The 70,443-nt window shown below is 36.1% G+C and overlaps 6 protein-coding genes, 1 long non-coding RNA gene and 1 other non-coding gene across 19 annotated transcripts in view; 4 read left to right on the forward strand and 4 right to left on the reverse strand.

The window, feature by feature from the left end:
• The first annotated feature begins 7,740 nt into the window (after positions 1-7,740).
• Positions 7,741-7,847, forward strand: LOC120092263 (small nucleolar RNA R71). Its single transcript, XR_005485973.1, has one exon. It is a non-coding gene; the product is annotated as a small nucleolar RNA R71 (small nucleolar RNA).
• Positions 7,848-18,497: 10,650 nt separating this feature from the next.
• Positions 18,498-21,658, forward strand: LOC120091271 (uncharacterized). 6 transcript variants are annotated; one of them, XR_016532414.1, is made up of 5 exons: positions 18,498-18,645; positions 19,056-19,294; positions 19,543-19,739; positions 19,963-20,056; positions 21,174-21,658. It is a non-coding gene; the product is annotated as an uncharacterized LOC120091271 (long non-coding RNA). The 6 variants fall into 6 exon arrangements; XR_016532413.1 differs by having other exon boundaries at positions 21,253-21,658; XR_016532412.1 differs by having other exon boundaries at positions 19,985-20,056.
• A 1,721-nt stretch (positions 21,659-23,379) lies between these two features.
• On the forward strand, positions 23,380-25,710 carry LOC120092044 (Sec14p-like phosphatidylinositol transfer family protein). 2 transcript variants are annotated; one of them, XM_039050235.2, is made up of 7 exons: positions 23,380-23,725; positions 23,861-23,969; positions 24,059-24,129; positions 24,332-24,508; positions 24,642-24,740; positions 24,835-25,080; positions 25,212-25,710. In XM_039050235.2, the coding sequence occupies exons 3-7, from the start codon at positions 24,064-24,066 to the stop codon at positions 25,482-25,484; spliced, it is 861 nt and encodes a 286-aa protein (XP_038906163.1). In that variant the 5' UTR covers positions 23,380-23,725; positions 23,861-23,969; positions 24,059-24,063; the 3' UTR covers positions 25,485-25,710. The 2 variants fall into 2 exon arrangements, with proteins under 2 accessions (XP_038906163.1, XP_038906164.1); XM_039050236.2 differs by having other exon boundaries at positions 23,500-23,743.
• Positions 25,711-25,777: 67 nt separating this feature from the next.
• LOC120092043 (uncharacterized protein At1g01500-like) lies at positions 25,778-28,274 on the reverse strand. Of its 2 annotated transcripts, none has more exons than XM_039050234.2 (3): positions 28,039-28,274; positions 26,886-27,710; positions 25,778-26,203 (listed from the first exon to the last, which is right to left on the reverse strand). In XM_039050234.2, the coding sequence occupies exons 2-3, from the start codon at positions 27,588-27,590 to the stop codon at positions 25,973-25,975; spliced, it is 936 nt and encodes a 311-aa protein (XP_038906162.1). In that variant the 5' UTR covers positions 27,591-27,710; positions 28,039-28,274; the 3' UTR covers positions 25,778-25,972. The 2 variants fall into 2 exon arrangements, with proteins under 2 accessions (XP_038906162.1, XP_090174182.1); XM_090318056.1 differs by lacking the exon at positions 28,039-28,274 and adding an exon at positions 27,812-27,879.
• Positions 28,275-31,661: 3,387 nt separating this feature from the next.
• On the reverse strand, positions 31,662-37,438 carry LOC120090978 (S-adenosyl-L-methionine-dependent methyltransferases superfamily protein). 2 transcript variants are annotated; one of them, XR_016532344.1, is made up of 8 exons: positions 35,861-37,438; positions 35,570-35,719; positions 34,677-34,947; positions 34,487-34,579; positions 33,977-34,151; positions 33,282-33,472; positions 32,285-32,479; positions 31,662-32,178 (listed from the first exon to the last, which is right to left on the reverse strand). XR_016532344.1 is itself a non-coding variant. In XM_039048719.2 (8 exons), the coding sequence occupies exons 1-8, from the start codon at positions 36,701-36,703 to the stop codon at positions 31,980-31,982; spliced, it is 2,172 nt and encodes a 723-aa protein (XP_038904647.1). In that variant the 5' UTR covers positions 36,704-37,438; the 3' UTR covers positions 31,662-31,979. The 2 variants fall into 2 exon arrangements, 1 of the variants encoding a protein (XP_038904647.1); XM_039048719.2 differs by having other exon boundaries at positions 33,227-33,472.
• Positions 37,439-56,820: 19,382 nt separating this feature from the next.
• On the forward strand, positions 56,821-60,467 carry LOC120089791 (putative ribosome biogenesis protein RLP24). The gene is made up of 5 exons (XM_039047187.2): positions 56,821-57,229; positions 59,292-59,406; positions 59,680-59,793; positions 59,896-60,032; positions 60,124-60,467. The coding sequence occupies exons 2-5, from the start codon at positions 59,326-59,328 to the stop codon at positions 60,296-60,298; spliced, it is 507 nt and encodes a 168-aa protein (XP_038903115.1). The 5' UTR covers positions 56,821-57,229; positions 59,292-59,325; the 3' UTR covers positions 60,299-60,467.
• A 1,785-nt stretch (positions 60,468-62,252) lies between these two features.
• LOC120090991 (methyltransferase, putative (DUF21)) lies at positions 62,253-67,150 on the reverse strand. The gene is made up of 12 exons (XM_039048744.2): positions 66,666-67,150; positions 66,302-66,378; positions 66,120-66,203; positions 65,927-66,040; positions 65,616-65,702; positions 65,304-65,443; positions 65,118-65,205; positions 64,387-64,460; positions 64,157-64,272; positions 63,496-63,755; positions 62,991-63,037; positions 62,253-62,762 (listed from the first exon to the last, which is right to left on the reverse strand). The coding sequence occupies exons 1-12, from the start codon at positions 66,841-66,843 to the stop codon at positions 62,684-62,686; spliced, it is 1,344 nt and encodes a 447-aa protein (XP_038904672.1). The 5' UTR covers positions 66,844-67,150; the 3' UTR covers positions 62,253-62,683.
• Positions 67,151-69,947: 2,797 nt separating this feature from the next.
• Positions 69,948-70,443, reverse strand: part of LOC120090104 (putative LRR receptor-like serine/threonine-protein kinase At2g16250) — a 5,295-nt gene continuing 4,799 nt past the window's right edge. For all 4 annotated transcript variants that reach the window (XM_039047613.2, XM_039047615.2, XM_039047614.2 and 1 more), the window contains exon 6: positions 69,948-70,443. This exon is cut by the window's right edge and continues 457 nt beyond it. In XM_039047613.2, coding sequence (XP_038903541.1) covers positions 70,332-70,443 — 112 coding nt within the window. In that variant the 3' untranslated portion in view covers positions 69,948-70,331.

The raw sequence follows: 70,443 nt of genomic DNA on the forward strand, positions 1-70,443 counted from the left end.
AACGCAACCTCCAAATTCAGGTGTGCACTTGTCAGAAAATGGCTAGAACTGGTGAAAAGAATGCTCAGAACAGAGGAAAAATTTAAGAGGGAAAAGTGTTGGGGTTGATGCCCTAAATCTCGTAGGGTCCTATAGTTTGTAAACATTATTGAACAAACTCATTATTTATTTAACAAAATATATGATATTTTATTCATTGTCTATAAAATATATGATATTTTAGTTGAATTAACCATAAACCAATAAACTAACATCCAAGATTATCTTTGTAACTTAAACATGTATGTAGAAACATACGAGTGGATCATGTTTAAGTGATAACCTAAATAGTCTGTAGTAGATGGATAAGGCTGGGTACCTTATCCTAGTGACACTACGAGTATGGCCCGCTTTGTAGGTGTTACAATTGTTGTAAAGTTCTATAAATGATCTGATCCTAATCATTCATGTATAGATATGTGAGCGAGGATATTCTATACAAAGGAGTTTGTATGAGACCGGACCACGAAATGTTTAGTCTCATTATATAACGCTATTCATAATAGAGACTTACATTTCACCAGGATGACCATAGGTAACATGACCTGAATCCTGAGTGAGTTGTGAACTCCTGCCTATGAGAGTGGTCCTTTGATTTGTATGGGTGAGAGTGGCCAAATCACCGACTCAACAAGCCTACCATTTTGGGAATTCATCTAATTGGGGAATTGGGAACACAGCTACACAAGATGGAATTCACTCCTTCCTCGAGGCAAGGGTAAGTTGATAAATTGCTCCCTTAAGGGTTGATTTTGGGTCTTAAACAATGTGGCATCACACCCTCTTCTTGCCCGAGTGGGGTTTAGTCATAGTTGAACTATGGTCTATTATTCATTAGAGGGATCAGTGGTACTTAAGAAGTTAGATGTAACTATAGGGGCAAAATGGTAATTTGGCCTAGCTGTACTTACGAGCAATTTATGAATGGTCATCATATTGTTGATTGGTTATATCCAATGGACACAGAAATATATCTGTAGTGTGAAGAGTACAGCTGACAGTCTTTAGTGGAGTGCCCGACAGTTAACGGATGGTGAATAATGTAATTAAAGAGTTTAATTAATTATTCATATACCGTTGGAGCTTCAAGCTACAAGTCCATGAGGTCCCATTGGTAGCTCAATAGGATTAAATTGAGAATTAGTTTTTGGATTAATTTGAATTGTTCAAATTAATAGAGGGATTTAATTATATATGATATAATTAAGTTGTTTCAATTATATGTGATACAATTGTCATAATGAATTTTATTATAGCTTAATGGGAGGAAATAAATATTTGAATGAGATTCAAATATAGTTTCTATGAATTGGATTCATAGTTGTTAAATTTAATATAAATATGATTTATATTAAATGATATGATAGAGAAAAGAAACTATAGTTATATTGTATGTGATACAATATTAAAAGTATAGATTATATGTTATATTTGATATATATATAATATGATAAATTAGTTATCATATTTATATTTATATTATTATTATTTAAATAATAAGGAACCTTCTTTTTCGTGGGTGGAGGTTATTTTTGGCAAGTAGAAAAAGAAAAAGTTTCTTCCTCTTCTTGCTAAGTTCTTGGTTAATTGAAATTGAAGAAGAGAGAAAGAAAACCGAAGAGTTCTGTGGTTTTGAGTCTTTAAGAGAGCTCTCTAGCTTTCCTCCTCTACATTAAGTTTTCCCTCAAAAATCTAAAATAGTCAAAGCCCACCACTTCTAGGTTCTCACCCTAAGAATACCAAGGTAACATTCGTGGTAGTGTTCAATTTTGTTCGAGATTATTCTTGAAGAAGGTCTTCAAGGAGTTTGTGATCTATTCGAGGGAAAAACGTGAAGAAAGGTTTTCAAATGTGAGGTTTCTTGAAATCCTTTAATTCTTTCTAAAGCATGTTGTAATTTAGAATTAAATGCATATCTTGTTACTTGTTTACTGTAAAATTTTATATTCAATGAAAATGGAATTTTGTCGATCTGCTTCTGCTGAAGGTTCTCTCCCGTTAGAGTTCCTTCAATTGATATCAGAGACAGGTTGTAGGTTTTTTATTTCAAGTTTCATTCATTTTATTGAATCATTTTACAGTAATGGTGGGTTTTATAATATGCATTCTATTTCATGTGATGAATGGTTTTGGATGTAATTTGTTGATGGATGTTTCGGGATAAAACGCTCTGTTTAAGGCTTTCTTTAATTTACAAAATGTGGTTTGTAAAGGCCCCTGCATTTTTGGACACTGATCTAGCAATAGGGTCTATAATTTGTAAGTTTGAGTCGCTCATGCTACTCCCAAGAAGCTTCAAAGAAAAGTTGTAGAGTGTTGTTTCGATGGAGAAGACGAAGCAGAGATTCCAGATCGTGTAGTTATATCTACCCGATCGTTTAGCAAATAGCTAATGCTACAAGATCGTGTAGACTTTGCTACACAATCGTGTAGCATTTGCTACAAGATTGCACAGATGCTTGCTACACAATCGTGTAGTCTTTCCTATATGATTATTCGGTTGTTTGCTACACGATCAGCTGCAAGGTGGTTCATTGAAAGGCAGTTCAGTTTGAGCGATTCAAGGTCCGGTTCACCTATTTCGAACTGGTTGACTCAAGTTTTATGTAATAGATAGCCTTTTGTTTTTTTCTTTTAGAGGTCTTATTCCGGTCCATCCTCCATTAGTGTAAATATACATGTGATGTATGTTTTATATTATATGCCATAATGTATGTCATATAGTTTTAAAACCCACCATAGGTTATGCATTTATATTCATGCATTATTTTATATTACAAGTGTTATAATATATGAGTATGCATGATTTAAATTATACAAAGCATGCTCATACATCATATAGGTATAAATGTTATAATATATGAGTATGCATGATTTAAATTATACAAAGCATGCTCATACATCATATAGGTATAAATGTTATAATATATGTATGCATGCATTATAGCATATCCATGCATCATTTATATTATAATTGTCATAATATATGGTTGAATGGATGTATGGAATGTACGTTATAGCATGATTCATTACTTAGTTATATAAATGTTATATACTAGTAACGAATGAATATTGCATGAAGCATAACATTACCTTATATTAATTTATAAATGTTATAATTAACTAAAGTATGTCTAGCATGTAATGGTTGTTTTTAATTGTTTCATTTATTTATAATTGTTATAACTAAATGAATTTAGAATTAAAATCAATAATAAATAGTTGCATGCAAACCTTAGGATATAATCATTTTTTTAAATTGTATTAAAATATGATTGAGATAGATCTAAGATCACATTTCTAGTGAGATTAGAAATCTATGTTTAATCTTTTAATCGGTTTAATAGAATTCAATTGATTCTTAATAAAAGATTAAAAATATAATAAATGTATCTATAAGGGACCTTTTGACTAAGGCGGGTTCTGGCTAGGCTGGGGTACTTAAGTCGATGAAAACGTCGCATCCCTACCTGGGAACCTACCTGGAAAAATGAATTTGATAGATTTGTTACATGAATGCAAGTTTGATCAAAGTCTATTAAAGAGTTTAATGAGACTTCGATGAAAATTGTTTAATCATCAAAGACAATAGTTATTTTTTAGCTAATTAAACAAATAATTAGATAAAATCAGTAGCCAGATTTTTTCTAAGTTAATTAACCCTAGGTAGAGTACTCAGTGGGAGGAAAATGGGGTATATGATACTTCATTTTTTCCTCTACACGTTTCTCCCTGAAAGTTCACACCGTGAGATCTACTCTCGGCCTCGAGGCATCATGGGTGTCCTCCTACAGGTGGCATTTGGGTAGGTCAATAACAAGGTGAATGGAGAGAGTGATTATAGTAAGTGGGAGTGGGACATGTGACAGCACATCCATCGGTCTATTTATAACACTTATAACAAGATGATCGCATGCAATGAAGATCTTAGGTCATGTTAGCTAAGTACTTCTCAACCCATTCGAAAGTTTAGTTACTCACGTGTATTGTAAAGAGAGTGAACAGATGTAGAAATGCAAGTTCCATTCTATATATGAAATCGAAATACATAATGACAATGTGAAATAAAGATAAAAAGCCTGGTAGAAATTTCTTGCTTCCCAAGGCTTTTACATTGTTCTTCTCTACTTTGCTCAAAATATATTCTTCCTCTCGTAAGAGTCGGCCCTCTCTCTGTTTTCCATGCTCCCCGACACTCTCTCGAGCTGACCAGGACGATCTTCCGGCGTCTTTTCCCTTCTCTCGCTTCCACCTTCTAAGTATAAGGAAACTAAAAACAAAGGCTAACTATCTTCTATATGGTGAATTCTCTGAACTAAGCGAACTCCTTTAACGAAAGTGACCTTCGGCATTTATAAAGCTTCAGGGTGAAGAGCTTTTTCTCTCAAATGATTACACTGATGGGATGTCATTAATTCTCTGTCTGATGCGCCGAATAATTGTCACCGAAAATCTGACTGTACTTGATACAGTGTCATTAACGGCTTGTCAACTTAATTCAGAATCGACCGTCATCAGCTTTCTATCCCATGGTAATTTATTAAGCTTTCACCTTGATGCGCCGGCTCTATGCGGCCACCTTCTTGAGCAGATCTTCGCGAACACATATGATCGCATAGCCTTGCAGTCACAATCTCTTATGCGCTCAGACGCTAATTTCCTTGGATTGCAATTTCACCTTACGTCAACGCATTTTCCTGCATAAAATACATAAGTTAGTTGTTTTAATGCGATGAACGCATGCAATCGCAATGTTGTAAACTTAATGCTTTTAGACACAATATTATATATTTTTACCATCGCTATCCTTCATTGTTTTATAACTTTACGCTGTAATAACGTGCATTTCTGCTCGATATCACATCCGCAAATTTAAAACAATGTTTGTCCTCAAGCATAAACTAAAGACTTTTTCTAGAAAGTCAAACCGCCTTCTTCTTTCCTAGATTTCTCAAGGTTGCCTTATTCAAATCCTATGTACTAAAATCTCCTTAATTCTTATTTGAGTCTCTTCTTAAAATATTTCTAAAATTTAGGGACCGCAAGTTTAACCTTCAAAAAGAATTTACTTGTTTCCAAGGCATCGCATGATTTATTTCATATAAAAAAAAAAAAAAAAACTTTTTTCCAACAGGGGTATTTTCAAATGATTTTTATCCTTGCGTATTTTAGACATATATTTTTTCTATGACCTTGCACTAATCCGAGTACCTAGCCTTCATTTTGGCTTGCCCCCACGTGTGTCATGCGAACATCCAACTACTAGCAAGGCGCTCTTTCTCAGTCTAAACTCATGCCCATTTGGCAACGGAGTTGCGATCATTTTATTTATGCATTGATCACGATTCCTACCTTTGTTTTGGCTTGCCCCCATGTGTGTCATGGGGACATCCAACTACGAGTAGGATCCAATCGCAACGTTATGATTTTTTTTTCGTAGAACCTAAAAATAGCAAGGTTGAAAATGAATACCACACCCCAAATTTAAAAGCAACAATGTTCTCATTGCTGAAAGATTGAAAGAAGTCATGCAATGCTCTTAGAAAGTTTCGTAAAAAGTCAGTTTGAAAGAAAGCTAGCAGACTACTAACTTCTAGAAATATTTCATGAATTGACTATCCTAAAATTAAGTTGACTCTAGTATATACGAAAAAATAGAGGCATGTGTTTCATCATTGAAATCATAATTGACAAAGAGAAATAATGCGGTGACTTACTAAATTAATCAATGTGTAATGATTGCGCCGACTAAAGAGGATGCGATGATAAAATTATCAAAGTTAAAATGTGATGCGATAGAGCAAAATTTGGAATAAACAAAGTCAAGGAAAGATACAACCCCCAAATTTGCTTTGTCGCCCGCATTATTTGTGAACGCATCCTTCTTTGCGGCGAACTGCTCTCTTCGATTGCGGTGGTGGACTAAGCTAGTTGCGTCTTTCGTGTAGCTCCTCCACGATCGTTCACTACGATCATTGCAAAGAAAACATCGAAAGGGTCAAATAAAAAAACAAAGTTAACAAAAAATTTCTTCTCTCTCTCTCTCTTTTTTATAGAGGCAAAAAGACAAATATACGATAACAGATAAAAGAAGAGTACAAAAGTTCATGAATCATTGATAGGAAAAAAGGATATTCCAAAAGAATTGCGTCCCTGATGAGTTTGAGTCACATAGTAACGCAGGGACTACTTATTTCAATCTAGGCTTTTTACGTCCAAGGCGGCTTTCTCTTCTTTTCCCCGTCTTCTAAGATCTCGATTGCCTCAATCCGAAGCTTTTCCCCATTGACGTTCATTACGATCTCCCCCTTTTGCACATCAATTTGAGCACGATCGGTCGAGAGGAATGGTCATCCCAATATGATGGGCACATCATCGTCCGCTTTATAATCCAAAATGATGAAGTCTGCCGGTAAGATGAATTTGTCAATTGAGATTGTGGCATCTTTCAACTCTCCCTCGAGATGTATTCGGGATCTATCCGCAAGCAGGAAAGTCTCCGTCGTGGGCGTTAGTTTTCCCATATTCAATCGTTTGAAGATTGATAGCGGCATTAAGTTTATACTCGCTCCAAGATCGCATAGTGCTTGACCAATGTAGACCCCTCCAATTGAGCAGGGTATCGTGAAGCTTCTTGGGTCGAACATTTTTTGTGGGACCATAGTATGTACCCCTTGCGTTACTACCACTGCAGTGATCTTTTCTTCATCATTCTGTTTCTTTTTCAATCTTTGTTGGAATGGTGGTAGCTGTACTTCTTCTATCTCGTGTTTTAGAGGCTTGTAGGTGGGCGCAACTTCTGGGTTCGTCTTCTCGGGCTCTTCTACATCATATGTCAACGGGTTCTTGGTCTTCACCTCATTTAAATTGGTCATGATGGGTCCTTCCTCTACTTTCGCTGTCGTTTTTTCGCTTAGCAAGGAGACTGCTAAGCATTGTTCTTTTCCTGTACCCCCGAAGTTGCAAGGGAGCTCAGTTGAGCTTGGCAACGCTTCTTGCGGTCTATTTTTGAGTTCTCCCGCAATCTGTCCTATCTGAATTTCAAGATTTCGGATGGACGTCGCTTGATTCTGAAGCACTGATTCATTCTTCTCAATATACTGCTTCAAAAAGTTCTCTAAAGATGAAGATTACGGTGCCTGCGAACTGCTGGCTTGATTTTGCGGTTGATCGTTTGTTCGCGGAAAAAATCCTTGTGGCCCTTCCTTTTGCGCCATAGGTTGATAGCTTTGTTGTTGATTTTTCCACGCCAAATTGGGGTGGTTTCTCCACCCGGGGTTATACGTATTGGAGAAAGGCTTATTTTTTATGAAGCATATTGGCTGTGAATTCCTTGGGCATTCTTCAATCGGATGTGCTTCTCCACAAGTGACACAACTCGTGGTCGTTTGAGCGATTGCGTTGACTTTCCCTTTATGCGTTCCCGTACTATTGATTGTGATGCCTTGTATTAGATTCATCATCGCATTCATTTGGGTTTGTAGGGATGCAATGGCCTCATTATTTGCGTCATTATCTTTAATTTTTATTCTTTGATCGCTTTCTCTCCAATCCTCGTGATTTTTTAAAATGCGATCAAGTATATTTTTCACCTCGTCATATGTTTTGTCGAGCAGACCAGCAACTACTGCCGCATTGGCAGCCATCTGCGATGCAGGGTTCAATCCATGGTAGAAAATTTCCATCTGTAAGTAATTTGGTAAGCCGTTATGCGGGCAATCTCTTACCAGCCTCTTAAACCTCGCCCAGGCATCACTGAGCGATTCGTCCATATCCTGTTCAAAATTGGTAATCCGCTTCCTCCTTCTGGCATTCTCCGTTGAGGGGAAGTACTTCTTCATGAACTTCTCAACTACTTGTTCCCATGATATAATCTCCCCTGGTTTGAGAGAATAAGCCCATTTTCATGCCTAGTCATACAACAAACATGGAAACAATGTTAATCGAACCTCCTCAGCGGAGATGTTTGGGAACACGAACGTATTGCAGATCTCAATGAAACTCCAGAGGTGGGCGTGCGGATCCTCGCCAAGCCTACCGCAAAACTGTCCGGCAATTTGGATCATCTGCAGCATCACCGATTTCATTTCGAATCTCGATCCGTCAAGAGCTGGCCTCATGATTTCTGGTGAGAAATCATAAAGGTTGGGCGAATCATAGTCCCAGATGGGCCTATTGCGGTCGTTTGCCAATAGGATGGGATTCGCCATGATATTATTTGCATTTGGTGCTCCATTCTCTGGTTATTCTGCCATGTTTGGATCTTTCTCTTGTTTTTGTTGTTGTTGCGGCTGTTTCTTCTTCTTCTTCGGAAGGTTCTCTCAATCTCTAAGTGGTAATCGGGCTCAGGATTTTGTCCTTCGCTCATACGACGCCCGCTTCTTCCCTTACCTAAGAAGAAGCAGTGCACAGAGACGGATAGTCTGCAAAAAAAATCAAAAAGTTACCGTTAGCACAATGTATTGCCATAGTCCCCAACAACGACGCCAAAAACTTGATGCATGTTGTTAATGTGATGAAATAATGGTGTAGAATGCAATGGTGGAATATGCATTGTGCATGCAAGTTTTCTCAGCAAAAACCAAGTATAAATCCTACTGAGTTGCTTGGTAAGCCCAGGGTCGAACACAGGGACTAAGGAAACAGTATGCGATGATAGTTTTCGATTACTTTGCAGTAACAAATAAAACAATGCGTTAATTGGTGTGTTGTTTAAAGTATAAAGTCTATGCGGCGGATTGAGAAGGGATTTAGCTAACATTTCCTAAGGTTGCGTTCATGTTATGCAATCATGCTACATACATACAATAGCAAGTCATCTCTCAATGCAAATGCTACGGCCTCTAGTTTTAGAACGCATGCGATGTATACGATGATGTCTATAGGACTTACATCTAAGCCTCTATTCTTGTCTATGCGATGATGAATGGCACACACATACACAAGGCGACCGCATACTACCATAACCTATCTCTAGGGTGCATGCGATGCATGTTGTCAAACAAAGCTTATCTCTAAGTCTCTATCTCTTGCTTATGCAGATCTAATCTTGCTTTCTCAAGTCTAGATTCTAACCTAGCTCTCTCAAGTCTTAGGTTCTTTCTTTAGACTTGATGACGGGCAGAAATGCACGTCATCTTAGGCCTTTTATTTAGAATTATGAGGATTGTTAAGTGAAATATGCAGCGAATATGTTAGGAATTCATGAGAAAATAAGTTTGCATTATTTAGCATCAAGAATCTCGGTTAACCCACTATTTGCATTCAATTGTCTATCTTTGTAGCTAATGCAGGAAGCGGACGCATACGCGGAAGCTGGGCTATCACAAAGACGATCGCATGCGGAGAATTTCTCCATCGCAAGGGCGAACACATACGTTCGACGTATGGATGTTACAGCCATCAACTGCATGCGTCCATCGCATAGAAGTTGCGATCGTCAAGCGAATGCAGTCATCGCTGAGAAGTTGCGGCCATCGAACGAATGCGGTCATCGCAAGGAGATTGTGGCTACATGACAATAACCATAATAGAGGGATGAACGCAAGGTTGGTGGAATGCAACATGAACGTATACCGAATCAAAAGATGATGTTGACATTTCACCTACCACGTCGTTAGCAGCAGAGATTCAGAAAAAGACCATCGCACCGCGAATGTCAGAATCAGAGCAGGTCCATTAATGTTATCGGTGATTCAGCTCTATAAATAGAAGTTGCTGAGCAGAATTTCATTTTATCCAAGTTTCTACCTTCAGGTGGATCCTTGTGATCCAGACCAAAGCGTTAGAAGAAAGCTTGAGAGCTCTTCATCTCCTTCATCCATTCCGAGTGACGACCGGAGCCTTCACCGGAGTTAGATCTCGAGAGAGTCAGCTCCACCGCCCTTCCATGGCACCATCGACAGCCTTGACACACATCTGCTGGAAGCAAGGCATTGCTTCCAGCTGGTCCTTTCATTTTCTTTTCTTTCCTTATATTGTATTAAATTTTGGCTTAAGGAATTAATACATTTTGTGATCAATGCATTTCTATATTTTCCTTCGATTCCATCTCCATCTTCCTTTACTTAGCATCCTTAACTTTCATTGCATCACTTAGTGAGACTGTAAGAGTATCGTATACTTAATCATGCGGCATAGGAATATGAAGCATGTAGCAAACCACCGGGAGGTGTGCGTTACGTGAGTATTGTGAGAACCTTATTTGCTTAGTGTGAAGCTGTAGCAACACTTGTCTATAAGCGGACACAATGCTTGTCTATGAGTAAAGTCAGCAACAACCAACTGCCCGGGAGGGTAAGTGGTTGGTCGCATTAAGCAATGTAAGCAAGTATTCACTAGAGATAGGAATAATCTTACGTCAACCAAGTTTATGTGGTTACCTTGTCTTATGAGCGCATCATTCATCATTTAGGCATACTTGGAAAAGTAGTCTAAAACCCAAATCTAAGACTCGAGAGAGCAGATTGGAACGCATAAGCAAGAATGGGGAACTTAGAGATAAGCTCCGTTTGCTTTTACACAACGTATGCACCCTACGGATAGGATATTGCATGTGTTCAGAAGTAGGATACGGTGGTATATGGCTATCACGCTTATGCGGCGAGAGCACATGAGCAGGTTATGGAGGTTTAGAAATAGGCTTCTCGGCACTATCGCATATACATTGCATGCATTCTAGAATTAGACAAAAGTGTGTGTAGCATGATCGCATAGTTTGAGGTGGCTGGGGTTGCCCTTGCAGTCAAGCTCAATGTTGCAGTGAAGACATCCTCACATTTTATCTATTTTTCCATGCATTTACTATGCGTCAACAGTTTTTGTGTCTCTACCTCTCAGTCATATTCCCACTACTTTGTCTGTTAGTTAGAAGTAGGAGTAGTTTATAGCTTACAACCCTCATCATTCTTTTATTTATCCGCCACAAAAACATCATCGCTTGTATTTAGCTACAAGTCCATGAGTTCGACCTCAGATCTCCTGAGAAACTTACATTCTCGTTATACTTGGTGAGAGCGCAAGAAAACTTGTGACAGAAACACATGGTCATCGCATACATTCGTAATCGCATATTGCATAGTCCAACGCATGAGTATAAACGCATAACCTAAGACATGCATCGCATATTGCGTTCTTCTAATTTTAGTCATCAAGACTTTCTCTCGAGTACCTCTAAAGGGGTGATGGACGCAACATTAGACAAGATGATCGCATGCAATGAAGATCCTAGGTCATGTTAGCTAAGTACTTCTCAACCCATTCAAAAGTTTAGTTACTCATGCGTATTGTAAAGAGAGTGAACAGATGTAGAAATGAAAGTTCCATTCTATATATGAAATCGAAATACAGAATGACAATGTGAAATAAAGATAAAGAGCCTGGTAGCAATTTCTTGCTTCCCAAGGCTTTTACATTGTTCTTCTCTACTCTGCTCAAAAGATATTCTTGTTCTCGCAAGAGTCGACCCTCTCTCTGTTTTCTACGCTCCCTGGCACTCTCTCGAGCTGACCAGGACGATCTTCCAGCGTCTTTTCCCTTCTCTCGCTTCCACCTTCTAAGTATAAGGAAACTAAGAACAAAGGCTAACTATCTTCTATATGGTGAATTCTCTGAACTGGGCGAACTCCTTTAACGAAGGAGACCTTCAGTATTTATAAAGCTTCAAGGTGAAGAGCTTTTTCTTTCAAATTATTGCACTAATGGGATGTCATTAATTCTCTGTCTGATGTGCCGAATAATTGTCACCGAAAAGCTGAGTGTACTTGCTACAGTGTCGTTAACGGCTTGTCAACTTAATTCAGAATCAACTGTCATCAGCTTTCTGTCTCATCGTGATTTATTAAGCTTTCACCTTGATGCGCCGGCTCTATGCGGCCACCTTCTTGAGCAGATCTTCGTGAACGCATATGATCGCATAGCCTTGCGGTCGCAATCTTTTATGCGCTCGGACGCTAATTTCCTTGGATCGCAATTTCATCTTGCGTCAATGTATTTTCCTGCATAAAATACATAAGTTAGTTGTTTTAATTCGATGGACGCATGCGATCGCAATGTTGTAAACTTAATGCTTTTGGACGCAATATTATATATTTTTACCATTGCAATCCTTCATTGTTTTATAACTTTGCGCTGTAATAACGTGCATTTATGCCCGTCATCAGTAGTAGATAGGTTGTTCCCTTAAGTGCTAACTCCGAAATTAGAACAAGGGGCCCCACCCTCTCTCTAGGCTAAAAGGGACTCGATTTGTTGGTTGGACCACAAATCAATTGTTCTTTAGAGGTTTAGTGGGATTGAAGGAACAAGAAGTGTTCTCGGGGGTAAAACGGTATTTTGACCCAGCCAAGACCACGAACAACCTGTGAAAGATTGACTTATTGGTTATGGTTATATCAGATGGACAGAAATATATCTACAGTGAAGGTAGTGCAGCTACGGAACTTTAGTGGAATGACCCGTTAGTTAACAAATGTTGATACATCCATCGCAAATATATAAGCCCATAAAGTTTGACTTCTCTAACAATGTGTACTGTGAGAAGCACCATTATTGTGCAGAATGAGGGAGGAAAATACTTCTCTAATAAACATAATGTAATCACAATGTCTTTTTGCAGTTTCTCTAATTGTATAACATCTAGGGTTTTGTTACATATAGAATTGAAAAAAATACACAGACGATTTATCGCATATCGAACATGTTTGGTAGCACAAATCTGATTACAATGGGAGCAATTGTTGTAAGAGCACATGACAATCATGAGATTTTTAGACCATTAAGTTTTAAATCTTCCACTGACACAAGATTTCTAACATTGGAGGAGTAACCCTCAGGAACCGTCATTTCTGATATCGCCTTCAAAATACAACGTTTTTCTTCTCTAGTATGAGTAAAACAAGCAAGGGGAAGGAAATTTTTTTATCCCCATTGATAGGTGTAAGCTCTGTCGAATTTTTAAATCAGCTAAATCACGTCTAGCATTCAATCCGTCTTTTGTTTTTCCTGGAATATCAAGAAGTGTACCTATGATATTCATGCAAACATTTTTCTCAATGTGCATCACATCTAAGCAATGTCTAACATGGAGATGTTTCCAATAAGGGGGTTGGAAAAAAGCATACATCCTATTCCAACAACCTTTGATACTTCTTTTTGGGATATTTCTTTTGTTTTTTGTTTTTTTTTTTTTTTTCCTCTTTGAAAATCAAGATCTTTAGTTTTTTCAAATACAACCTCCCAGACAAATGTTCTGGAATACTTACAAGTTCTCTCTGACCATCAAATGATTTCTTTTGACATTCAAATGGATGATTTTGTGCTAGAAATTTTCGATGGCCAAGGTATGCCATTTTTTTCCCATGTTTAAGTCTTAATGAAGCTGTGTTATCTCCGCAAATTGGACATGCCTTATAACCTTTGACACTACATCCACTAAGGTTTCCATATGCTGGAAAATCATTGATCATCCATAATAGAACTGTTCTTAAGTTGATTAGTTCCTCTTGATAAGCATCATAACATTGCACAACAATTTCCCACAGAAGTTTTAGATCATCAATCAATGGCTCTAAGTATATCCCAATGTCATCCCCTGGTTGTTTTGGACCTGAAATCAATATTGATAACATCATAAACTTTCTTTTCATACACAACTATGGAGGAAGATTATAAATGACCATCAAAACTAGCCAACAACTATACTTAGAACTCATATCACTATGTGGATTTATTCCATTTGCTGACAATGCTAAACAAAGATTCCTAGGTTCAGAACTAAAGTCTGGCCACATGGTGTCAACTAACTTTCGAGCTAGGGAGTCCGTAGGGCGGCATAATTTATCATCCATTTCTCTCTCATTAGCATGCCAAGTCAGGTTTTTAGCACATTCAACACTTCTAAACATCTGTTGAAAACGTGGTATAGGAGGAAAATACTACATTATTTTGGTAGGGATTTTCTTCTTCTTATTTGTATTTTTACCATATTTCCACCTTGACTCACCGCATTCAGGACACATAATTGCATTGGCATATTCCTTTCGATATGAGCTCATTAGAGCATGCATGAATCTTTTCATGTTCCATTCCTAGTGCACCTAATGTTTTCTTTGCTTCATACATTGATGTAGGGAGGTCATTAGTAGAAGGTAAGATGTCTTTTAATGCTTTTAGTAGTTCTAAGAAACTAATGTCACTTCATCCATGTCTAACTTTTAAGTTATAAAACTTCACTAATGTAGACAACTTGGTGAACTTTTTGCATCCTTCATACAATGGCTTCTCAGCATCATTAAGCAACTTTTCGAATCCATTGGGATCTTTTGAATATTGCTCATGAGTAATTTCATCCATTTCTTTTATATTTCCTACATCATTTTCTTCATACCTACACTCAGGGGATTTTCCATGCAAGGATAAACTAGGAAGTTCCTCACCATACCAATACCAAATCTTATAACTTTCATCGATCCGATTAAAATATAAATGATCTCTAGTATCATTGTTATTATGTCTTTGACAATTTCCACATTTCAAACAAAGACAACGTATAGTAATATTATTTGTATTGGAAAATCCAAATTTGATGAAGTTTTCCACACCCAACTCAAACTCTTTAGATGATCTACTATTTGTCATCCATGATTTATCTATACTTATAATAAGCTAATCTTGGAACTACAAAAAAATATTACAATAATTCAAATTAGATAACTCATACAACTTATAAAAATTGTATGGAATTGATATTTATAGAGAACTTAAGAACTTGAACTCTCAAAAACTTCAAATGTGTGCTAATGTTGTAATGAATAGATGGTTTACTAAATTCAAAATCTTAAAAATTAAATGGTGTAAAGAGAAACTACAACCACTTTTGTATTATAATAAAGTAGAGACCGATGATTTCAAATGGAATCAAATGCTTTCAAATTTCGAATGATGTGTTAATTTATGGTTGAATGACACTTTTCTTTATACATTGTTTTCAATATAAGGGCCAAACATGTGAGAAGACAATAAGATACTTCTTGGATACGTGTGTTTGAATTCTTCTGTTCTTGTTGTATGCATTTAAAAAAATATGGGCATATTTCATCAATAAAGTTCAAGGATCATACTTTAAATAATTTAAAATTTTGTGGTAAAATAAATATAATTATAATGTTCAAAACTTATGACTAACTTTTTAATTTAATTTGAAAAAGAAAAAAAGTTGGTGGTTGACATCACCTCGAAAGCTCACCAAAATCTGAGTCACCATGGACGGACGGTACCACAGACGAACGACCACGAACGAACGGCACCGCGGACGGACAACCATGAACAGACAGCACCACGGACGGACGATCATTGGGGAAAAACGGTAATTTGGCTCAGTTGTACTTACGAGCAATTTGTGAAGGGTGATCGTACTATTGATTGGTTATATCCAATGGACACAGAAATATATTTATAGTGCAAAGAATGCAGTTGTCTGTCTTTAGTGAAGTGCTCAACAGTTAACGGATGGTGGATAATGTAATTAAAGAGTTTAATTAATTATTCACGTATCGTTGGAGCTTCAAACTACAGGTCCATAAGGTCCCTTGGTAGTATTTAGTTGAGAATCGATTTTTTGGTTAATTTGAATTGTTCAAATTAATTAGAGGGATATAATTAAATTGATTCAATTATATATGTTATAATTGACATAATGTATTTGATACATTATAGTTTAATTAGATGAATAAATATTTGAATGTGATTCAAATATATTTTCTATAAATAAGATTCATAGTTGTTAAATTTAATATAAATATGATTTATATTGACTGCCATAAAATAGAGAAAAGAACTATAATTTATATTGTATATGATGCAATATTAAAACTATGGGTTATAAATATAATATGATAAATTAGTTATCATACTTATTTATATTATTAATTATTTGGATAATTAATCATTTTTCTCTCTAACCACCTTAGTGGGAGATTAGTTAGTTTTTTATGGCAAATGGAATAAATAAAATATGATTTTAATTTTTCATAACAGAGTTACACGTTTTGGGAGTGAATCTTCACGATTTCCACATAGCCTATACGATAGCTATACGATAGTGTGTTCTTCTTCAATCATCGAGGATACTAAGTGGTAGTGTCTTCACGTTTAGGTTCGAGTTTAGTTGCTGTTTGAAGGGTTTGTGACTGTTCGAAGAGTTCGTGAAAGTTCGAGGGATTTACGTGAAAAAGTGTTCTTCAAAGATATAATGAACTCTTTTTCTAGTTTAAAAGCATGTCGTAATTTTTATTCAGATGCATAATCTATATGTTTGTTGTAAATGTTTGTTTTCAATCTAAATGGAATTTGGACGATCTACTTCCGCTCATTGATCTCTTGGAATTGAGTTCCTTCAACATCAACAGTGATGGAGTCATTACGGGCCAAATGGTTTTGCCAATATTCATCTGCTACTTCATTATCAGATCGTCCATCTCCATCGTTGGCTTCTACATAAACATTTCTTTCTAACTAACAAAATGATGGTTAGAAACTCAAAGTTGGCAGATATAATTTTGATTATTGATGTCGGTAATGAACGAGTTACCCTAAACTACAAATTTAGTTAGTTGGTTATACTCGTAACTCTTGCTAGCAGTATCTAATCTGCTTTTAGCATGCTTAGGATGCAGAATTGACAATTGAATAAAATTGTTAAAAAGAAGGGATTGACTGAGATAAAATGGGTCCATGAAATCATAGAAAGCATACGTTCATGCCCAATATGTTGTCGTGATTTATTTCTCTGCCATAGTCACCGAGAAAGAAGTCAACAAGTTTTGAAGTGTGCACTAAGCACTGCAGAGCACCATTCATGAAATAGGTGTTCCCAAGATTTTGCAGGTCCGTCAATCCTAAAAAACCAGCTTCACGAGAGCTTCCAGAAAAAACTGAAGAATTTACACAGAAGCAGCTTGCACTCCCAGTTCCAGAAACATCATTCATCATAACTGAAGTAGCAGATGAATTTCCTCTGTCGTCGACGTTTTGGTCGCCGGAGAATTTTAAGGGATTCATCTTGAAAGTACTTAAATGATGTAAGTAATAACTTACCAAATATCCCCCGTCATAGGTATTTCTTCTTCTTCTTCTTCTCCTCGTCTGCACACACATAAAACGCTGAGACCGAAATTAGAAAGAGCACGAGAGAGAGTTTATCGGAGAAAATTTTATGGAAGTATGAAAAATTGGAAATTCAGTGTTTCACAGAGAAGAGGCTTCTAAAAATCTCCATGGATCGGAAGAAGATGACGTCACTGCTGGCATTTGCGGAGGCGCGGTGTTTTCCAACTAGCGGGACGTAGGTTTTGGTGTGGTTTAGGGGTTTGGAGGTGCCTCCATTAATTTTTCATCTCTTTAATATATGAAACTCTAAAAAAATAAATCACAAATTACTTGACATTTATAAAGCATTAAGTGAAAATGGAATGAAAAAATTCCAAAAACTTTTGCTAACCTTCACTTTTTTTTATTATTCTTGACGTTTTTCATCAAATTTACATGTTACTTGACATTTTTTTATAAACACGAGAAGTACTCGAAAGTTCAAAGTGTCTTATTTTAATAATAATGTATGGACTAGAATAAGAAGAAAGAGAATAAATGAAAGTACAATTTTAAGACTTAAACGTTTTGATAAAATTACACGTTTGTAATTAAGTGTGTTAATAGTTAAATATATTTTTTTATTTGACTATTTGTCGTTTTGGTATTTTTGGAGAGGAGATTTTGATTTTAGAATTTTATAATATTGATGTTTTTATTTTGGTTACCGATAAAAAGTAGTGTAAAAATTGAAAAAAAATATATGAAAAAAATGAAAGTACCTATATGAAGGGGAAAAAAAAGAGTTTATCTATATAATTGTTTTAAAATTTATTCTTTTCGAAACTCAAGAAAACTACAAATTGATCACCATCCAGCCTTAGGAATATTTTTTAACATTTTTTTTTATTTTAGAGCTATTTTTGTAACAAGATATTAGTGGTTTCTATATATATTAAGTATATTTTTTAACTTTTTTAAGTTTAAATGTATTTTTGAAACTTTTGAAAATTTAGAATATTTTTTAAACAAAAGTTTCCATCTAAAATTAACGGTGAAGATATATTTGAACTCTTCCAAAATTTAAGTATTTTTAAAATTTTGAAAGTTAATAGGTATTTTTATATAATATAAAAAGTTAAAACGGCATTTTTTATTATTTAGCCTAATTTAAATACGGACGATTCCTAAAATTAGGAGGATCAAGATGCCTTGATCGGTTGGGAAACCAACTTCCACGTGCTGGGATAAGATATTAGCGGTTGATTGAAAACGACCTTTTCCATTAACTCCCAATCTCACCGTTGGATTATCTACGGGCGAAATCCTAATCGTAGAAGGATATATAATAAGATTTCCTATTTAAAATCTCTAGGGATTGTGTTCGGCAAGCTCTGGCGAGGTTTCCTTTCTTTCGGCAAACACCGACGCGAATTCAACGGGAGGCCATCATCGATTCATCTGTAAATCAAGCTTTGCTTTAGGCCTTAGGGTTTATACGATTCCGTTCTTTTGCTCCAGGTATTGCCGTTTCTGATTTTTCCTCCACAGCTTGTTGTTTCTTTTGTTGAGTAACTTCTTTGGTTCGGTTATGTATGTAAATCGTTATCAACTTGAGATGAAAAATGGATGAGTTTTGATCTTTATTTAAGAAGCGGTCCTTGTTGAAGTATTGATATCATTAACAGGACGCCATGAAAATTCATGACGTGACGGGACATCCATGCGCTCAAGTGATTTGTTGTTCCATTGTTGCTATATATTAATTGATTATCTCTGAAATTGTCCAAATCGCTCCCGATTCTGTTTAATGGCCGATGATCGTTGTTCTTTCTTGCTGATCTCTATTTGATACTTTCTTAATCTTCCAAATGATGATGAATTTTGATAACTTATGAACAAACATCTTCGATTCTTGATCACTCAAGAAGTTAATGGCAGGAGATGGAGTTTTTCGCTGTCGGCTTTGTTACAAGAGAAAGAAGAAGAAAGAGAAGGAAAACCGGCCGGAGAAGTTCTCGATCCTTCTGCTTCATTATTGACATGACGTTATCGATTTTATCTGGAAGAAGCCTCTCAATGAACGTAACTCATTGCCTTCCATGAATTTCATCTGCAATCTTGTTATATGATTGGAGATGTTTGGATTCGGGCTTCCAGCTCTATCCAGGTATGATTACTAGCCCCTCCCCCCTCCCCTCCGCAGTTTATGAGATTTCTTCAAATATTCTTATTTTAACATTTTACTCATTTATGAACTTATAGATTCAGAGGTGAAATTAGACCAAGAATCAACAAGACTAATTCGAAGAAAATATGTGTTTAGTTTAGCCTTGTTTTTATGTAATCCACACTCTTTTCAACCACTCTTTAAATTTGGGCTCCCCGGATTATCCAAGTTTTCATGTTATTTTACAGGATTGTTGTGAAGTGTGCGGGAATTTCTCGAACCCAACGTTTCAGATTTTGCATTCCTTACCATTGCTTTCATATGGAAGCGGATTAGACTCTGTTTACATATCTGGGTTATAGGAGGATGTGATTCTTTAGTGTCAGTGATAAATATATTTATTGAAGAGCATGATAATGCTAGGCCCTTGTGAAGACCTGAGAAGGTATATATAATTTTTTTATGCTTTGTTGTCATGTCGTGTCGACCTTTGCCATGACAGGTGCGCTTGCTTGGCAGGTCAAAACCTCAATAAAAGTATTGTTTTGTGTGTTTGGGGGAGGAGATGGTACGGTGTTGTTTTACCCGGCTCTCCTCCCCACTGCTCTCTCTCTCTCTCTCTCCCTGTCTCTCCCTTTTATTTCAGTTCTTTCTATATTTTTGCTCAGTATTTGCTTGGTTCACTATTAGAACGACATACAAATCAAGAGCAACAAAGAGTGGTATGTGCGTGCAGCAAAACCCAAAGATATCAACCTCAAGGTACAAATTTCGAATTATATCCATTTTCTAAAGTCGTTATGGTCTACTGCATAGACCCCAACTCGAACTGTCAATATCGCAAATTTTGAATCATATACTCAACATATTTAAACTCGTTGTATGTGGTCTATGATTCTTGGACCCAACTCCAGATTTCAGTATAGCCTGCACGACTGCGTTTCTTCGCTATCAAACATAACCATAGCATTGCCTGCATTGCCTGCCAAGTGCATATTTAGCTAATTTCATGCTCGATTCCTAGCCGGTGTATTGGAAAATATACTGCAACTTTCGTTACTGGAATGTGAATTTCTTATTGTTGTACAGAGTACATGCATTGTGATCGTATCTTATCTTTTTGTATTGAATTACATATTCATATTGTTGTACTAAGTGTTACTGTCAACCTTTATTCAGTTTTGAAATAAAATTCTTTACTGTTGCACAAAGTATATGCATTGTGATCGTTTCTTCTCTTTTAATGTTGAATTACAAATTCATATTGCTGTACGAAGTATTAGTATCAGCATTTATTAAGTTTTGAAATAAAATTCTCTACTGTTGCACAAGTTTATGCATTGTGATCATATCTTTGTGTTTTAATATTGAATTACAAATTCATAAAATTCTTTATTGTTGCAGAAAGTATTATGCAATGTGATCATATCTTTTATCTTTTAATGTTGAATTACAAATTCATATTGTTGTACAAAGTATATCCTTGATTGGTATTTGATCATACTTTGATCTATGTTTCATGATGCATAATGGTGGCAATGTATGTTTGCATTTCAAACCATGGCATGATGTTATTTTCAGTATATGTTTGGGAGTAATTTTGAAATGGTCGAAATCAATATTTGCATATTTAATGTAAATACAACTTTAATCCCTCATAATCAATTTAATTTAATATTTAATTTTACATTTTTAAACACATTTTTCATACTTTTAGAATAAATTTTAAACGATTGATGAATGATTTTGAAAATGACAAAAGTAATTTTAATTATTAAGAATTACTCCCAAACATGTCATCAAAGTTTATGCCCGCCCAAGTATGTTGGTCATTCGGACCACATTTTGTTAACAGAATAATGCTTCTTTCTTCTGCCAGCATGTTGAGTCAACTTAGAAAGATGATTCAAATGGCTCTTTGGTTTTGGATATTCTTTGATTTGCTGTATAAACTCCAGGCTCCAAACCAGTTTTGCTCTTAGAATTCTCAAGTAAGACAGCTTAGTCGCATTCTTGGATCTTTGAAGCTGAACAACCAGCAGTGCCCAACGTCGTCTTGCTTCAACCATTCACCATGGTCGGGTTCTTGTGGTCAGGAGAGAGATGACGTTGCAAAAGCGAGGATGAGATCGGTATTTGTTTTACTTGTGATGAAGTTTGGTATGAAATTAATTGTAATTAGCTTAATTTTTATTTTGGATAGGTAGTCTAGTTTTCTTAGGGTGGTTTAATTATCTCTAGTAGGCAAGAAATGTAACTAATTCCTATTTCCCCACAGCCCTGACCTATTTTATAAGATAGGGGCTCCCTTCTGTAAATACGTATTTTGGTAGTTGACAATAAAAATAATTCTCTCTTGGCCCAGCTCTGCCAGTTAGGTGGTGTTAGTATATTTGTGCATACATTTTCCTTTTCCATGTTTCTTTTTTCATGAATGTTCATGGAGGTTGGAATGGAAGTTGAAGCATTAAAGTTTTGGATTGATTCATTTGGTTGCGAAGTCCTGGAACATTTTTTACTAACAAGGGAGAATAATATATTTGGGTGCAGTCCCCTTGAATTATTTAGAAAAATTATCTTTTCTAGAAAAAGTTTGCTACGAACAAAGTCTCGTGTTTTCATTGTTAATGAATTGAATTGTTTATAGTAAATGCATTTTTAAATCTCTTAAATGTATTTTTTTTTTTGGTAAAATACCTTTTTGGTCCCTAAGTTTTGGGTGTAGTTTCTATTTGGTCCTTATGATTTCAAATGTTATATATTTTGTTTCTTAGTTTTGAGTTTTATTTCAATTTAGTTCTTAAGTTACAAAATGTTATAATTTTACCTTTCAGATTTTGGTTTCATTTCGATTTGGTTCTTAGGTTTCAAGATTTTATATTTTTAATTTTAATTTTTCAATTAAATACTCACTTCCAATCATTGATATCAATTTCAATTAATTAATTAAAAAAATTATGAAGTGAAATTTTAAATTTAGTTTTACAAATGATAAAAATAGTGAATAATCGAGTTCAAAAGTATAAATCTTGAAACATAGGAACTAAATTGAAGTAAAATTCAAATGTGAAAAGTAAAATTGTAAAATTTTGAAACTTAGAGACTATTAGGGGTGTTAAAAAACTCGATGACCCGAAAAAATCGATCAACTAAATAATTCAAATCAATCCGAACCAATCCAAACTTATCATTAACTTTAAAATGTATATTTTTATGTACTTATGATTATACATATATTTATTTTAGTTTCATTTAATTTTGGTATATTTTGAATAATTTATTCTCCAACAACTCCTAAAAAATATTTTTAGCACAATGGAAAGAAAATTCTTCATTATATAAATTCAAAATGAATTTTTAATTTTAATTCAATATATGAAGACAATTAAATCAAATTTTTATATACTAATATTTTACTTGTTTTTAGAATAAAAATTTAAATAAATGATCTGAGGAACCTAAACCAACTCAACTCAAATATTTCATGTTGGATTGGGTTGGGTTCATTTTTTAATAAGGGGTCATTTGGTTGAAGAAATTTATAATCTGAACAATTGGATTTTGTCTAAAAGGTTCTTAAACTCAACTCACGAACACCCTTGAAACTATATTAAAATCAAAATTAAGTTAAATATGTAACATTTTGAAACCTAGAACTAAATAGAAACTATACTCAAAATTTAGTGACAAAAAAGGTATTTTTACCTTATCTTTTACATTTAGAACAAATAAATCCAAGTCTACGAAACATTAACATCTTCAATGATGAAGACATTATTAACACTTGAGAAAATGCTTTAACAATTTTAATTGTAAAATTAATATATATAAAACTCTAAAAAGTAATAGTTTATTTATTATAGCTTTATTGTTAAAAGGAAGTAAGTCAACAAACGTTAAGATCAAGGCATTAATGACCATTGACAGAGGCTATAATAGTTGTAGAATTAATATTTATCACTTTAAAGCTATAATAATTGTAAAATTAAAATATATAATTTAAAAAGTTGTAATAATTGAGAAAATGAATATATTTTATTTAATTTGATGCTATGTCATAGGACTAGGAGCGGACAAGGACAAGTACAAAACAACATATCCACGTTCTCTTATGAACTTTAGTTCAAGAGTTTGACACGTGGCGTATAATTGACCGTTGGTTAATTCCACTTTTTCCTTTCAGAGCGTGCACCGGCGGTGGCGATAGCAACAAGAATATCCAGCACTTGTTCCACATTGTATGGCAAAAGAAACAGAGAAATAGCGGTGACGACCACTGACACTGACCTAAAAAGCTTAAAACTACTTTGAATTTGGGGCTCCATGACTCTCGTCGAATTGTTCGATTAACTCTGTAACAATCTGGCTTGAGGAAGAAGCGAGGAGGAGGAGGAATACGAGCTAGATTCCAATTCTACACAGTTGACTTGTGTAAGAATCTTGCTTGAGGTTATTTGTTATTTCGATCTTCTAGTGCAATGTTCTCTAATTCATCGGAAATATGAGATTCGTCACTGTTTGATTGTTGCATTGACTTTTGATGTTGAAAATCCGCTTGCTTTTCAGTTAAACCCTAAGTATTTGGTGGTAATTCCTCTCTGCTGCTTTGGAAGTCTTCCGTCGGCAAATTACCGACGTTTTTGCTAGTGAAGACTCCGGCTCCATCTTTTAGCAAGTTCGTATCAAGCTTTAAGGCTATTCTTTTTTAGATAGGAAGCAGAGAATTTATGTTAGTTAGGATGTAACAAGTTCGTGATTGCACAGATATAATGTTTGGTCGGTGGTCTACTTCTCATCACGAGGAAGAGAACAATCCAGAACAGATCACATCGAAGGTATGAATCTGATTGAGTTGATGATCAAAGAAAATTATGTATGTAGGTTTCTCTTAGTTCCCGGATCCATTACTTATAAACTTTGAACTTTCATGAGCCTGATTGGATCTAAACCATCTTAAGATTTTTAGGGATTATGTGTTTAATACTAGGTTTTAAGATGATTGAGAGTCATGGATAATAAGCTTTTACGCTTTTGCAGGTCAATGAGCTAAAGGCTAAGTTAGGATCCTTAGTTGGACGCAATGCAATATATTGCAGTGATGCGTGCTTGAAAAGATATCTAGCGGCCAGGAATTGGAATGTAGACAAAGCAAGGAAAATGCTGGAAGAGACATTTAAATGGAGATCTATGTATAAGCCTGAGGAAATCCGTTGGGTAAGCATGTAGTAGTTTCATAAAGCTTGATGTTCATGGAAGCTATAGGTGAAATCGTGAAGAGTTGAGAAGTAGTAGTGATGGACTTTTATGTTGGCTTTAAAACTAATTGTTTAGGTTGTCTTCATTTTAGCCTGAAATAGCATTTGAAAGTGAGACTGGAAAACTTTATCGAGCAAGTTTTCATGACCGAGAAGGAAGAACTGTTCTTATAATGAAGCCAGGAAAGCAGGTATTTTATTAGTGTAAATTTTGCATCCTAGTTCTTTGCAATTGCAGCAATAATTGGAGTTAACAGCGCAATACTTTTTCTTTCTTTTTTACAGAACACAACATCATTAGAGAATCAGATCCGGCATTTGGTGTATCTTATGGAGAATGCTCTTCTCAACCTTCCTGAAGGTCAGGAACAGATGTCATGGCTGATTGATTTTAATGGTTGGTCTCTTAGCACCAGTGTGCCAATCAAGTCTGCACGGGAGACCGTCAACATCTTGCAGAACCACTATCCCGAGAGACTAGCCCTAGCGTTTCTATATAATCCCCCAAGGATATTCGAAGCGTTCTGGAAGGTATGGTATATGCTTGCAATATCTCTTCCATCCATATGGTATAGCTACCAATAAAATAAGCAGATCATTCTTCTAGCAAATTCTGATCAATGAGCATTAAACCGACTTGTAATTTTGTCTATTACTTGTAGGTAGTCAAGTACCTTTTGGATCCCAAAACATTTCAGAAAGTGAGATTTATTTATCCTAAGAAGCAAGAGAGTGTGGAACTCATGAAGTCATATTTTGACGAGGAGAATCTTCCATCAGAATTTGGAGGAAAAGCCCAACTGGAATATGTCCATGAGGAGTACTCTAGAATAATGATTCAAGATGATATTAAATGTGCTGCCTTCTGGGAACATGGTGAAAAGCAACACCATATTGTCAATGGCTACTCCAGTGCAGTGGTGGCTCCAGAGTGAGTGTACTTCACGGTAACATATCAGTTACAGGGATTGCCATTTGTAGTTGCGGCCTAGCCCCTTAAAACGTGTTGTAAACCTGTAATTCACTAATCTTGCCTAATTAAACATGATGGAGAGAATTCTGTTCTTATTGGTAATTGTAGATTTGGTTAGAACACTTTGAATTATCCTGTAAAAGATTGACCGATTTGATCGACTGATAGAGATCCAACTATCCCAAAAATAGTCTTCCTTTCTATATTACATCCCAAAAACAGATTATTCACAAGAAGCTAAGAGTGATGCAGTCATTTGATAAAGAAATGATATTAGCTGAGCTTCTATACAAATGGTTTGAAATAAACATGCTAGGACACAATGTTATCCTCACAAGGTCTCACTGCTGTTAGAGATGCATATTTTTTACACAAACCATTCTTGCCTACTTTCTGAATCTCAAGGTCAAGACAAGTGAATCCAATGAAATATTAGTAGGAGAAATCAAGTCACATTAGCTGCCTTTTTAGGGTTCGACTAGTTGCCTGGTAAGTACGCACAAGCAAACCAACTCCCACACCAATCCCCAAGCAGATACCGAGTCCAATTCCTACTCCAACTCTCACACCTGAGTTGAACCAGGATAGTTCACCATCTTCTCTTTCCATGTAGTCTGTTCTCCAGTACATGTTGCCGTAGTCATCTTCATGTTCTTCTCTGTAATTTCTGTACTTTGAAACCTGCATAAAGATAGAGTAGATGGTGTTATAAAGAGCTGGCTTAAGCAGCCTAGGCAGAAAGAGAGATCAAAGCATTGTGGAGACAATGGCAAAGAACAACCTAGTCTCCTTGTTAGTTTTAGTTTGACAGTGATTTGATCTGTATAGTAAGATTGATCATGTTCAATTACGCTACATTTGAGAAATGACACTAAAGTATCGAGCAGATAGGATGCTAGACGAATGCACAAGTCAAAAGAGAGGCGTTATCAGGAAACTCCAGGGAGAGTGGGGGACCCCAATTTACACCATCCCAACATGTCTTAGGAGAGGGGGAGGCCAAGTTTGTCAGATGGCCTGGTTCTGATAGATCATTATAGGAATCTTAAAAAGATGGGTTGCAGAACTAAAGGACAAGGTAATGATGATGGAACGAGAGTACCAACCATCCCACCATTTAGCACCTTGCTGTACCCATACTTCTTTCATCGATTCATGTGTCTTGGATAAGATTCCAAGTTCTCAGATCCGTCCAAGCAACAAAACAGTAACTTTTTAGATCTCAAAAAGTAGGTTGCAGTGCAGGAAACACATGCGGATGAACATATTTTGAGGCTACAATGAATTACAGAACTTTCTTGGCAAATTAAGAGTAGAAAGAAGAAAGATTCAGTGTAGAATCAGAAGCTATCAAGAAGCTTACTTGTGAATCATATACAGGATATGAATCTTCATGGCATTCAGTAGTATCATACTCTGGTATTGAATCTAACATCCGTTTATGACTGTGCTTCTTCCAAAAGTTGAGCTGCAGAGTTTTTGTTAAGACGACGGGGTTTCCAGAAAAGCTACCAGCAACGTATACTTCAATTGTTGGACTAATCAATGTCTGCCCTGGAACGAGCTTTCCTTTCAAGAACACATCATCGGCAACCACCTGAGATTCGCAGTTCATGCTCCATCTTTTCTTAGAATTGCTCTTTGATTCTCCAGTGCACCCCTTATGAGACAATTCCCCAGATAGAATTTGATAATCTCCCTTGAAAACCTCAAACTTCAAACCCCCGTTTAACCTAATGGTATCAATGCTCACAAATGTTGCTTCTTCAGAGTTCTTGTTGATTCTATCTCTCCTGAGAAGTGAAGAAAAACCTTCAGAGTAATTGCTGCTTCTAACGCCATTAACACCCAAATGGGTGTTTGGTATTAGAGGGAATTGGTTCAAAGTGAGAAACTCGGGGGTCAAATCATCGACTTGGAAATTACTGAGTCTAACATAGAAGACTCTTAAATCAAACGAGAGTGATGACATTTGAATGTTAGATAATGAATAAGAAGAGTATCCACAGATTTGGAAATCATGATCAGTTTCTTCTCCATTTGCTCGAGTTAAATAAGAATGTTCCATGATTCATAGGAGAGGAGCTTGATTGTCACAGGTACCTCTCAAGAACTGATTTAGTTTGAAGTGATCATGAATGCATTATCTGAAAAGTTCTCCTGGTTGCAACTGGAAAACCAGTGAAATCTGTTGAAAGTAATTAAAGAAAGTTAGAGATGATTACATTCAAAATCATCCTCATAATGCCAAAACAGAGGGCAGCAGGGAAAAATCTCTCTCACACACACTTGTTGGATTGGAGGGAGATGAAAAGGCCAAGCAATAAGGGAATGAAACAAGCCGTAGAAATCTACTGCCATGCTCTGGACAGACCATAAATCTGAGATTTTTGTACAGATGACCATTCCACGGGTGCCTTAATGATTAATAACCCGCCCCACAGACATTAAGGTACCCGTGAGAGGGGCATTGCTAGGTACAAAAGAGAATTTTAGAAATTGAAAATCAAACTTACCTGGAAAACTTGGCGTCCAGAAGCTCAATCTGAACTCGAATGTCCATTGCTATCACACCCTCAACAGTCCGATCCTTTACACGAAGTGGTTTTTTGTTAAAATGGCTCGTGGCTCATAATGCACAAACATAAAGAACTTCAAGGAGGAGGAGGTCCGTTTTCTTCCAAGGAAAAAATGGCCATTCATTCACAGATAGGCTCTTATTACGATCTTTTGAATCCCAAATAATAAGGACAGAGATTTGTCTTTGTTGGAAAAGTTAAAAAGGTATTGGTAATGGGCAGATTGGAAATATTGTAGGTCTATATGACACGTATATTTTAGGGATTAATACCCTTTTATTTAGCCCATAAACAATTTTCGTGTATTTGGTCTCAAAATTTTTAAAATGAAACTCTTCGGTCCTTGAATTTTCAAGGATGTGTTTAAAACATCTATGAAATAGTTTTTTATTATTTTAAATAATATATGACATTTAAAATTGGAAAAATAATTCAAAAAAATTATCCTCTTATCTCTAAAATTATCTAATTTAAAGGGCTATATTATATAATTAATGAAAATAATAATAAAAGAAAATACTTCATAAACCTATTTTGTAGAAGAAGTTCATGAACCGAAAATACACTTATAAATGTGGTTAGGAAAGGATTGATTTATAAAGAGAAAAGGCATGGGTGTTTTGTGATTGAGTTGTGAGCGAGAGAGATGATGCAAAAATGAGGTTATCTGATTGACAGTCGCTAGGAGTTTGCATTCACGACGGCGGTGCCCCTGAAAAGGACGCACACACAAACCCACTCGCAGCTTTATGCAACCAAACATTTTTATGACGTCTATTTTAGTCCATTCCTTATGGCTTTAATTTTTAAACAATTAGTAAAATGGGTTATTATACGATCCTAATTGTAAGAATATACTGTGCTAGTTATTCATTCATTTTTTTTTTTATAAATATTATTTGCTGTTATATCTTGGAGTTTGTTTATTTTCAGACCTATGATATGTGAATAATCCTAATCGATAGTAAAAAGTTTTTAAAACATCAACAATAATTAAGTAATAGGAACTAAATTTAAAATTTATTAGTAAAAATTGGACATTTAAGGTATATGGATTAAATTTGAATAAACTCATAGGCATCAGCTTTGCGACATGGCCAACATTGGATTTTTTTTGTGAGGTTTAATTGTTCTAACGAGTCGAATAGCTCGAGAATTGATGGTGGATTTGAGGACACCTCTCGTTCTCCGGCAAGTTGATGAGATTCTAAACCACATCTCAGAAATCATTTGGTTGATATGAAACATATTATGGGATATATAAATAAAAGAGAGGTCAATGATCATATACATATGAATCCAATGTATATACTACACACTCCATAACCTATTATATTGATTACAGACACAAGTATAATTTTTATGGATATACACAACGTATATTAAACATATAATTGTAACGATCCGACTTTTTGAGATCTCTAACTAGGATCATTACTACTATGCTTGAACATTTAAAACCAAAACTAATTGACAATGTAAACTCAAAATAGAAAATTCACTGAATAAATAAAATTTCACTTAAATTATTCAAAGATTTCTCAAATAAATTTTAGTTCGGGATTCCTAAAACGTTTTTAAATTCAAAATTATGAACTCAAATGTTCTCTTTAAACACTCCAAACGTCTTTAAAACATGACACTGAGCGGAAGCAACTCTCCAGTCCTGTATGGCACCTTCAACAGATCTCTTCGTCAAGTGCCTGATACATTCTTGCCTTTAGTTGGAAAGATTGAGTATTTAGAATACTCAGTAAGTAACCCCATTATCGAGGTCAGGTTATGCAAACACATATGACATGGTTCATACCTTTTTTAGTGAGACTTATTCCTTTCATTTAGCATAATTAATTTTCTTCTTTAAAGCCTTCATATGGACAATCACCTAGAATAAATGGGGTTCTGATTGAAGTAGTTAATTTTATCACTTGGGGTGCTACAAAAACTAAAGATAGTTAGGGAATAAACATATAGAAATATACCGTGTAACATATAAAAATATTACAGAATATATAGATCAGACTAAGATTTAAAATGTTGATTTTGATGGAAATATCGAGGTCTTAATTTTAGGTAAATTTCGATGGAAATATCGATAAAATGTTCATTTCGATGGATATTTTTGAAAAAAAATATGAAAACAAAAAATTCAAAACATAAATTTAAATTAGTAAAGAAATAGTTTATGAATTTTAAACAAGTTAACATGTTTATTATTTATATTATATTTACATTAGTAACATTTGTTGTTTCTTTTATGTTTTATGGATTTTTCTACAATTCGCAGTAGAAATATTGATTCACCCCTCATGTCGATATCAAACCCGCAAAAATGTAGAAATATTGATGAAAATATCAATATATCAATGAAAATTTAATACTATAGATGAGTCATAATATAGTGAACATGTTATTTATGTATAATGGAATATGGTTAACAGATGGAGAGCAATAACCAAATATAGAAACACCATCTTTGTGAAGAATTTGATTTGGTAAAGACTATATTTTCCAAAGGATGATTAAACAAAACTCCTCTCCAAACAGAATGTATCCTCCAAATTCCATACTCGCATATAGATCTTGTAGTCCCCAGAATTTCCAATCCCTCAAAGAATTTGCATTTTCAAAAGTTTCCATTTTCTTTGTTTTTCTAATGGTAAAACATTACCTTTTTATGGAAAATGTGTATGACCCCGAGATTTGGGACGGGAATATTTAGATGCTGCCGAAAGCTATGTTTAGCATTGTATTAGTTGTGTCAAAAAGTCATTTTAAAAAAATAATAATAATTAATTTTTTGTGTTTGATTAAAATCATTTTTAAAAATACATCAATTTCACTTTGACTTTAAAAGCACTATCGTGTATAGCTTTTAAATTCTCCTAAAATGAGGTGGAGTTTTTAATTAATATTTAGTTTTCAATTTTATACTTTAAAAAGAAGATTTATTTTATATATTTATCTATTTCTTACTTAATCAAATATACTTTTTATTTTCCATGAGTTAAATGCATCCTTTTTTAAAAAAGTATATCATATTCATTTTTTTAAAATAAAACTATTTTCATTAATACTTAAAAATTAATCTATAACAAACAAAATTATTCATACTAAACAATATTTATTTTTAAATTACAAAAAAAAAAAAAAAAAAAAAAAGTTGATTATAAGTTTATTTTAATTATTATATCTAAAATGAGATGTTTTTGTATTTATTTTCTCACTTTAACTTACTTTTTCAAGTTTAATTTGAAATTTACTAAACACTATTTTACTTCTTTTTACAGCTAATTTTTCTAAAACCACAACTATCAATGGAGCCTAAGTCCCATACTCCCCTATTTTTAATTAAAAATATATATTTTTTATTACTTAAAGCAAGAAAGAAAACTGACACATGGGTACAACTCGACTACAACTAAGTTTTTTCCTTTAGGAAATCTTTATTTTTTCTTAATTTTTTAAGTCGGATTTATTTGGAGGGGTTAAAGGTAAATAGGCTTGGACTTTTATAGAAATTTCTAGTCTATTTGACTATTTGTGAAAAAAATAGGAAGTTTGGATATCAATATAAATGTACCTAATATTAAGCTTGTATATGTAGTTAACACAAAAAATCATAATAATAAAAATCTCCCCCTCTCCAACCCTCTTTATAAATTCCCAACAATTTAAGGGGAAAAAATCATTTCCCAGTCAGTAGCAAATGATACAAATTCATATAGAAGAAAAGAAAAGGAACCAGAAAGAGCATTATATCTCTTTTCCTTGCAAAGATCCTGCCTTCATCTTCCGCCATTGTAAAAAATGAGCGTAGAATTTGTTTCATTTTTGAGGCCATGTTTAGAACAAAAAGGCTTCAATTGAAAATTTGTTCAAGGCCGCCACAAGGTCTTCTGTGCACATAGGATTCCCTCATCTCCATGAGAATAACTCATCCGAATCTCCCATTGTAGACTCTTCAGTATCTCTTCCAATGGATTCATAATTGCCAGCTTTTCACGTATAATTGCCCAACCTCCGGGTCGTAATATACGATCCATCTCAACCACAATCGCCACAGGCTCCTTGCATCTACAATGTCGATTTGGCGATTTGTTGTTAGTTTTATATCATTTGATGGTACAACAGTCATTACTAGAAGGCATGAAACAAAACACAAAGATGTTGAACCTCTCACCTGTTCTTAAGCCTTGAGAACAAATGATCGGCGTGAAGAAGGTCGTATGAACGTGGATAAGTACCAAAAGACTCGCACCAGTCATGGTAGATGCCGACCAGACCACGTTCGAAAATTATCGGAAGTGTATCCGGTGCATGGACCGGGATCACATTCATCACCCAAACCTCCTGCTGTGAGACAGCAGCAGCAAACCTGGAAATTCATGCCAGAATTAACGTTCATATACTTTTCTAGTCTTACTCTCTTTGTATTTAGCACAAAAGAAAGAAGGTTTAAAAAATTCTTTTGGTCCCTAAACTTTCATGAAAGCAACAATTTAGTTCCTAAACTTTGGTTTGTAACACTATGTACTTTCAATTTTTTAACAATTTAGTCCATGAACTTTTATATGTAACAATATAGTCTTTGTATTTTCAAATTTGTGACAATTTAGTACCTAACGTAAAAACATTTATCAAAATTAGATATCAATTCTTATTATTTTATAATGTAGACTTTGTATTTTATAAAATATTGAGTCTCTAATTAATCTATCGAATTATTTATGCAAGAAATCTCATTAGATCTTAACCCTAATTTTAGTATATCGGTTTATTTACGTAAGAAATCTCATTAGATCTTAACCCTAATTTCTACAATAGGGACTAAATTATTACATAGCAAAGTTTTGGGACAAAATTGTTATAAAATTGAAAGTACAAGAACTAAATTTTTACATACCAAAGTTCAAGGAGTAAATTGTTGCTTCTATGAAAGTTTAGAGACTATAAGTGATTTTTAACTAAGAAAATAATGGGAAGAAGACTTTAAATCCTTGGCGAAGCATAAAATTCACGTTGCTAAATCTTGATTTTACTAGTTCACTAATAAGTTCTATATCATGCAGAATAGTATTGAAAGGTAAAGTCTATTATATTCAGCAGTTTGATGATATCATACCCCCCATAGATGGCTTTCATGTCCATCACATTTCGCACATTTGACCAGTCAATACCTATTCCATTGAGATATGACTTCTCAACAATTGCTTTCCAGTGATTAGTATCTGCAATTAACTTCTCTTTGTCATTGCTCAACCACTCAGGGAAAGCCTCAAGTCTCTTGGGCCATTCTTCAGGCCATTCTGCTCCGCGCTGTTCAATAGAAGTTGGAATGGTGTGTAAGCAGGTTGTCATAGGCACGTACCTGTTTAAACAGAAAATATCAGGCAACAAAGGAAAAGTATACATATCAAAGCAGAAAATGACGATAGTACGAGTAAATAATTTCAACTTCGTGCAAGTATAGACTAAATTTTGAACATGATCGCTAGTTGTAGAACCTTTTTCCTCATGACTATTATCATGTGCGGAATCGAATTTCAAAATGAGAGTCAGGCAATTTAGGAAAAAGAATCAAAGGTCACTAAGTATATGAACTCCTTGAAATTATGATGTGGGCTGCTTCGCTTTCAAATGTTTCTGTGTAATGGCCTGATCCTTCTCTTGATTTATTCCTCTTCTGATCTTGTTCTCTTTAATTATTTAAGACCAAAATCAAACTTTTGGACGATAATATATGGCACCTAGGAGAATATTAAATTTTTCTGGAGCACGTTCGCTGAAAAAGAATATGTTCGCTGGACAATAATATATGGCACCTAGGAGAATATTATTTTTTTCTGGAGCATGTTCGCTGAAAAAGAATTACCAGGCAGCATCAGGGTTTTCGTTTTCCTTGCACAGAGGTGGTTTTTTCCTTCTCCTCGGCCCAAATATATCGTTTGATTCAGGTTTCTGATATATCTTAACACCCACTTCGCTTACTTCATCAGTTTTATGTGCCAGAATGTTCCAACAAATTGAAGCCGTCAATGAACTCATTGCTGAAAGGAGAATTTACAAGCATGCAATAGATGAGGGCTAAGAACAACGTTAAATATCTAATACTCAACAAAAGAAGAGTTGCAAGCAAGAAGCCTCAATATTCCGTTAAGGCAACATTTCACAAATTTACATTTCAGAATTTCAACATCTACCGTATGCCACTCACCTAGTCTGTAACTCTTCATGATTTTCTACACAAAATGACATTTGAATTATTAGGAAGATCTTCTAATCTTATATAGAAGTTCATCAACTGATTTGAGAATGAGGCGAAATGATTTGTGTCGATAAATTCTAATGTAAACAAAGTAAAAACTCGAAGAACATGTCAAACCTTCTTCTTCTTCAATGCTGTCATGTTTACTGGACAAGATGAAGTATCCGCCAGGCCTTAAAATCCTATTCATTTCTAGAAGAAGCTTCCCATCTAGAGAAAGAAAGAACAAAAATAAGACCATTTATTAGATAAGGCCTTTACTCATTTGTGAATAAACTTCAAGAAAGACAAGGTAATGTGCTCAAACCATTGGAATGCCAACTTCTACTGCATCCCCCACAATGAATGGCATCAAAAACACCACTAGGAAAAGGAAGCCTCCTACTCCCAAAAGGGCTAACCACTGTTGGAAACCCTCGCTCAAGTGCGACTTGAGCCAAGTCCACAAGGTCATTCTTCAAGCCCAATGACAATGTTATAACATCTTTTTCAAGAAGGAAAGCCCCTAAACTTGCATATGTGCATCCAATTTCAAGAATCACGTGAATATTCTTGCCCCACTCAATATCAGGTACCATCTGCCAAATGTATTCAAATTTCAACCCATGAATAGAAACATAATTCCCTAGAGAAGTAGAGAAACCAAATATAATGCACACATTTACTTTTAAAGTGAAAGAAGACAACGAAGGAATTAAATACTCATTCGAGTTATAAATGTGAGATCATCAATAGACTGATGCGACATTGTGAGGTTTTCAAGATTATCTGAAAAAGAAAAGGAATAAATGGAAAGCTTTGCTTTATGATTCCCAAATACCAACACGATTTATTTGCAATATTTTCCTGACATCTTAATTTGGAAAACTTAGAATCGGTCTAATTTGACAAAACAAAGGAGAGTACAAAAGTACATTCCATCACATTATCATACAAGACAGGTAAGCTATGGAGAGATTGCATGCCTTTCACTTGATATCCACCTACAAATCAGTTAACAGTATAACATGACAAATATGCTTGAACCAGAAACTTGAACATCAAAATTAAAAAGAAAATTGCTGTTTGATGTCAAGAGTGTCAATAAGAAATGAAAGAGCAGGACTCAATCGGGAAGGAGTCATATTACATTTTCCAAACCCATAGATCGTGAAAATTAAGATAAAGGACCAATTGTTAAGCATGATGCCAAAAGCTAACCTCTTCAATGGATTCAAGATAGTGGATAACTCCACCATTGAGCTCAGAATGATTCTGAGGAAATGTAAGGAACTCTCCAGCTTCCACCAACCAATCATGTTTCTTAATGAAAGCAGCAAGTTTTGGATGTGCCACATTCTTGTAAAGTATCTGCAAAATTTATTGCTCTTAGAAAGGACGTGATATTCACGTACATCCTCAAAAGTGATCATTTATAAACTAACAAATGTAAATAAATCACTCATCCTCGAAAGTGATAATTTAAAACCTGACAAATGTATTCTTTGATACCTTTGAATTGCTCTCCGGCCAATGCACCGGGGGCCTGTATCCACTGGGAGGAAGAGGCACAAGGCACATTGGAGGTGCTCTAGGGCAACTCCTTTCCCTATGCCGATAGCCCTGCTGTCTTACCACTCCAGCTTCAATGTCAATACAAGGGATGTAATTGTATTTACTTCTTGCTCGGCATAGTTTCCAACTATAATGAGCATTTGGATCAAACAATGGACCTTTTCTCTTGACTTTTTTCCCTTTATCTTTTGGCTCAATCCTCTCCTCAGGTTCCTGATCTGACTCACCCAGATCACCTTCTGTTTCAGCTTCATCATCCTTTAGCTCTGCTTCTTGGCCATCTATCACTTCCTGTTCTTCCTCCTCATTTCCCTTTTCTGCATCTTCATCATCAGATTCCTCTGATCCTTGATTCTCTTTTCTTGTAACCACTGGTTTATTTTCTTTATGTTTCTCATTTTTCTCTTTTGCTGCTCCATGCTTCTTATCAGATGCATGGTTATGGTTACTGGGAGACTTGGAATCTGAACCGTTAACCTTTTTCGTATCTCTTCCATCTGGATCGGATTTCACTTTATCTTTCGTATCCCTGCTCAATTTGCCCTCATCTATCTTCTTCCTATTATCATTTTGAGCTCCAGGATGGCTTGCTTTCGTGTTTCCTGTAACGGGTTCGCCAATATTGTCGAAACTTTCCCTCCGAATAGTCACGGACGTGGAAGGAGAAGCAAAAACAGACCAAACAACTATAAAGCAAAGGCCTAAAATAACCACAGCCGTCAACTTCGCGCAAAACCCATACGAACGTTTTGCTTGGCGAGCTAGCCGAGCTATAGCCATTCGTGCGCAGACAGTTCTAGGAAAATCTTAAAGTTACAAAAATACTACGCGGATTGAATTCCGATCCCAACACAAAATGCAGAGAAAATAACGCATACGAACTAATAGAACAAGACTGAGAAAACAGAACTAAATTGGATAGCATAACATAAAATAATCGAAAAAATATACAAAGATCTGATAATCTTACAACTGAAACTTTAAAAAAGAAAAAAACTAGAGTACTCAGCTCAGAAATCCGATGCTACCGTCCAAATCAAAGTGAATGGATACTCGTCTCATTCTCGAATACGAAGCAGAATCAACATCCAGATTCACAAAGGGAAAAAGTCCGCCAAATGATGAGATTCAGATGGTTTACTTGCAGTAGCAAGAATATCAGATCCTGGATTTTGAATAACAAAAAAGTTGCCGAGTACAATTTGTAAGTAGAAACGTGAATTGTTCAAACCATGGCTCTCCTGGTTGAATAGAACAATAAAATTCAAAATATGGAGGCAAATAGTTTAGCCGGAAACGAAAGCTAGCTTGAGAACTGTGGAAGAAGTTGCTCCAGGCAAGAGAGCGAAACGTCCGGGAATTGACGGAATATGCCGGCGGCGATTTGTGTTGATGTTTTTCATAATTTTTTTCTCTCTTTTTTTTTCTCTTCTTTTTTTCTTAAGAGAAATAAAGAATACTTCAATAAAATTTCAATTTACACACCACACCCAAATTTGGGGTTGCAATTTATCACTTTTTTTTCTTTTTTTGCAAGGATACTTCATCTATTAATATTTTTTTTAAAAATGAAACGATTCATTGTATTAATAAAACGAAAGGAGCAAAAGCTGTAAGTACAAGAGGAATATACAAAGAGCAAAGCAAAAATACAAGTGCTTGTAAAAGGATCAGGAGATGCACCCGGACGTCTCAACTAGGTTGACACTCCCTTAGCACCCTCATCATCTCCAATTCTAACCCATAACTAGGAGATATAATAACAAGATTACAAAATGAGGACAAAGCCTAAAGAAACATCAAAAGTGAAAAACTAAAGATAAAGCCAAAACAGTGGCCTAAAACTTATGGAAATATATAAAAAGTTCAATAAGTGCTGCTAAAATCTGGAAGTCTAGAAATGTTTAGTGTTGTCCGATAGGAGGGGTTGAGATGAAGGCCCCCCAATTGAGGTTGAAATCTGAAAGGTTGTAGGCACGGAAAGGATCGGAAAGGAGGCACCAGGAGGAGGCTTGACGACGGGCGGCTTCAAAGCGGTCTTGGCATCTAGAGACTTTGTTATGGAAAATCCTTTGATTTCTTTCAAACCAAAGGTCTGCCAATAAGGCTTTTATAGCATTAAACCATAGCAAACGGATAGATTTGTGGGAGATGGGGCAGGCAAGGAGCCGAAACACGTTACTTTTGAAATCATTGCACAAGGTCCATGAAAGATTGAAAAAACACAGCAGCTTTTTCCAATACCAATTTGAATAAGGGCGTGTAAAGAAAAGATGAAGGGAGTCCTCACTATGATGTAGGCAGAGTGGGCAAACTGTGGGGGAAAGGGAGGATGCTGGTTGCTTTCTCTAAAGGACTTCAACTACATTCAGCTGACCGAAAAGCATAATCTAAATAAGGATGTTGACTCTTCTTGGACTTTTTGTTTTCCAAATAGCCAAGATGATGGGCTTTTTCAAGGGAGAGAATGGTGTTAGGTGGCTTTTGAGGGATTTAACGATGTATTGGCCAGTGGTTGAGATGGACCACACTCTTTTATCAAAAGAGAGAGAAAGGCTTCTCCTTACAATTTTTCTCAACAAGTCTTGGAAGGCCAACACTTCTTCATCTTTAAGAGATTTTTGGAAAATAATGGACCACGAAGCTATGTTATTGTCCCAATGATCGGCAACTGAGCCATTAGGGAGCATGGTGATTCTGAATAAGCTAGGAAAAAGGATACTGAAGGGGGAGTGTTGTTGATGAACGCTAGGATTGATGCTAAAAAGATATGCTATTCTATGCTCGCAATGATGCGATACTACTTCTAGATATGCATTAATTATGAATGTTCTTGTAGTATGTCATGCGTTGTCATAAATTTCCTTACGTTGGAACCAAGTGTAATTCCACCACAAGTTTCTCGGTGTGATCCGAGATCGAACACAGGGACTGTTTTGAGGTTATTGTGGTATGTTTGTGATATATACGACTAGGTTTTTCAATCTTTAAAGAGTGTTTTGTACAAGTATATAAAATTGTGGTAAAGTAAAGGAAAGCAGCAAAAAAATGCGATAATAAAATATGTACAGTAAACCTAAGCTAGATGATACAAGATACAGGCTTCATGATACAAGATGCTGAGGTCCAGGCTGGCTGTGAAGGTTATGCGAAAAACAGAGAATGCGGCAGCAAGTCTTATGTACAACACAGAAAGAGAAAGATAACTGATATAAACAGCGCAAGTTTCTTAATTGCGTTGAAGCTTTAAGTACGGTTCCGCTTTTCTCTTGGCGTACACCTTTTAGTGATCGGCCGCGCTCCCATATGTCTGTGGTGAAACAGAGACGAACATAATGAACGCAAGGTTGCTTCATGTCTGGAAGTACTACTCACTTTAGTTAACGCATTCTTCTAACCTTCTCTCGATAGATCAGAATGGCATCTTCACTTCTGCTCTCACAAGTGAAGATGTCGTCTAGCATGCCTTAGCTAAATGCATTTATCTCTTTAACACAAGTTAAGTACTCATTTAATTCATATTAACTACCAGGGGATTAGGAAGACAACATGAAGAAAGTGATTAACGGAGGAACGGAAGTAGACAGAAAATGGGATATGAAAGCAATCGAAACATTTAACATATCTATTAAGCGTTTGATACATGGTGTGAATGAAGAGATAAAGAAGGTGAAATACAATGATGAAAAGAGATAGAACAGATACAAACAAGCGCCAACGTCTTGGCACCGATTCGAGTGGAGATCTGCTTGCCGGATTGGATCAATCAGATGGATGGATGAGCTTTCCTCTCAGACTTGCTCAACCGGTAGCAGGGTTCTCAACACAAAGCTTCTCGGCGGGTATTTGGCAGAATAGAACTGAGACTCACCTCTCGGCCTTGTTTCGTCTTCTTCTCGGATTTCTTCAGTTAAGCACTCAACTCAGCCTTTCCTCTCAACACTTTAGCAGTAATTAGCCCCCGTATCCAGTAGCATATCTTTTCTCTGAAATCTATGGGGTATTTATTGGTGAGGCTCTTTGACTCCGACCTTGTGATCCCCACTTGTTGTTATGAAAATTCCGAAGATGGAGGGATATTATTCCTTCTGTTATGCAATCAAACCGTCAATTCTGCACAACCGTTAGTTGTACACGTGTCTCAATCCTCCGTGTTTGCGTTGCTCAACTGCATCTTTCGATCGTGAGTTCGCATGCAGTGTTGTTTTTATTACCGCATGCAGTTGAAAGTCAGCTCTGGATCGACTGTCGCATTGTGCCGTCATTGCATTAATCGTCTCTTCATTGTTGATTAACGGGCGCATTGTGACAGAGATGCGTTGATCAGTTCTTCTTGAGCCTTGAGCGCAAGCGATGACTTGATTTCCTACAAAACAAAGTAAAATCTCCTTTTCTTCCATCTTAAAGATGTTAGTGGGTGTAATTGCGACAATTTATAATTATTATATTTCGAAGCTAATTTTCATACAATTGGCGCATATTTATTCTCTTTTGGCTGCAATATCTAGATAAGGCAGTATAAATAACTTATATTTCTACAAGTTATCAAATGTCCTTCCCAAGTGTCTAACCAGAAAGCAATTCGACTGCCATTACCTAGTTTGAAAGTGGCCAAGGATTCTACCTTAAGCCATGTCTTTGAGATGCTAATCCATGGACTTTTCAGACTTCTACCTCCTTTCCCTTTCGTACGCCAATCAAAAGCATCCTTACCATGAATACTTCTAACAACTTTGCCCCAAAGAGCGTTTTCCTCATTGAAGAATCTCCACCCCCATTTAGCAAGGAGTGCAATGTTCATAGCTTTGAGCCCCTCAAGACCTAGAACACCATCTACTAATGGTTTTTGAACCAATTCCCATTTAACTAAGTGATTTTGCTTGTTGCCCTTATTACCTTCCTGATAACGGGCAGAAATGCATGTTATCATAGTGCTAAGTTCTTAAACAATGTTGGATTGCATTGATGATATGTTAAATTGCGTCCATTAAGCATAAATTCTATAGTATTGCGGTCACATACGTCCAACGCATTAGAATAGTTGATCTTTACATTTTTGTGCAGAATATGCGTTAACGCAATGCAGAGATGTTGATCATAGGAATACACTGGTCGAGCGCAACTTCACTGCAAGACTTTGCGTTGATCGTGCTCATAAACATTCGTCCAAGAAGTATCACCGCAACTTGGTCAGCACAACATGGTGGGCGCATCCGGGTGATAGGACAATTAAGAGCGATGGGACTGAAAGCTGATAACAGTCGGATCCAAATTAAGTTGACAGCCGATAACGGTCACAAAGTATATTCAGCTTTATCGATAACAATCATCCAGCGCGTCAATCAGGAATTAAAGTTGTCCCATCTGTACAACCGAGAGAGAGAAGCCGCCTTTCACCTTTGATGCCCTATAAATACCAAGTGCAATCTTCAGAAAAGGGGTTGATCAGTTAACGAATTCATCAATGCTCTGTTCATAGTTTTATTTTCCATTTTACGGAGGAGCAAGAGAAGAGTAGTATGTTGGAGATCGCCCAGGGCAGCTCGAGAGAGAACCTTGGGGCGTAAGAGTAAAGAGCAGGCCGACTCTCGCGAGAGCGAGAATATCTTTAGAGCACGAGTAGAAACAGTGTAAATGCCTGGCAGCAAAAAATTGCTACCAGGCTCTTTACTACACTTACATTGTTATTTTGTACTTCATCTCATATCTATTCAATAGAAGTTCTATTTCTACATCTGCTCACTCTCTTAATACGCATGAGTAGCTAAACTAGTTGGATGGGTTGAGAAGAACTAAGCTAACATGACCTAGGAAGTTCATCGTTTGCGATTGTCTTGTTGTATGCTATGCAAAATACCCTTTAGAGTTACTCGAGAGAGAATCTAAAGAAAGAACCTAATGACTCGAGAGAGCTAGGTTAGAATCTGAATTTGAAAGAGCAAGATTAAGTTTGCATAAACAAGAGATAGGAACATAATGACTCAAGTCCCTGTGTTCGATCCTAGACTTACTAGGAAACTCAGAGGAATTTACACTTGAATTCCGTTGGGGAAACTTGAGTGCACAATGCAATCCAAAAACGCATATCATCCATATTTCCATTCAATAAAATAACGCATCAAGTTTTTGGCGCCGTTGCCGGGGACTTTGGCAAAATAGTTGTTAACGATAATTTTTGTGATTTCTTTGCAAAACTCTCAATCTCTGGCGAACTACGATCCGGAGATTGAGAGAACATTTCAAAGGAGACTACGAGACCACCAACAGCAACCCTAATCCAATAAAGAAGAGATGGCAGAGCAGCCTGGACGTAGAGCATAAATGATAATAATGTCATGGTGAATCTGATTCTATTGGAAAACGATCGCAATAGGCCCATTAGGGACTATGTATCGCCAAAGCTCTATGATTTCTCTCCGGGAATCATGAGGCCTACCCTCGACGGAAGCAGATTCAAGATAAAATTGGTGATGCTGCAGATGATTCAGACTGTAGGTCAATTCGGAGGAAGGCGTAGCGAAGATCCGCACGCCTACCTCCGAAGTTTTATTGAAATCTACAATACTTTTGTGTTCCCGAACATCTCTGCTGAAGAAGTTCGACTAATGTTGTTCCTATTTTCTCTCTGTGCTCAGGCTAGGAAATGGGCTTATTCGCTCAAACCAGAAGAGATTACTTCTTGGGAGCAGGTAGTGGAGAAATTCATGAAAAAGTATTTTCCACCTACCGAGAACGCAAGACGAAGAAAGCTTATTACTAATTTTGAACAAGATATGGACGAATCGCTCAGCGATGCTTGGGCGAGGTTTAAAAGGTTGGCCCGAGATTGTTCGCATAATGGGCTACCAGACTGCCTTGAAATGGAAATTTTCTATCACGGTTTGAATCCTACTTCGCAGACCACTACCAATGCGGCAGCCGCTGGTGGTCTTCTTGACAAAACTTACAAGGAGGCGAAGAATATTCTGGACTGCATCTCCAAGAACCATGAAGACTGGAGGAAGAGTGACCAGAGATTAAGGCTCAAGGATTATAACGCAAATAACGGTGTCATTGTTTCGTTACAAAACCAAATGACCGCAATGATGAATTTGATTCAAGGAATAGCGATCAACAGCCCAATACCGCAAGGTGGGCAAATTAACGTAATAAGTCAAAACACGCAAGGTGTGCGACTTGCGGTGATGGGCATGCGATGGAAGATTGCCTGCAAAATCTACAGTCTGTTTATTTTGTAAAGAATAATCTCTTTTCAAACACTTACAACCTCGGGTGGAGAAACCACCCCAATTTTGCTTGGAAGAATCAACAACAAAATTTTCAATCTATGGCACAAAAAAAAGGGCCACCAGGATTCTTCCAATGCAACAACAGTCAACAGAGCAACCAAGTAAGCAACTCACAACAACCAACGCAATCTTCTTCTCTAGAGAGCCTATTGAAGCAATATAAAGAGAAAAACGAGACTGTGCTTCAAAGTCAGGCTACATCCATCCGCAACTTGGAATTGCAAATGGGCCAGATTGCAAATGAGCTAAAGAGTCAACCGTAAGGGGCGTTGTCAAGTTCTACCGAGCTTCCACGCAACTCAGAGGGATCAGGTAAGGAGCAATGTCAGGTTGTGACGTTGCGCAGTGGAAAGACTGTGGAGGGAGAAAAGAAGGATCATAATAGAATAACTTCCATCGCAATTGAGCCTGAGATTGCGGTAATGCAAGAAGAAGAAAGAGAGAATGAAGCAGTGGAACCTGAGGTTGCATCGACCTCAAAGTCAAATGAAATGAGAACCGTGAAAGTTCAGTTACCACCCTTCCCTCAGAGGCTAAGGAAGAAGAAAAACAAAGAGGTACAGTACCAACGCTTCTTATCTATGTTAAAGCAATTACATGTTAACATTTCTTTCAGTGAAGCAATTGAGAAAATGCCTGCCTATGCCAAGTTTCTGAAGGACATGGTAACTAAGAAAAAAGGCACTGGAAAATCTGCCATGGTGGCATTAACGCAAAGTTCCAAATTTATTATTCCACCGAAGATGAGCGATCCTAGGAGCTTCACTATTCCTTGCTCCATAGGAGGACTCTATATTGGGCAAGCCCTGTGTGACTTGAGGGCCAACATAAATTTGATGCCACTGTCAATCTTTCGATAATTAAATGTGGGGCAACTTGTGCTCACATCAGTGACTTTCTAATTGGCTAACAGATCTCTGGTTCATCCAGAAGGTAAGGCGAAGGATGTGCTGATCAAATTGATAAATTTATTTTGCCAGCTGGCTTCATCATCCTAGATTATGAGGCCGACAAGGATGTACCCATCATTTTGGGGCGACCTTTTCTATCAACGGGTCGAGCTCAAATTGATGTGTACAAGGGAGAAATCACTTTGAGCGTAAACGGACAGAAGCTCAAGTTTAATATAATTCGTGCTATGAAATTCCCGGATGAGGAAGACCTACAAGATTCTGACGGTGACCTGAATTTGATTAAAGAAGAAAAGTCTGATGAAGAGTGTGAAGAAGAGGATGCCAACGCATCCGTAGCTGTCTGCAATGCGATCGTAGCAAAAACAAATAAAAAAGAAGGAACGATCGCAACGCAAGAAGAAGAACCAAAAGAAGAAAGAAAAACAACGCAATCTTCCCTCGTGGAACCACCAACACTTGAACTGAAGACCCTACTAATAGCATTTTTGGGGCAGAATAAGAAGCTGCCAGTGATAATTTCCTCTGCGCTTAACGCAGATCAAGAGAATGCATTGATGAGCATTTGCAAGAAACATGAACGAGCAATTGACTGGACGCTCGCTGATATCAGAGAAATTAGCCCCGCGTACTGCATGCACCACATTCGTCTTGAGGATGACCAGAAAGCAACTATTGAACATCAGCGCAGACTTAACCCTACGATGAAGGAGGTCATAAAAAAGGAGATTATCAAGTGGCTGGATGCGGGCATTATCTATCCCATTGCAGACAGCACGTGGGTCAGCCCCGTGCAATGTGTGCCGAAGAAGGGCGGAATGACGGTAGTCCCCAATGAGAACAATGAATTAATACCGCAAAGAACCATCACTAGATGGCGCATATGTATGGACTACCGCAAATTGAATGCGGCCACAAAGAAAGATCACTTCCCTCTGCCATTCATCGATCAAATGCTAGACAGACTAGCAGGGAATGATTTTTACTGCTTCGTGGATGGATATATCGGGTACAATCAAATCATGATAGCTCCTGAAGACCAAGACAAGACCACATTCACCTGTCCATATGGGACATTTGCTTTTCACCGCATGCCGTTTGGCCTCTACAATGCACTGAGCACGTTCTAGAGGTGCATAATGGCGATCTTTTTAGACTTTCTCGAAGACTCAGTGGAAATATTTATGGATGACTTCTCCGTTTATGGGAACACTTATGAAGTCTGCCTAGACAATTTAGAGAAACTTCTGAAAAGATGTGAAGAGACGAACCTGGTGCTCAATTGGGAAAAATGTCACTTCATGGTGAAAGAGGGTATAGTGTTGGGACACAAGGTCTCCAAAGAAGGGTTGAAGGTGGACAAAGCAAACATCGACACAATTGAAAAGCTTCTACCTCTAACCAACGTAAAGGCTATGCGAAGCTTCTTGGGGCATGCTGGATTCTATAGATGATTTGCTAAAGACTTTTCTAAGATAGCACGACCACTGAGTGCGTTGTTAGAGGTGGACAGAAAGTTTGAATTTGACAACAATTGCCTCAACGCATTCCGAGTTTTAAAAGATGCGCTGATTATCGCGCCCGTCTTGATTACGCAGATTGGACACTGTCATTCGAAATCATGTGCGACGCAAGCAGGTGTGCGATGGGAGCCGCATTAGCACAAAAGAAGAAAAATATTTTGCACCCCATCGCATATGCGAGTAAAACTCTGAACCCTGCTCAAATCAATTATACCACCACTGAAAAAGAACTCCTGGCTGTGATTTTTGCGTTGGAAAAATTCTGGGCATATCTATTGGGAACCAAGGTACTCATTCACATTGATTACTCGACAACCAAATATTTGATGAAAAAGAAGGACGCAAAGTTGAGGTTGATCAGATGGGTTTTCCTCCTTCAAGAATTTGATATTGAAATAATTGATCGGAAAGGGATAGAGAATCAAGTTGCAGATCACTTTTCCAGATTGGAAAATCCTAAGGTTGACTGCAATGAATTTGAGGTGAGTGTTATGTTTCCAGATGAGCAGCTATTCCACATAGAAGAATTGCCCTGGTATGCGGACATCGTTAATTACTTGGTTTGTGAACAATTTCCTGAAGATTACACCTACCATCAACGGAAAAAGCTCAAGAATGAATGCAAACACTATTATTGGGATGAGTCGAATCTGTATAAAAGAGGTGCAGACCAAATCATTCGATTATGCAAACCAGATGCTGCTCAACAACGCATATTGTCATAGGGCCACAATTTGCCATATGGAGGGCACTTTCGAGGGTAACGTACTGCAGCCAAAGTTTTGTAAAGTGGATTCTTTTGGCTTTCATTATTTAAGGATGTTGCCGACTATGCAATGAAAAGTGATCGGTGTCAACGGACAGGTAACATTTCATGGAAGAACGCAATGCCAATGAATACTATCTTGGAGATAGAACTATTTGACGTATGGGGGATTGATTTCATGGGACCATTCCCTCCTTCAAACGGTAGAGGCAACTGCATGTCTCCAAGTGGGTAGAGGCAACTGCATGCGCTGCAAGTGATGCGGCGGTAGTCTCCCAGTTCCTGAAGAAAAATATTTTCACTCGTTTTGGCACTCTCTGTGCCATCATAAGTGATGAAGGATCACACTTTGTCAATCACAATATTAAAGAGTTGCTGCGCAAGTACAATATCCTCCACAAAATGGCCACTACATACCATCCGCAAATGAATGGCCAAGCTGAAGTGTCCAATCGAGAAATTAAATTGATACTTGAAAAGGTAGTAAAGCCTTCACGAAAAGACTGGGCAACAGAGCTTGACGAGGCATTGTGGGCATACCGAACCGCATTTAAAACACCCATTGGTATGTCCCCCTATGTGCTGGTATTTGGTAAGGCATATCACTTGCCTTTGGAGCTAGAATATAAGGCACTGTGGACAGTAAAGAAATTGAATTTTGATTTGAAGAAGGAAAGGGAAGCGCGGAAAATGCAACTGATCGAGTTGGAAGAATGGAGGAACAACGCATATGAAAATACGAAGATTTACAAAGAGCACACCAAGCGCTCGCATGATCAACGCACATGCAGTAAGAACCTCCAAATCGAGCAAAAAGTCTTGCTTTTCAATTCACGTTTGCGACTCTTCCTGGGAAAGCTAAAGTCACGTTGGTCCGAACCGTTCATAATTCGACAAGTACTTCCGCATGGTGCGGTGGAATTATCAAATGACGACAGAATCAACATATTCAAAGTCAATGGGCAGCGACTAAAGGCATACCATAGAGAAGACTGGCATCGCCAAGTCGACTCCATGGAACTAAGAGACTTTGAATGAAGAAGGAAGTAGGTGGTCCCTGCGTTATCAAATGATCGCAACTTATCAGGGACGCAAGTTTTGGGAAACCTCAAGTCTTCAACTCTTTTCTTCACTACTCGAAATTTTCACTATCTTTTCAATTCTGATTTATCCTTACTTTACTATCACTATCATTTTTACAAAAAAATAAAAATAAAAATAAAAAAATTGCAATAACGATTTTTATTTTGTTTAAAATAATTTGACCATCTCTTTGTTTTTCTTACAACGATCGAGGCGCTGGATTGCGGACATGCTACACAAAGCAACATTTATCTTATTACATCACCGAAACCCAACGAAGAGTGATCACCGCAAAGATGGATGCGTCAATACAATGCGAGCGACAGCATAAAATTTGGGGGTGTACTCTTCCTTAGCTCTATTTCCATTTAGCAAAGAGTGCAATGTTCATAGCTTTGAGCCCCCTAAGACCTAGACCACCATCTGCTAATGTTTTTTGAACCAATTCCCATTTAACTAAGTGATTTTGTTTGCTGCCTTTATTACCTTCCTGATAGCGGGCAGAAATGCACGTTATCATAGTGCTAAGTTCTTAAACAATGTTGGATTGCATTGATGATATGTTAAATTGCGTCCATTAAGCATAAATTCTATAGTATTGCGGTCACATGCGTCCAACGCATTAGAACAGTTGATCTTTACATTTTTGTGCAGAATATGCGTTAACGCAATGCAGAGATGTTGATCATAGGAATACACTGGTCGAGCGCAACTTCACCGCAAGACTTTGCGTTGATCGTGCTCATAAACATTCGTCCAAGAAGAATCACCGCAACTTGGTCAGCGCAACATGGTGGGCGCATCCGGGTGATAGGACAATTAAGAGCGATGGGACTGAAAGCTGATAACAGTCGGATCCAAATTAAGTTGACAGCCGATAACGGTCACAAAGTACATTCAGCTTTATCGATAACAATCATCCAGCGCGTCAATCAGGAATTAAAGTTGTCCCATCTGTACAACCGAGAGAGAGAAACCGCCTTTCACCTTTGATGCCCTATAAATACCAAGTGCAATCTTCAGAAAAGGGGTTGATCAGTTAACGAATTCATCAATGCTCTGTTCATAGTTTTATTTTCCATTTTATGGCGGAGCAAGAGAAGAGTAGTATGCTGGAGATCGCCCAGGGCAGCTCGAGAGAGAACCTTGGGGCGTAAGAGCAAAGAGCGGGCCGACTCTCGCAAGAGCGAGAATATCTTTAGAGCACGAGTAGAAACAGTGTAAATGCCTGGCAGCAAAAAATTGCTACCAGGCTCTTTACTATACTTACATTGTTATTTTGTACTTCATCTCATATCTATTCAATAGAAGTTTTATTTCTACATCTGCTCACTCTCTTAATACGCATGAGTAGCTAAACTAGTTAGATGGGTTGAGAAGAACTAAGCTAACATGACCTAGGAAGTTCATCGTTTGCGATTGTCTTGTTGTATGTTATGCAAAATACCCTTTAGAGTTACTCGAGAGAGAATCTAAAGAAAGAATCTAATGACTCGAGAGAGCTAGGTTAGAATCTGAATTTGAAAGAGCAAGATTAAGTTTGCATAAACAAGAGATAGGGACTTAAAGATAAAATCTGTTTGTCAACTTGCATCGCATGCATCCTAGGAATGGGAGTGACATTATGTGGTCGCATATTTGTGTGAATGTCATGTTGTCATCGCATAAATAAAGATAGAGGTTTATGTGTAAACCCTGTAAACTTATCGCATATTTATCGCATGCGTTCTAGCCTTAGAAGCCGTAGCATTCACGCCGAGAGGTGGTTTACTATTGTATGCATGTTGCATGATCGCAAAGCATGGACGCATTCTAGGGAGTGTTAGCCGAAACTTTTCTCAACCCGTTCACCGCATATTCATCGTATTTCCCGTTTACCAACTCTTTTCAAACTCTGCCGCATTCGTTATTTATTTCCATTGATGCAAACAACTAACCCAACGATGTATTCATTTAACTGGTTATCGCAAGTTTTCATAAAAATCACCCATGCAACTATTTTCACAAGTCCCTGTGTTCGACCCTGGACTTACCAGGAAACTCAGAGGAATTTACATTTAAATTCCGCTGGGGAAACTTGAGTGCACAACGCAATCCAAAAACGCATATCATCCATATTTTCATTCAATAAAATAACGCATCACTTCCCAAAAGAAACTTCGTATTAACCTTTCCATTTTAGTTGCTACCCCTTCGAGCATAAGAAAGATGGCCAAGTAATTGGTTGGAAGGTTTGAAAGGACTGAGGTGCAAAGAGTGGCTCTTCCACCCCTAGATAGATTGAATCTTCTCCATTTGTCGAGTTTACCTTGTACTTTATCTAGGACCGACTGCCAAAACGAGGCTCTTTTAGGTAGCCCCCTAGAGCCAACCCTAGATAATGGAAAGAGAGGTGGCCAGCCGAAACATTCAATGAAGTTGTTGTAGTATAGAGCTCACTATCATCTACATTAATGCCATATAGTGCTGATTTATCTCAATTTACCTTCTGCCCTGAACACCATTCAAAGAGCTCCATTGTATGCTTAAGTTTTGACAGCATAGTGCTGTTATATTTGCAAAACAATAAGGTATCATCCGTAAATTGGAGTATGGAGACTTGAACTTGCTCTTTTCCTACTAAAAAACCTTCAATGATGGCGTATTGGTTGAGTTTGGAAATTAATGCACTCAAAACTTCGCTAACTAGAAGTTAGAGAAAATGGGAGAGAGGGTCACTTTGTCTAAGCCCTCTTGAAACGACCACTCTTCCCCTTGGTCTCCCGTTAATGAAGACCGAGTAAAGTGGGTTTTTGACATATCCCAAGATCCATTCTATCCATTTTTTTATTGAAGTTCTTGGCCCGAAGCACTTTTTCTAGAAAATCCCAATCAACTCGATTGAAAGCTTTCTCCATATCAAGTTTAAGGATCCAACCCTTCTTCTTTTTTGCTCTATACTCTTCCACCGCTTCTTTGGCTATAAGTATGGGATCCAAAATTTGCCTTCCTTCTATGAAAGCACATTGGGAGGGAGCAATGATATCAGACATTACCCTTTCAATCTCTCAGCTAACACCTTTGCAATGACTTTGTAGATTAATGAGGTTAAGCTAATGGGTCTGTAATCACTTACCTTGATTGTTACTTTCTTCTTTTGAATTAAGCAAATGAAATTCTCTCTTATACATGCATTGATCTTGCCATTCTTGTAGAAGTCATTAAAAGTATCTTGGAAGCTGGTCTTGAGAATAGACTAAAATTTCAGCAAAAATTATGTGGTGAAGCCATCGGGGCCTGGGGCTTTACTTTTGCCAAGGGTTTTATGGCTGAGAGGATTTTTGTGGCTGAAAAATTATTTTGCAGGAGAATATTCTTATTCGAGTTCACACAAGGCCAATATAGATTTAGAGGGAGATGCCTTTGCCCTGGAGATTTTAGATAAAGGCTGCTGTAAAAGTTGAGTATTAGGCTTTCAATTTCTACACTCGACTTTGTTGGGACCCCTTGCTCATCAACTAACTCGTTTATAAAATTTCTCCTCTTTTTTGCTGCTAAGAATTTGTGAAAAAAGCTTGTATTCTCATCTCCCTACTTGAGCCAGTTTAGTTTACTCTTCTGCAATAGGTTAATTTCTTCCAACCTATATAAGGCCATTAGTTCTAATTTTGAAGAAGACCAAGCTGCATAATCAGTGCTGGAAAGTGGGGAATTCTCAGCAAGTGTATCCCATTTTTCTATTTCTGCTAACAGCCTATCCTCTTTCTGTTTTAATTCTTCCTTATTGCTGTGATGCCACTGTTTTACTGCTGTTTTCACATCTTTCAGCTTCTGATTTAGTACAAACCAGCCAACCGTGTACTTTGCTATCAAACCATGTTTTCTCTATAATTTGGATGCAATCTTTGTTGAATAGCCAACTATTGCAAAATCTGAACGGTGAAGGACCCCAACTGAATGAGCCGGCTTCTAATAAAATTGGGTAGTGGTCTGAAAAATCCGAGCTTGTCTATCGGTTATAGAATTTTCAAATAACTCATCCCAACTTTTTGATATAAAGAAGCGGCCTCGTAAGGATCTTGAAACAATGATGTCTTCCTTTGATCACGTAAACTTTCCAATACTCAACTGGATTTCCATGAGTTTTGCTTGCTCAATGAACTTATTAAACTTTCTCATGCCTCTAGTGCTTCTACCCAAGGGAAATCTTTTGTGTGCCCATCTTGTGATATTAAAATCGCCACTCATACACCATGCGTCTTCACAATAAGCTACCAAGGACAGAAGTTCTTCCCACACAAATTTTCTTTCTTTGTAATCGATTGGCCCATATACATTAGTGACCCAACAAGTCTTTTTACAATTAATGTTGCATTTAATTGAGAGAGAGTAACCACTTTTGAGAGTTTCTATTACTGAAATTAAGCTTGTATCCCACATTGTTAACAGCCCACCAGAAGCACCAAAAGATTCAACGAATTCCCAATCAACATCTTTAAAACTCCATAAAGATTTAATGAAACTTGCATCAAAATTTTCCTTCTTGGATTCTTGAATTAGCACAATTAAAGGGTTAATTTTCTTTAAGAACCGTTTAAGGGCTAATCTTTTATTATTGTCTTTGAGACCTCTAATGTTCCAGGAAACTATCTTCATCTTTTCGAGAATAGTTGTCAATGCCAACCAATGGTTATTCCAATAATAGGCTACAGTCAGTAACTAAACTCAAAAGGTGTGCTAGAAGGTCAGAAGGGGTTGAAGAGGGGGCTAGATGAGCAGGGTTAGGGATTTTAGTCTCGGCAATAAGGTCTTCCCCTATTTGAAACAGGGTAGTTAGGTCAGCAAGTAGGGTTTCTTCCGGAATTGGCTCATTTTGATCTTCTGAATTGATGAGCCAATCGTTTTCCTCTGTATTGATACTGAAAGGGGAATCAGGAGGAAAATCTCTCTCAATGATTGATTGAGGTTTAAGGGTGAAAATAGGGGTTTCTTTTGGTGGTGGTCCAGCCGGGTTGTAAAGGGGAAGAGAAGATGGAAAATCTGACCTGGAATTAAAAGGCTGCTTTGGAAAAGAAGGAATTCTGGCTTCTTGGGGCTGGGTAGAGACTGAGTTGAAGGTGAGTTCGAGGCTTTTGGGGTGTTCCCTCAGGTGCTTTCTTCTGATAAAGTGCTTGGGAAAAGTTTTAAAGAGGCAAGAGGGGTGGCGGGCTATGTTTAGCTGTTTTTGGTTTGTTTTGCTAGGTTTGAGGGCTGGTTTAATGTTCAGTGGAAGAAGAGAAGGCTTGGAGGATGCAGAGACAGAGGTAAAGATTGCTCTATTAGGACAGGGGAGGGCAGGGTAAGGAGGGGATCAGATGTTTGAGGGTAGAGAAGGCAGGGAGGTCGAGTGATTTGGAAAAACAGGGGAGAGTAGGGGAGAAGAATTGAGACAGAGAACAGAGGAAGAGGAAAGCTGATGAGTAGCTTGGGTTTCGGGCTTGGCTAAGACATGCTCAACTGAGGAAGAAACTGAGGGGAGCACCACATTGCAAAGGACACAAAATTTTGCTTTCTTTTTTCTTTTTGGCATAGGTGGCTTTTCAACTTCTTTCTCTTTTATATTAATGGCAACAGATGAATTAATATCTACCGTGGAACACGTGGGGTTTTCAAATTTAAACAAGGAGCCTTATCTGAAACTGAAATTAAATTAGGGGGCTTTTCGGTTTCCTTTAAAATGCCAGAGGATCTTTCGGATGACTGCGGCTGCAAGAAGGGCTTCTCGACTTCCTTTGAATTAAAAAAAGCCTTTTCAGAAGGCTGCGGCTGTGAGTGAGGGAGGGGGGGGGGACTTTTCAGCTTCCAGAATTAAGTGATTTGCTTTGTCAGCCTCATTAAAAAAACCAGATGACTTTTCGACTTCCTTATTTCTCCCAGATTGATGATTGAAGCTGTGGCTTTTGGATTTCTTTCAACTTTTCTGCTTTTGCACTTGGACTTCGTGAGAACTTAGGCTTGGATTTATTTGACAATAGGAAAGACCAACTGAATAAATCAATTAAATCACATTAGGAGGAGGCATCTTCATCTTTTAAAGCATCTTGAAACCGAACTAGGTCTATTGGGTTGGAGAAGTCTTTAAGCAAGGCTTTAGGGGGTAGTTTTGAAGGCTGATGACAGCAAGCAATATCACCAAAGTTTAAGTAAAAATTCCACGAATATCATCCTTAATTTCAATGGTGGCTGGCATGAATCCACATAAATTCTTTCTGAGTTGAATTTTGCTTCTAAACAGTTGATGAGATTAAGAATTTCTGAAGTAATAGCAATTAAACCACCAAAATAAGCCCCAATTGCTTCAAAAGTTTTCTTACACCAATAATCTAAGGGAAGGTCTTTTATTGTGATCCAACCCTCATAACCTTGCATTATTGAGGGCCTTCCATGACCGAATGAATTCTATTTTTCCAGATGAAGATAAAAGGGGCCTAACTTAGTCCATTTACCCTGAATTGGCACTTTTTCGTTGATGTTTCCTTGGTTTAGTTTGATGTGGGCTTTGTCTGCAAACAGAGGATTGATGATGACATTGGTGCCTAGACATTTACTTAGTTTTATCGCAACTTCCTTCCACCCATTTGATGCCATAAGTCCTGAGATAATCCAGAGGTTACTAAAATTTTCAGGCAAGACATCATCATTCTTCTTTAACCAGACAACAAGGTTGCTCTGTTTCTTCACATGTGGAGTAGGGAAGGATGAGAGGGCAGAGTTCCCACAAGAAGGTGGAGTAGGACTGGTACGACCGACTGGACTATGTTTAGGAGAGGGAGGAGATGAAGAAGAACTAACCTGAAGAACATGGGATTTTCTGAAGTGTTGGATGTAGCTATCGATCATCTCCTTAAAGTCTTGCCAGCCTGCTTTTTCGTTGCCGAACAGAATGTGGATGTTCCTTCTTCCTCTTATGATTGGCCAGACAATACATTCTACAAACCAACTCTTATTTGCACGAAATTTGGCAAACTTCATGAAGCTTTGATCAACTTTTTCTTTTAGAAGGAAAAACTCAAAGGTGGAACCATACAATAGTCTGCGAAAGGTCTCAAGAAGCCATTTAACTGAGGTTAAGGAAAGAAGAATAGAATGTCTTTTTTTATGTCTTTTAAAAGGAAGTTCGATCCTTCTTGCTCCATGTGGAAGGTGTGGTCAAGGATACGACAAGAGAAAGAAGCCATGACTGGAAACAGGGCAGAAACAGAGTGAGAGAGGAGTTCGGTGGAATGATAGGAGCCGGAAGAAGGTTGGAAGGAGAGGGGTGAGAGAGACGGTCAGAAGGAGGGAAGGTTAGGGAGGGCATGGTAAGCTCCGGTGGGGTGGTCGGAAGGGAGGGCGTGGGGGAAGGGAGAAAAGGAGGAGAGAGGGGAGAGCAGTTTTAGATTTTTAATAAGTTTCTTTAAACTGCACATTATTAATGGTGGTTGAACAAAACCGTCTTTAATCAACTTGTTGAAAAGTTTCATACTTTTAGTAGGAGCTAAAGAGTGGAAAAAAGGAACATTAACCATATTGAAGAAGCCAGCTTTTGAAATCCATGAATGGAAAAAGGGAAGGCCGCAAGGTTTTCAGACTCCTTTCAAAATAACTTGCTTAATTGGGTCAAGGAGAGGGGCTTGTACGCATGTGAACCAAAAGAAAGAACAATCAACAAACAAAATATCGTAGGGCATTGTGAGGGAGTTGGTGAATAAGTTGAGGAAGGATTTGGCTAATAGGATTATCATCTATTACTACTTGTTTGGATAAATATTGTAGACTTGTAATTTTATTAATTAAACTTGTGAAACATTTAATTTAAACTTTCAATTAAATTTTTCTCTTAAAATTATCTATACGGTAATTCTAACTATCCATTTTATTTACCATCGATGTTTACACAAGTGAAAAAACTAAATATATTGACGATTTTCTAATATAATCTTAATAAATAGTCTAAATTGAAAATTTAGAAGTTTAGTTTGAAACAATGATGTGATGTTTTTTTTTTAAAGTAAAACTAAAGAAGGTTGTTAATTGATACACTTAAGAAAGTTTAACGTATGATAATTGTATGGATTTAAACCTTGAGCTTTCGTGAATGTATCAATTTACACTCTCTCCCACTTTTCATTTGACCAATTTTGTGTAAAACTTAAAATTTGAGTCAATTAAACTATTAAATTTTCGTAAGCCAATCAATTTAATCTATTCATTACAATTATCTTTTAAATTCATGCATTAATTTACAAATGTGTGTAGACTCTTCAAATGTTGACTTAAAAAAATTGACAATCAGAATAAATGCATAGACAATCTTAATGAAATTTTTGTCTTAGAGTCTACATTGATTAACTTATGTTATATTAAAAGAGGGAAAGTAGTAGAATTTTCACATTCCTACTTTGCCATTGCTTTAACATATTCTCATTATATCCTTCTATAATAGTTAGTTATAACTTTTTTTTTTCCACTAATGGTTCCTTTCCTAAAACACCTCTCCGCAAAATAGACGAATTATCAAACACCTTTCTATTTATTCTAGGCAATTCACCACTTCTAAAAAAAAACATTTGTTTTTACTATATTTAACACTTTGTTCCTCTTCTTCTTTCGATATTTGTTTGGCAGTTTTTTGTGTGCATTATCGTATGTGTTTTCTTCTCAACACTTTAAAACATTATCAAAAAAAAAAAAAAAAAAAAAAAGAAGTCCATGTAAGTCCTCATGTATTTATTTCAATTCACCACTTATGCAAAACATTTTACATTTGTTTTTAAGGAAAATTTGAATTTCTTTTGTTTTGATTTATATTTGTTTGTGAACACTTTGTTCCTCTCCTTTCATTTTATGGTTTGTAGTTTTTTGTGTGTATTATTGTATGTGTTTTCTTCCCTACATTTTGTTTTCAACATCCTTGAAAAAAACATTATGAGACAAAAAACAATGTAAGTACTCATGTGTTTACTTCAATTCACTACTTCTGCAAAACATTCTAGATTTGTTTTTTTAGGAAATTTTGAATTTCTTTTATTTTGAGTTTGCTTTTTGTTTCGTAGTTTTTTGGTGTATTATTGTACGTGTATTCTACCCTACATTTTTTTTTGTAAGCAACTCCACTAAGAGATGAAATTAACTTAAGAAATTTAGGAAAGAGAAAGATATAAAAGAGGAGATGAGAATATTTTGGATTTTTTTTTTTTTAAATGCATTCTCTATTTTGATTGATAAGATCGTGGTATGATAATGGTGAGGAAATGAAAACCAATTTGGGAAAATTAAGCCATAAGAAGATATAAAGGAAAGGTTGAGAATATTCTAAAAAAAAAGTGTAAGTATTGGTCTATTTTATTTTTTTCTAAATCAACGTGATGGGATTTCATTTGAATGGTTGAGGATATTGGGGAGAGGAGGATCGATTTGAAAAAATTAGGGGAGGGAGATTTGAGAAAATATTAGGGATGTAAGGAACCAAATCGAACCGGTGAACCGTCGCCCGACCCGCTTAAGTAGGTTAGTAAGTATTCAGTTTCAGTCTCCCATTTTCATCTCCTCTGCCGCTCCCAGCGAATCTTCATATCCTCTGCCGTCAGCGTTGCACATCAAGTTTTCATCCTCTGCTACACATCAAGTTCAGCTTTGCCGTCTCTTCGTCCTCATCAAGTTCTCTCCGTCCGCCGCACCCCTCTCTCCTTGTCCGTCCGTCAGCGTCGCTCAGCTTTGCCGTCAGCGTCGATAAGGTTTGTTGGTCTGAAATTTATTATGAGTTTTGTTTATTTTTTTTAGTTGAAATTTTGTCTAGATTTATCTGGGTTTTTTATTCCCAATTGAAAAAGAAGGTTGTTTGATTTTTGTTGGGTTTTCTGGGTTTTTAGATACTAAATTGATTTGGGTTTTCTGGGTTTTTTGGGTTTCTTTTATTCCCTAACTTTTTCCCTCTATTTTGTTCCTATGTTTTCATATTTGATTTGAGTTTTAGTGGAAATTATTGGATTCACTCAAGTTTCTGTTTATGGGATCTAGGATTTGGTGAACTAATTGAAACAACAGATGGTGTCATCTAAACAAAAATTTTTTAGCTCATGGAAACAAAAGAAAATAAAACAACAGATGGTGTCATCTAAACAAGACAAAAAACATAATTTATTTTCAACATGAGAAGAAAAACAATGGACTGAGAAACAAAAAGTTATCTAAAACCCAGAAAGAGAGTTATTTGTTTTCACAAAAAAATTGTCTTCCCCAGTTAAATCTTGTGAGACATTTCAGAAAGTTCGCAAATAATGTGGAACACATAATCATTTTATTCACCACAAATTTGCTCCATCATCGACACATTGAAAAGTCATTCTCAAAAAGTGAAAAGCAATCTTGCTGCTAGAAGGAACACATTAAATCAATCCACAAAAATTAAGGACATACAAGACATTTCACTATATCAAAACAGAACAATGAATTCAACTGTTGTAACTACATACATAAAATATTTGATTACTCATCACATCAAGATTAAGTCGTCTAAACAAAGGTTCTGTCAAAGAAGAAAAGAAAAGAAAAGTATAAAGAAGATTGAACATAAGTCTGACGAAAGTGACCTTTATAGTATAATAGTTTAATAGATCCAAGAGAATTGAAATCAGATAACATTAAGAAATCAGATAACATTCCATTTGAAACTGAGAAAAAATTCAAACAAAACTAAAGAAGTCAAAATCAAGGGGGAAGCATTAAAATAAACTTAAAACAAACAAATCCATGGAATTTCAATAACTCACAGGTAAACTAGAAGATTTGGTGTTCCGTCATCACCAAACATTTTCTTTTAAACCGTTTGGCTTCAGTCATCACCAAACATCGAGTACACTGCACAATGTGCACATATCAGAAACTTAAGCACAATGTGCTCTTTTTAAGTATAAGATTGTAGCATTATTTTTTAGTGGCAGACATAATTTAAGAACAAAATTAGAGACAAAGAATCCTAGTGCTTTTAGAAGGTTAGAGATAAATCCAACATTGCATGTATTTCATAAAAGGAATTAATTATGTTGTACTATGATCATTTTTTTAAGAAACATTAATATTTGTTGTTCTTTTCAGTCTCATGTTTTTTCTTTGTAGTCATTCAATTGAAAACTATGTATGAGTTTGTCTGATTACTTTGATGCTTCAAAGTAGAGAAGAACATGGTGGAGAGTGGCTCAGCCAACCATTCAAAAATTATAGCAAAAACTTTGTTGGCTATTGTTAGCCCATTTATCGTTGATGCTAACAACTAAAGATTATTAAACTTAATAGTGTGTTTAATTTAAATTTTATATATATAATTTAGCCAAAATAGAAGTATATATTTATTATATGAAAAAAGTAAAGGAAAACGAAAATCTCAAAAGGAAAGAGAGAGAAAGAGGATTGTTTCACTCTCTCGCCTCTCCGAGCAATCAGAGTTGGCTAATTCAGTGGTTCAGCCCTTAGGGCCATTGGTGAGATCGCACTCAAGGTTTTATTTCTTTTGTTTTTTTGGGTTATGTTGGTTTATTCTCTTCACCCACGGAGAAGAAAGTAAAGAACTGTTTGTTTTCTTTATGGGATTTTTTCTTCAAACTAGTCTGAATGAAAACATAATACTAAGCATGTATATACCCCACAGATTAGAAAACTTAATAGATTGAAATAATAAATAACTAGTAACAAAAAAATGCATATCATTCTTAGTAGAGATTTTTCTTTGTTCCAGTCTATCTTCTTAACATATAGATTGCAGTTCATTTGATTATTTCTTGTCCGTGACTTCTGTTGCAGGAAATTTATTCTTTGTTATTTGCTAAAGAAAAGAATGAGGTTAGAGAAGTGTTGGTTCTGTTCCTCCACAATATATCCAGGACATGGTATTCAGTTTGTTCGCAATGATGCGACGGTAAGAGCGTAGGTTGCCAACTTTTATGATTTGTAAGCCTTGTTCTACTCATTGCTTCTATGTATTTTCTTGCAGTAAATGTATCCTTCAGCTGTCAATCTCATCCAATGCTTACGATTGACGAGACAAAATCATTCTGTTCTACCTTGGCCTGTTTGTGATGCATAGTTTAGGCTAATAGATTTAGATAATTGTTCTTGCTGAGCTTCTAAATTAGTGTTGGGTGGGCAGAGAGCCCCATGTTCCTATTTCCTAATATGATTTTTTCTGCAGATTTTTAGATTTTGTCGGTCAAAATGCCATAAGAACTTCAAGATGAAGAGAAATCCACGTAAAGTAAAATGGACTAAGGCTTACAGGAGATTGCATGGAAAAGATATGACACAGGTAAACTTTCTTCATTTATTTGTGGAGCAAATGGGTTTTTGTAAGTACAAACTTTCTATTGTCTTTGTCTTCTCAATTTTTGTTGCATTTTTTATTATCCAGGACTCGACTTTTGAGTTTGAGAGGAAGCGTAATAGGCCGGAGAGATATGATAGGAATCTCACTGAAGAGACATTGAAGGCTATTAGGAAGATTGATAAAGTCAGAGCAGATAGGGAATCGAGACACATTGCACGCAGGTTAAATATTTCTTCCATTGATATTTGTTGTGTGTCTATATATTTTGTGAATACTGCTTCAGTTGTAACTCGGGAACGTTCTCATTTGCAGACATCAAGGAAAGAAAGCAAAGGAGCTCAGCGAGGCACAAAAGGAATTGGATCAAAGCATCAGTTTGGTCAAAGCACCTTCTGCTCTCAAGGAGGATCCTTCCCTCACCCTTCCAAAGATCAAAATCAAGGTGGTACCATCACAAGCAGAGCAAACTCAGCGGATGGAAGAATGAGTTCGTTAATCGTATGTCACTATATCAAATATTTACGTTGTAATTACTTTTCCAAATATCTAGAACTGCCACAATTTTTGTGCAGTGGTAGATCCTATAGAATTTCATTTTGAGAATGTTTCTTTTGAATACAGATGCTTCTAAAAAATTTTGTTGAATCGTTTCTTTCTGCTGTTTTTATTCCACATTTCTTGCTACTTTCTTATGGTTTTATTGAAAAGGGGATTTGTTGATAATAAGCTCAATTCTAGTTTTTGTTATCGTCTAGACTGTTGGGACCCTCGGTAAACGACAGGGTTTCAAATTGTTTGGATCCAACTCGTTGTGGTATGGCGTTTACTAGACCCTTGCCCCCTCTTTTTTTTTTTTTTTTTTTTGTTTTCTTCTGGATTTTGAACTTTCTTATTAGAATCATGGAATGGGTTTTTTACTTCTTTTTTCTTCGAAGTTGAGTTTTTGGTTGTTTGTGATTTTGGCTGGTTGCTCTCTTCTTTGGCCCTTGTGGTGTTCATGTTGCTCTTCTATTTTTTCTTGAACCCATGATCTCGAGATTATTGTACATACTTCATGTTAGTTGAGTTATGTTCATTTTGGCCATTTTTGCTTTAATTGTAGTTTGTATCTTTGAACTCTTTTCTTCCTTTCCATCCAACAATTAGAAAGTTTTTTTTTTTCTTGAGTACTAAGGGAAACAAATCTCAATTGTTAGAGGTGGTTTTTGTGCAAGGATATGTACATACAAACACATATCTAACTTCTAAATTGTGATTTTCCACATCTACAATTTCAAGTACACTGTGATTCAATAAGTTTGAATAAAAACTATGAATTTATATAGGATAATAAGAACTAAGTATTAAAGTTCACATAAATAATGGAAATTATGCGAAGATGTGTTTGAAAAAACTTATCTCAATTATTAAATTGTGATCTTTCATATTTGTAGTTTTTATCACACTCGAAATGAAGCACTTTTCTTAACACATTTGGATTTGAATAGTCACACTTGGTTAGGATCAACTTGATTCATGTAAACTCAAGAAGTTTGAAGGGTAATAAAAATGTTAAAAACATTATCGAATAAACTAATTAAATTTTAAAATTAATAGAATAATCTGAACTAAAATCTTTTCCAAATACCCAGCTATTAAAAAGTAGTTTTTGGTGAAGAATAATGTGAATTAAGAATCTGAGCATTTCACATCTGAAAACAAAGGATGTTTTCCAACGTTTAAATCTTTAGGGGGAAAAAAGGAAAGAGAAACAAGATGAAAGAATTAAAACTCAACAACTTATCTTTACCTCTCTGAAGCAGCATAAGTTTAAAATTAAAATAGAAATTTATATTGAAAAATAAAAACAATAAAACTCTTGAATGAAGGAATGTTCGTGAAGGTCCAAAGAAGATGCGTAATACATAAATAGAACTCCACGATAGATTAGATGTCTATTACGATTTACTGTAGATAGATAATAAAATTTTGCTATATCAATAAATATTTTGATTTATTTTCTTATATTTGAAAACAATCCTAAAAAAATCGAAGAGATACATGACATAATAAAAACAACAGTTGGTAATCATAAAATGTAAGATTATTCCATATCAATAAATAAACTACAAGTAGCAGATGTCAAAACCCTGGCTTAATGAAAACAATTGTTGGTACTTGAAATACGTAAGATTATTCCATATCAATAAATAAAGTACAAGTTGCATCATGACACCCATCCAACAATCACCCTAAACTTTCAAAAGCAACTATACGTCTCTAATATTTCAATTTTTATCTAATAGGTATAGGTCAATAGATATTAATTTGAATTTTATGCTGGATAGAGTTTTAATATTTCAATTATGTTTAGTAAATCTTTACATTTTAAAAAATAATAATAAATCAAAGCTTAATAACTTAATTTGTAAGACATAAAGTAGTACAGAAAGCATTAGATATATAGAAAAGAAGATCATGTATTGGTAAGGTGGGAGACAATTTGGAATAATTACACAGATCTATTTTCTGGTACCTTCCTTGATTAATACACTTGCTTTGGATTGAAGTAAACTATATATCATTCCTATACAATCAAAAAGCATCATTTCTAAAATGCAATCATCTAGCCTTGGAAAACATAGATGCGAACAAAAAAAAAGAAACATCCCTATGCTATCATAGAAATAAATTACGAGGCACCTACCTCTTGTCTAGATTTCGGCTTCTTTCTTTTCTAATTTAAATCCTCTTATATGATTAAAAGAAATAAGTTATAAAGAAACCCGACGACTGGAGGCATAGCGAAGAGGATGAGCGGGAGCTGCCAGTAGCCAATTCAAAAGCTCCCGTGAAACCTTGTCAGGGTCGACATTGCCGGGTAAGAATACAGTCACAAATTAACATTCGGGGAAGGCTGTGATGGATTGGTGCTGGGTTTTTCTGGAGATGGTTGCATGTTGATTTTTATTCTGCATTCAGCAAAAACCATCTTTTATTTTTGTGATCATCCAATAAAAACGTCAAATGAAAAATAACGAGGCATATTTACAAGAACAGAACATATCCAATTCATTAGATTCATAATGATGCAATCTCAGCAAGAAAGCAAAACTCTACATGAGCTCTAGTCCAGGCCATGTCACGAAAAAGGTAAACATGAAGCATAAATGCTCTTTTCTTAAGCTAGCGAGATGTACCTGTTGTGGATATTGACATACTCGTCTGTTTCGTCTAATATCTCCTCCTGACATAAGAATATATGATATGTAAGATCGACATCAAATAACGCGCAAGAGGGATGATTCAAGCCAGCTTCAGTAACCATACAGCTTTGGATTGAATGATTCAACCTCATTCTCGGCACAAAATGACTAAAGCTATTTTCAAAAAGCCAATAACTTTGATATTAATGAAGGAATTGTGGGTCTCAAGACTTCACAACTCCTTAAATTTTACTATGCTTCAGACTTCAAAATTCCATTCCTTGACCGAAACACCCCCAAAACGTCTTAAATTCTGAGCTAAGATACCAATATTTAAAATATGATCGGCATGAAGAATGATACAGCAAAGCAGATAGGGGTAACCTCCCAACATTCTAAAATATGATCGGCATGAAGAATGATACAGCAGAGCAGATAGGGGTAACCTCCCAACATTCTAAACCCTGCTTAGTTGTGAGTTAAAAGAATTTGCCATTACCTGAAGAAGTTCTTCAATCACATCCTCCATAGTAATGACACCAACCACCTCTTCACCAGGTGGAAAGACAGGAAGAGGTGCATTTTCAACATCTAAAATACAGAATGAACAACCTCTGTGTCGTTTCTTAAAAGCAGGAGTAGCTGGTGGACTTTTCTTCGTCTGTTGGCCGCCAGCCTTTTCAGCTATTGTTTGAGCTGATTCCATTTTCATCCCTATATTTTGAGCAGCAGCAGCATCACCAGAGTCAACACCATTGTCTGTAAATGAACCAGACAGGAAAAGGAAATGTCAAAAGTAACAAATGGATATGATCTATCCACAGTGAAAACATCACAAATAGGAGCATTTAATGTGAATCGCCTATAATTGGTGAATCTATACAGTACCAAGGAATCTGGTAACAGAGAGAAGCATTAAAATGTGACGAGCTAAATGACTGAAGCTGAATAATGGGTAGAACCTAAACAGATTTGGATGAAGTATATTATTTTTAATTGTGAGCCACTAGTAAATAGATAGCATACACAACAATTTTAAAATTGATGTGATTCCGAACACTCCTGCCCAAACATAACGGAATAGTCTACTTTTATACTGTATACATTTACTTTCTTCATTTATCCAGTTCACAGTAAATCACTGCTTTGCACATCGTCACCTTTTTTCAGCAATGTTTCAGATTGGTGACCATGTTTCTTGAATACCACAGCAATGTGACTATGGCCCTTTTGAAATTCATTTAAAATGTCATACAGAGGCATGTCTTCAGAAACCCTGTAGTAGTTGAGGAAGAAAAACTGATAGAGTTTATTGTACAGGAAGTCCAAAACTGTCATCGGGTCATTTCATCTGAAAGTATAAGATTAGAAGCAACGAATATTCTCTTACCGTGGAATTTTTCTAATAATCATTTTTCTAAGGGAAACTCTATCTTCTGGATCAACAGTCAAAAGATTTTTAACCTGCAAAATTTTCAAGATGGAACAAATGAGCAGATGCGGCATCCCATTACCTATATATCTCAAGTCCTACTATCATTGGCACAATAAACACATACGAAATGAAACAAATAAGCACATCAGGAATGAATAATAAAAAAGAGCAAGAATTTCATCAACTTCCACTCACTCCAATAAACAGATTGAGAAAATATGCCAGAGCAATCAAAATATTAGAGACGTGCCATTTAAATAAGTCTTGTCTGCCCAATTAGGCTTTGTACTTGGTTTATATGTCACAATTTTTAGTTTGAAACAACTCAGCTTGGCGAAGGCCCTCTGTTTATGAGCCGGCAGCCTGATAATTTAGCCCACATTCTTAAAACTCCTTGTCCAAAAGTGTAGCATAGAGACAGTTCACATTAGTGCAACCGTTGGTTTAGGGTAGGGTTTTATGCAGGTACTTGAGTTTTGCATGTTAAGTGTCACTGATTTTTAAAACCGAGAAGCAAGAGGGACCTGAGAACTCCCTCTTAGCTATTTCTGAGTTTCATTCTTAACTCCCTAATCCTACACTACATTAGAGGGTACCACAACAAAGAGAGCAAGAAAGATAATTCATTTCAACCTATCAAGTAATATTATTGTTTGTCATAGCAATGGATGATGCAAGTGAATTACCAGAACTAGTCCAATTATATTTTTTGGATCTCCAGAATAAACAGGAACTCTACTGTGGCCTTTCGTCATTATAGCATTGAGTGTCTCCCTGCCCATATGAGAGAAGGCGCTTTAGAAAAAGAGAGAACGTGCAAATCATGATCGACAGACACACAAGAACTGATAATTTTGAGGGGGAAAACCCACAAATCAAGAGTTGCATCCAGATCAAGGGAAAATGCATTTGATATCGATGTCATAGCATCTTTTGCTGTCTTTTCAGTCAATTCAAGTGCCCCAGCAATAATAGTAGTCTCATCATGAGTTAAATCTCCACCTTTTCCAGCCTAAGACAACATAGATTTTATACACCATAATGCATCAGATTATGGTGAATGGAGCAGGGAAAAATCAGAGCATACAAAATAAAGATAATATTCCTTTAGAGCACTAAGATCCTAGCATATTAATTCATGCAAATGACGTCGCATGAGTACTTGCCCAAGTTGATGGACAAACCTCATTTCCATGAAAGTTCACAAATGTCTTGAGCTCTGCTCTCCTTAAGAGGACAGCGTGCCCTTTCCCTAACATCCAATCAAGAACCTGAATTTTAAAAGGAAAAAGTAAAAGAAAACAAAAGCTTGACTCAGTAATCATTATCGGTTCCCTCTAGCTGAATAAGATATTCAAACCAGCTTCTCAATTATCGTGTAAATATGGAATAATGAACTATTATCTTTTCTTATCAGTCTCAGGCTTTAATTTTCGTTTCCCAGCTAAGAACTTGGAAGAGTTAAATGGGAATGGTCAATTCCCACTAGTTTTACCTTACTAATTGGATAAGAAATGGGAAAGAAAACCATGAGAAGAATTCGAACGAGAGGTGCCATTATTGCCCCAACTTTCAATCCATAACGAGTACAAATTGCTTGCGGCAATATCTGCAGTCAAGTACATGTCACAAAACTGAATAATATCCAACGGCACAAATCATTCTCAGATTGGTCTGAACAAAAGTACCTCTCCAAACATGAGAATAAGAGTAACCGATACAAGGACAGCTGCCCAGGGAGGTACAATCATATCCAAGAATATCGGAAGAGCCTACCAGGGGCACGTACAACATCATTAAGCTCAATTAGAAAATTATGTAAGCTCCATAAACAGCGATGTGCAAATACTAATATAGACTATATATTTACCTCCATTGCCAAAGAGTTACCAATCAAAAGCGTGCAAAGTAGAAGATGCTGATTCTTTACCACTGGCAATATCTTAGCTGCCAAAGAAACCATTACATTATTACTTCACATGATCCCACAGGCATGAAACCTTTCGCTTAAGCTTCTAAAACTCCCCCAATCAATCAAACGCAATCCTCTCAGTTCAAAACACGCAGACATAACTACCTAATTCCCAATTCTAAACACAGTATTGCATAATTTCAATGGCACAGAACCTCCGGCAACTGCTGGTTATTTAAAATTAACAATAATAAATTACTAGTTCCCAAATAAGCAGGTTGGGAAATGAATTTCAAGAGTTGCGAGCAGTGAGAGAGATTACCGGCGTGTTTGCGATCCTGAGGGCGGCCGGACTTTATCAAAACTTCCAAGTCAACAAGGCCGAGAGACATGAGACCCAAAGTGAGCCCAGCCATGAGTCCAGCGAAGGCCACCAATCCTATGATTATCAACAAGAACAAAAAGAACTTCGACTCGCAACACCGAACATCTTCCGCCATCTGTCTTGCAGCCACAAGAGGCTTGTCCTCCTCGCCTTTTCACCTACGACTTATCCACTCACTTTCAGGGAAGAAGATGATTGGTAGCCACCGCAACCTCCGCCGCACCGGTCCCTTTCGCTTCGGCTTTTTCAACTGTGAACGTTGTTCTCGAGACGAATTTTCCTCGATAATCGCCGGGAATCGCAGACTGCAACTGACAGAATATATTTTCTTCTACTGCTACAGAAATTCCCCTTTTCCCTCGCAGTTCGCACACCCAAACCAACAAGCACATGAATGAATGAAAGAGAAAACACGCTGACGTTCGGACCCACGCGCCTGACTCGTGGTTAACAACACGCGCTTCTGTACTAGCGATTTCTGACCGTCCGATCTGGGATAAGTTTGGAGGTCCGGGACTGGTCCACTGATGCTGTGCTTTTCATTAAATGGGTCCCACTTACAAGTTTCCAAATCGTCTTCCCTTCTTGCCAGTGCTAATTGTTACGCTTGTCTAATAAATAATAATAAATGATTCGTGGACTAAAAAAATTAGATGCGTGGATATTTCCATTAACATTGATGTTAAAGAATCGTCCTTTTTTCTTCTTTTGGTTGAATTTTTTGTGTCATAGATTAGAAATGTTTAAGAAATTGGGGAAAAGATCACCCTAGTGTTAAATTTTCAATATTTCCATCGATATTTTCACGTTTTCATGGATTCGATATTGATATGAATGTGACATATCAATCGATATTTTCATTATATCGTAGAAAAATCTATAAAATATGAAAAATAAGTAACATGTCACTAATATAAATATAATATAAAAAATAAACATTTGAACTTATTTTAAAATCATAAAATATTTATTTATTAATCTAATTTATTTTTTGAATTTTTTATTTTTATAATTTTTTTAGAGATATCCATCGAAATCAATATTTTATCGATATTTACATTCAAAATTTCGGTAAAATTAAGACATCAATACGTCAACATCAGACATTTTAAATCTTGAAGATAACAATATTAACAATTTAAATATATACAAGACAATACTTGCCTAGGTTGTAGAAATTGTATTGCTTACTATTAATCTCTAACAATACAAAAGATGAAAATTTCTACCTTGGTTTTTTAAATTAATAATAGAATGTCTTAGGCGGTGTTTAGGGCTAATAGTGAGGTCCAGAAAGTTGTTAAAGTTGATAGTGTAAGGAGTTAATAAGATATAAATGTATAAATGTATTTTAGTAGTGGAACCCACAAATTCTTTAGGCCAAATAGATAGAAGAGTTTATAACTCCATACTTAAAGTGCTTACTTCCAAACTCCTTGGCCGACAAGGAGTAAAATAGTGAGTTCTATGGAGTTATAAAGTTTAGAAAATTGTGAACTCCTAGAACCCACCGTGTAAGGAGTTGGTAAGATACAAAATTAATGTTTTTTTAGTAATGGGACCCACAAACTCTTTGAAACGGATATGGAGTGAAGTTCACAACTCCTACTCCCCAACTCCTTAAGCCAAACACACCATTAAATTAACTCAATTTAGAGCTATTAATAAGTCTTTAATTTAAAGAGAAGTATGTCACTTTAAATTAGAATATTAATGATACGAGGTTGTTTTTATCTTGGAGTAAAAGAAGTGAGGTAGGATGATTTAAACTTTAAACCTCTAAGGGGTGTTTGTTTCAAGGGTTGAACTTGTGATGGGTTAGGCATCCTAAGCTCAATTTTGAGACAAAAGTTTAGGAAGTCAAGCTTCTTCTAAACTTCTTACACTCTTTCCCATGAGTTTGAATAGTAAACACTACTCAAATTCATGGGTTATACTTTTTTTTCTAATCTAATTTAGGAAGTTTGTCGGCCAACTTTCGGACGCCACTTTCGATGATCACAGTCGACCAACTTTAGCCACCACCTCCGACGATCGATGCAAGCCACCTTTGATCGCCATTTCCAATGACCCTGACAGCAAACTTTCGGCCACTTACTCTAGTCAAACTTCAGCTGCCACCGACCAACTTTGAAAAACATTAATAAAAACACTTCTAGTATATAACAAACCAAAGAAATTTGTATGTAAAAATACTTTAAAAAAAGAGTTGCCAAACATATGTGTGTTTATTTTAAGTAGTTGTTTTCTAATCAAGAGTGTTTAAATAATTTGTTTTTAATTCATTCCAAACAACCTTAGTTAGTTACAATAATATATTTTAAAATAAACTCTCTTTCTTCTAATTCTTTTTTCATTTGGAATTTTTTTTCTTTTTAATTATTATTATTTATTAGATATCTTTTTTAATTCGTTATTTACCATTTTTTGTTTATATGTTTCCTTTATTTCAGAAAATTTTATTTATTTTTTCTATTTTTCTTAGTAATAAATCAATCGGTACAAAAAATCTCTTATATGCTTTTTTTCGTATTATGATCATCATCATCATCATTGTTATTATATATATACATTTTTAATACATATTTAATAGTAAGGAGGGCTAAAAAGTATATTAAACTAGATTTGCGTGTAATTAAGTATATTTATTTAAATTATATGGGTAGAAAAACCTAATTTAAATTAGCAAAAGAGATAAAAATCATTATAATATTTTATTTCAAAACTTAGTAAAATCAAAATATCAAATTATTAAAATAATAAATTAAATATAATATAATTTTAGTCAAGTATATATTTCAAAATTCAAAAACAAATATTCTTCTAAATTTTTTAGATTATTTTAAACTTAACCATAGTTTAAAATAATCAAGATGACAAATGCGAACTAATCTAAAATCTAACCATTGATTGAATACAAGAAAATATTTCAAAACTAAAATTTATAAATCTATACTTCATTCTTAGACTTCTTAAATTGCATTCCAAACACAATTTTTTTAGACCTAGATTATCTAAACCTTCTAGCTGACTTAACCATTTCAAACCTGCACACCAAAAGCCCCCTAAATGGAGAACTTTATAGGAGTTTCAACTCAAAACCTATTACTTTGATATCATCTCAAATTGTCAATCAAACTCAAAAGCTTAAATTTGTTTTCATAGTTCATAAATTTTCTTACGTGAAAACAATTTCCAAAAATACGACTATGAAATAAATTTCATGAATAAACAGTAATATCTTTCTTTAATAACAATAGTAATCTGTAGATACAATCTCAAGTCCCTACCATCTAGATTTCCATTTATTGTTTTCTTTTTTTTATTTATTTATTGACACAAGAAACAAACTGGCAGTAAGGCAAAGCATTTTGCTCCATACCTTCCAACCAATTTCCCCCCATTTCAACTCCCATTAAAAAAGCAATCAATCCATTGTAAGAGAATTCACGCTTTCACCTTCTCAACCCAGGAGGTCTGTTTTGGAGCAGCAGCCTTCTCCTTTCAGGAATGATTCCATGTTATCTGATGCGCGGCAATTAAATTCAAAATGGAACCTTTTCTTGGCTCGGCATTGATATACAAAGCTACAAATGTTCGATCTTAGCTCTCGACATCTCGAAATTCTTCTGGTTCGGGGACAATTTCATTAGATAGCCTTTTATTCGACGATGAGAAATCATATCCACAGCTGCCATGAGAGCTTATTCTTCCT

The sequence above is a fragment of the Benincasa hispida genome, chromosome 9 (assembly GCF_027475165.1).
Source record: "Benincasa hispida cultivar pf3 chromosome 9, pf3_genome.v1.1, whole genome shotgun sequence".
Lineage (NCBI taxonomy): Eukaryota > Viridiplantae > Streptophyta > Magnoliopsida > Cucurbitales > Cucurbitaceae > Benincasa > Benincasa hispida.

Excerpts from the sequence above, each read along its gene's own strand:
- LOC120089791 (XM_039047187.2), top strand. The coding sequence starts at position 59,326 with ATGAGGTTAGAGAAGTGTTGGTTCTGTTCCTCCACAATATATCCAGGA. Across the intron at positions 59,407-59,679 it reads TTGTTCGCAATGATGCGACG|ATTTTTAGATTTTGTCGGTC; the intron begins GTAAGAGCGTAG and ends TTTTTTCTGCAG. Across the intron at positions 59,794-59,895 it reads ATGGAAAAGATATGACACAG|GACTCGACTTTTGAGTTTGA; the intron begins GTAAACTTTCTT and ends TTTATTATCCAG.
- LOC120090991 (XM_039048744.2), bottom strand. The coding sequence starts at position 66,843 with ATGGCGGAAGATGTTCGGTGTTGCGAGTCGAAGTTCTTTTTGTTCTTG. Across the intron at positions 66,379-66,665 it reads TCAGGATCGCAAACACGCCG|CTAAGATATTGCCAGTGGTA; the intron begins GTAATCTCTCTC and ends TTTCTTTGGCAG. Across the intron at positions 62,763-62,990 it reads TATGTCAATATCCACAACAG|AATAAAAATCAACATGCAAC; the intron begins GTACATCTCGCT and ends TGCTGAATGCAG.
- LOC120090978 (XM_039048719.2), bottom strand. The coding sequence starts at position 36,703 with ATGGCTATAGCTCGGCTAGCTCGCCAAGCAAAACGTTCGTATGGGTTT. Across the intron at positions 32,480-33,226 it reads ATGAAAGCCATCTATGGGGG|GTTTGCTGCTGCTGTCTCAC; the intron begins GTATGATATCAT and ends ATGAATTTCCAG. Across the intron at positions 32,179-32,284 it reads TTCTCAAGGCTTAAGAACAG|ATGCAAGGAGCCTGTGGCGA; the intron begins GTGAGAGGTTCA and ends TCGACATTGTAG.
- LOC120092044 (XM_039050235.2), top strand. The coding sequence starts at position 24,064 with ATGTTTGGTCGGTGGTCTACTTCTCATCACGAGGAAGAGAACAATCCA. Across the intron at positions 24,130-24,331 it reads CAGAACAGATCACATCGAAG|GTCAATGAGCTAAAGGCTAA; the intron begins GTATGAATCTGA and ends ACGCTTTTGCAG. Across the intron at positions 24,741-24,834 it reads TAATGAAGCCAGGAAAGCAG|AACACAACATCATTAGAGAA; the intron begins GTATTTTATTAG and ends TCTTTTTTACAG.
- LOC120092043 (XM_039050234.2), bottom strand. The coding sequence starts at position 27,590 with ATGGAACATTCTTATTTAACTCGAGCAAATGGAGAAGAAACTGATCAT. Across the intron at positions 26,204-26,885 it reads ATCCTGTATATGATTCACAA|GTTTCAAAGTACAGAAATTA; the intron begins GTAAGCTTCTTG and ends ATCTTTATGCAG.